Source organism: Cervus elaphus, chromosome 29 (genome assembly GCF_910594005.1).
Source record: "Cervus elaphus chromosome 29, mCerEla1.1, whole genome shotgun sequence".
Lineage (NCBI taxonomy): Eukaryota > Metazoa > Chordata > Mammalia > Artiodactyla > Cervidae > Cervus > Cervus elaphus.
In genome coordinates, this window is record NC_057843.1 from 57,395,725 (window position 1) to 57,457,932 (window position 62,208).

General features: G+C 49.5%; 6 protein-coding genes and 2 pseudogenes across 7 annotated transcripts; 2 read left to right on the top strand and 6 right to left on the bottom strand.

Moving 5' to 3' along the window:
• Positions 1 to 2,931: 2,931 nt before the first annotated feature.
• LOC122686257 lies at positions 2,932 to 3,908 on the bottom strand (annotated as a pseudogene).
• A 4,578-nt stretch (positions 3,909 to 8,486) lies between these two features.
• Positions 8,487 to 9,580, top strand: LOC122686261 (succinate dehydrogenase [ubiquinone] cytochrome b small subunit, mitochondrial-like). Its single transcript, XM_043891436.1, has 2 exons — positions 8,487 to 8,567; positions 8,673 to 9,580. Exons 1-2 carry the CDS (start codon positions 8,512 to 8,514, stop codon positions 8,989 to 8,991), a joined length of 375 nt encoding a protein of 124 aa, XP_043747371.1. The 5' UTR covers positions 8,487 to 8,511; the 3' UTR covers positions 8,992 to 9,580.
• A 7,796-nt stretch (positions 9,581 to 17,376) lies between these two features.
• LOC122686263 lies at positions 17,377 to 18,353 on the bottom strand (annotated as a pseudogene).
• Positions 18,354 to 23,342: 4,989 nt separating this feature from the next.
• Positions 23,343 to 41,674, top strand: LOC122686260 (succinate dehydrogenase [ubiquinone] cytochrome b small subunit, mitochondrial-like). Of its 2 annotated transcripts, none has more exons than XM_043891434.1 (2): positions 23,343 to 23,347; positions 41,188 to 41,674. In XM_043891434.1, the coding sequence occupies exon 2, from the start codon at positions 41,195 to 41,197 to the stop codon at positions 41,672 to 41,674; it is 480 nt and encodes a 159-aa protein (XP_043747369.1). In that variant the 5' UTR covers positions 23,343 to 23,347; positions 41,188 to 41,194. The 2 variants fall into 2 exon arrangements, with proteins under 2 accessions (XP_043747369.1, XP_043747370.1); XM_043891435.1 differs by lacking the exon at positions 23,343 to 23,347 and having other exon boundaries at positions 41,195 to 41,250; positions 41,356 to 41,674.
• LOC122686258 (olfactory receptor 13J1-like) lies at positions 26,828 to 27,766 on the bottom strand. Its single transcript, XM_043891433.1, has one exon. The coding sequence runs from the start codon at positions 27,764 to 27,766 to the stop codon at positions 26,828 to 26,830; it is 939 nt and encodes a 312-aa protein (XP_043747368.1).
• Positions 35,608 to 36,591, bottom strand: LOC122686256 (olfactory receptor 13C7-like). Its single transcript, XM_043891432.1, has one exon. The coding sequence runs from the start codon at positions 36,589 to 36,591 to the stop codon at positions 35,608 to 35,610; it is 984 nt and encodes a 327-aa protein (XP_043747367.1).
• An 8,391-nt stretch (positions 41,675 to 50,065) lies between the features above and the next one.
• On the bottom strand, positions 50,066 to 51,043 carry LOC122686203 (olfactory receptor 2S2-like). Its single transcript, XM_043891348.1, has one exon. The coding sequence runs from the start codon at positions 51,038 to 51,040 to the stop codon at positions 50,066 to 50,068; it is 975 nt and encodes a 324-aa protein (XP_043747283.1). The 5' UTR covers positions 51,041 to 51,043.
• An 8,469-nt stretch (positions 51,044 to 59,512) lies between these two features.
• LOC122686214 (olfactory receptor 13J1-like) lies at positions 59,513 to 60,512 on the bottom strand. Its single transcript, XM_043891363.1, has one exon. It carries the CDS (start codon positions 60,459 to 60,461, stop codon positions 59,523 to 59,525), a length of 939 nt encoding a protein of 312 aa, XP_043747298.1. The 5' UTR covers positions 60,462 to 60,512; the 3' UTR covers positions 59,513 to 59,522.
• Between the last annotated feature and the right edge of the window lie 1,696 nt (positions 60,513 to 62,208).

Genomic DNA, 62,208 nt, shown 5'->3' on the forward strand with positions numbered 1-62,208 from the left:
GCTGGGTGGAGGCATTGAGAGAGGGTTGAATGAGTTATCACAGCGCTAAGATGCTGAGGGACTGGTGTCTATGGTCCCCAGTGTCCATATTGCATTTCTCACCTGTGATTTGCATCACCCCATCTGATTCCCAGCCGGGAAAGCTCTCAAAACTCTAGTATAGTGCGTGGTCTGGTGTGTGATAAGTGTCGAATATATGTTCGCTAAAGGTCCAGAGGTGTTTGGACTTGAGAGGCAAGAACAAGGGGGAGACAGAGGGGTGGGAAAGACTGATATTCACGGGGAGCTGTGTCTGGAAGGTGTCTGTGGGTGGAATGGGGTGGAGATAAGGAGCCAGTGGTGAGGTTGGGCAGGTAGATGGGATCTGGCTTTTATCCTAGGAGAGACAAGCAATGGTGACCTTTAGGGATTTAAGCAGATGAGTAGTAATATTGGATTGGTGTGGTTTTTTGTTTTCTCTTTTAAGACAGGTGTTTTTTTTTTTCTTTTCTTTTAGTTTTGCAGAGGATGGATTTTAGAGTCTGGCGTAGCTGTCTGAGAGAGTGAGAAGGTTGTAGCGGCATCACAGGAAGGAGACGACTGACCAGGAGCTGCTGTGAGGTGGACGCTCTGGGCCGTGGTGAGCGATTGGCTGTGTGGGGCGGTGAGGGTGAGAGGACGCCCCTGATGACTGCCCAGTTTCTGGCTGGGGACTTAGGGAGTGTGGGTGCTGTTCCCTGAGAGGGTGACAGAATTTTGGGGGCAGAGGGGTGAGTTCAGCTGTGGGCAGTTTAAGTGTGAGGTGCCTTTGAGGAGGGGAAGGGCCAGCAGGATGACCTCGCCGGGCAGAGCAGCTGAACCAGGTCTGGAACCCTGGTCTCCTGGCTGCACACATGGGGGTCCTTTGTGTCTCCTCACTTGTTTCGGTGACGTCCTGGAAGGCAGGGCCATGGCCACAAGATCCTGCTGCACCCACTCGTGTCTGTCCACACGTTCAGACTAAGCCCCTGACTGCCTGGAGCAGCACAGGATCCAGTCCCCAGGTGTGACAGGGGACGGCTCCTGAGTGACAGTCAGTTCAGTAACCGTCCATGAGGAAAGCTCTGTGTGAGCTGAGGAGACAGGCCCCCACAGAGTCCTGCCCTCGAAGCGCCCACATTGTTGTGAAATATCATGGATGCAAAGGAGACAGGGATAGATACGGAGGGAAAGGTTCCAAGAAAGTGCAGTGGGACGCAAAGGAGAGAACCGACTTAAAGGGCCAGGAAAGGCTGTGTGGGAGAGACGGGGTCTAAGCTGCCTTGAAAACAAAGTCCCAGGTCTCACCAGAGAACAGCATGAGCAACCAACCAAGATGCCACACAGTCAGACACGAGCGAGGGGTCGACTGCGTGCAGAGGTGAGTGGGATGTCGGGCTGAGAAAGCAGAGAGCCCGGTTTTCGAGTTCTGAGGACTCAGCTGAAGAATTTGGGCTTTCTGCTCTGATAATGGGGAGCAAACCTAGGTTCTGGAGTGGTTAATTGGCCAGGGTCTGGCCAAAGGAGCAGGCCCAGCGAGAGTGACGTAAGGCTTCGCTGTGGAGAGCAGGGCTGCCGCCCGTGGAGCTGCAGGAGAAGCCTGAGCCAGGCTCGGCCTCTGCACCTGGGGTCGGGGCTGAAGCTGCTCGCGGTGGGTGAAGGGGGAGGTGAGGACAGGCCAGCACCAGGGGACACACGGAGCCCGTGTCTGGCCTCACCGCCGTGGACTCCCCGACACTGGTGACGTGCGGGAGGAGCTGGCACTCGCTGCGTGGGAGGGCCCCTCGCTCGGGGCTCGGAGCAGCTGCAGGCGGCCTGGCAGGAGCCCGGGGGCTGCAGTGACAATGGGGGAGGCTCCGCCGCCTCAGCGCTGCCTGGCCTCGGCCTTCCCGTCTCCTCCAGACTCTCTCGTGGTCAATCCGAGCCAGAACCTGAGAGCAAGTAAGCTCTCGGAGGTCCGGCTCTAATCTAGCTGGATACTCCAGTCCAGAGACTCACAAGCCAGCTAATCAGTGCTCCCCGGGGTGATTAACCTGGACGCAGCCAGTGAGGGACAGCTGGTCAGAAAATGGAAGCTCAAGAACTCTCTAGTAGCTCCTGGGTTGAGTGTAGGGTAGTGGCATTGTCACCAGGCTCTTCAGGAATTCCTCAGTCCTCCCCCTCCTTCCAGATGTGGGGTCGGTGGGCATGCCCAACCCTTGCTCTCAGCTCCAGCCTTTACCTCATATTGGACAATGAAGTGGAAGTGGTAGTAAGAGGTCATTTCTGAGTGGCAGCTGCAAGAATCCACACTGGCTTTGTGATCTTCTCTTCTTCTTTTGCCATTTGACCAGCAGTGTGCCATATGGTAGATGCTTTCTCATCTTGATGCCCACAGGATGAAAAAGATGAAGTAGATTCCCCATCCAGTCTCCGATAGACCTGGAGAGTGAGCAAGAAAAAGAACCTCTGTGTTTGTAGTGAAAGTGAAGTCACTCAGTTGTGTCTGACTCTTTGCAACCCCATGGACTGTAGGCTACCAGGCTTCTCTGTCCAAGGAATTTTCCAGGCAAGAATACTGGAGTGGGTTCCCATCTTCTTCGCCAGGGGATCTTCCCAACCCAGGGATCAAACAGAGGTCTCCTGCATTGTGGGCAGAAGCTTTTACCATCTGAGCCACCAGGGAAGTCAAATTTCAAGTCACGCCACAGTATAGCTTGCTCCCCAGGCTGCGCTAGTGGCAAAGAATCCCCCTGCCAATACAGGAGACAAAAGAAGTCCTGGTTCGATACCTAGGTCAGGAAGATCCCCTGGAAGAGGACATGGAAACCTACTTGAGTATTCTTGCCTGAAGAATACCATGGACAAAGAAGCCTGGAGGGCTAGAGTCCACAGATTCCCAAAGACTTGGACAGGACTAAAGCGATCCAGCACCCACACACCTGCCTGACAGACTTAGAGACCCAAAGGAAAGCGGGACATCTTCCTGGAGAGGAGGTCTCCCCTCAGCAGAGCTATGGTGGCAGCTTTCACCTCTGCGTTCCTCAGGCTGTAGATGATGGGGTTCAGCGAGGGGGTCACGACCCCATAGAACAATGCAAGAAGCTTATCCAGGTTGAGGTACTTGCCTTTGGGCTTGAAGTACATGAAGGAGACAGTCCCATAGAAAATCACCACCACTGTGAGGTGGGCAGAGCAGGTAGAGAAGGCTTTGTGCTGGCCGGCAGCACCCTTAGGATGGCAGTGAGGATGAACACGTAGGACAGGAAGATGAGCAGCAGAGGGGGCAGTGTCACGACAGCGGAAGCCACCATTAATAGCAGTGCATTGAGAGAGATGTCCCCACAGGCTAGTTTCAGCACTGCCAAGATCTCACAGAAGAAGTGGTTGATGACATTGTGGCCACAGAAGGGGAGGCTCCAGGTGAGAATGGATTGGAGAAGGGAGTTGGCAAAGCCTGCCCCCCAGCTCAGCACTGCCATCCACATGCAGGTTTGCCGGTTCATGAGCTCTGAGTAGCGAAGCGGCTGGCAGATGGCCACGTACCGGTCACACACCATCATGGCCAGGAGCACGCACTCCGTGGAGCCCAGTGCCAGGGTCAGGTACATCTGCAGGGCACAGCCAGGGAAGGAGATGGTGCTCTGGGTTTCCAGGAAGTGGACCAGCATGAGAGGCACGAAGGAGGATGTGCCAGAGATGTCCATGAGGGCGAGGTTGCTGAGGAAGAAGTACATGGGGGTGTGCAGGCGGGGGTCCAGCATGTTCAGCCCGATGAGGAGGGCATTCCCCAGCACGTTCATGAAGTAGATGCCCAGGCAAGGCACAAACAGGACCTTCTCTAACTTGTGGTGGTCATGGAAGCCCAGCAGGACAAACTCCGTCATGACCGTCTGGTTTGTGCCATTCATCTCAGTCTGCATCCATCTCATTCTCCCTCTTTTCCCATCTGTACCATTAAGGTGTTGGGTAAAGCACCAGTGGGCCTGGGAGCCAAGCAGCGTGGATTGTGACCTGGGGTGAGTCCACCCTGTGTCTGGAGCTCCGTTTCACCATGGGTACAAAGAGAGAGGGGACTTCGGCTCTGTAAGCCAGTCCCCTCAGTTCTGTAGTTCTGGTGTAATTTACAGGAAATGTGGCCCATTCTAATCTCCTAAGCTCTTCTCTCTTGTCCCCAGGCTGACCTAGGGGAGACAAGAGAAACAATTCATGTATGTTGAGCTCTTTTTGAACCTGCAGTTTTCTTGGCTGTTAAGAGGAAGCACGTTTCCTAGGTTATGACTCCTCGTGGCTAATGACGCCAATATGATTTCAGATGCATCACTCACTGAGGATTTGTTGAGTGCCTTCCCTGTGCAGGGTGTTTAGGTCCTTGGTGATAGCAGAAAGAAAACTACGTGGACAAAAAGATGCCACATTTGTAACAAAGGTTGCTCCTCTTTCTCAAATTAAGTGGGATGAGCTTGGGAGGGCAGGTGGCTGATGAGTGATGGTCACCTCATTCCTTTGGGCATAAAGGTTGAACATTTCTACTGCATAAGACGTACAAGCCTTATTCAGGTGTCTGTCCTTAAGATCAGAGACCATGCATTGATTTTTACAAGAGTATATACGAATATATGTACCCCAGTAGAGCCATTGGTCACAACATTTAACCCTGGTCCTAAAGGCCAAGTGAGTCTCCTCTTGGGATCTGTTTTTAGGATAAATGATATTGACAATAATATTTCACAGGAGGGAAAGGCAGGTTCTAAACTGGCAGAGGTGTCCTGGGTCACTGACCAGTTCTATAAATGGATGATGGGAAACGGCCACAGTCTTTGCCCAGGATCCTCCATGTCTCTTCTGAGCTGGTCTCAGTGCCTTGGGAAATGCCAGTGTCAGGAGGGAGACAAGTATCAAGTGTTAGATGGAAAGCTGTCTTGTAGCCCATGTGATCCCTGTTCTAAGGGAGGAATGGGAACTGATGGTGAATTTTAACCTATCAGAAGATGTATTTATACTTCCCTCCATCCCCTCACACCTAGATGACTTGAGGCCAGTATCCTGTGAAAACATCAGAGCCCGGTCTGTCCCTCAGGGCTGGATATATCCCTGAATTCTCCTGCTAATTGTATTTATCATTCCTATAGGCCCGTGGGCCCAGGCTTTTCTGAATAAACCATGCCCTTTCCTAGAGCTACATCTTTGCCCAAGAAGTTCCCTTTTGAAGGCATGTCCTTCCTTGCTTCCTTCTCTTCAGAACCCAGTTCATCTCTCTTCCTCTCCCACCTGCTCCCCTCTCCTCCCACAGCCCTTGGCCATCCCCCCTGTCCCTGGGCTGCACACCCATCTCCTCACCACAGCGCAGAGCAGACCCTCTCTGTCTGCCTCCCTCCTGCGTTTCATATAGCACGTGCTGCCAATGGCCGTCCCACCACAGAGAGTCAACACGCGATTCAAAAACCCATTGTTGACATAGAAAACCCTAAAGATAGTATCAGAAAATTACTAGAGCCTACCAGCTCTAGTAATTTAGAATTTAGCAATGTTTCAGGATATAAAATCAATAACAGAAATCACTTGCATTTCTATATACTAACAATTAAAAAATCAGAAAGGGAAATTGAGGAATCAATCCCATTCACCATTGTAATAAAAAGAATTAAATATTTAGGAATAAACTTACCTGAGGACAGAAAAGAACCATACACAGAAAATGATAAGGCACTGATGAAAGAACTCAAAGATGACACAAGCAGATGGAGAGATATTCCATGTTCCTGGATAGTAACAATCAATATTGTGAAAAGGACAATACTACCAAATGCAATCTACATATTCAGTGCGATCCCTATCAAATTTCCAATGACATTTTTCATAGAACTAGAACAAAAATTTCAGAATTCATATGAAACACAAAAGACCCCAGAGAAGCAAAGCAGTCTTGAGAAAGAAAATGGAGCTGGAGGAATCAACCTTCCTGACTTCAGATGATACTACAAAGCTACAGTCATCAAGACAGTATACTACTGGCACAAAAACAGAAATATAGACCAATGGAACAAGATAGAAAGCCCAGAAATGAACCCATGCACCTATGAGTCCCTTATTTTTGACACAGGAGGCAAAAATATACAATGGAGCAAAGACAGCCTCTTCAATAAATGACGGTGGGAAAACTGGATAGCTACATGTAAAAGAATGAAATTAGAACACTTCCTAACACCATACACAAAGATTAACTCAAAATGGATTAAAGATCTAAACAGAAGACCAGAAACTATAAAACTCTTAGAGGAAAACATAGGCAGAAGAATCGATGACATAATTCAAAGCAGGATCCTCTATGACCCACATCCTAGAGTAACAGAAATAAGAACAAAAGTAAGCAAGTAGACCTGATGAGACTTAAAAGCTTTTGCACAGCAAAGGAAACTATAAGCAAGGTGAAAAGACAACCCTCAGAATGGGAGAAAAGAATAGCAAATGAAACAACAAAGGATTAATTTCCTAAATATACAAGCCACTCATACAACTCAATACCAGAAAAACAAACAACCCAATCAAAAGTGGGAAAAACGCTAAACAGACATTTCTCCAAAGAAGACATACAGATGGCTAACAAACACATGAAAAGATGCTCAACATTGCTCATTATTAGAGAAATGCAAATCAAAACTACAATGAGGTATCACCCCATACCAGTCAGCATGGTCATCATCAAAAAGTCTACAAACAATAAATCTGGAGAGGGTGTGGAGAAAACGGAACACTCTTGCACTGTTGGTGGGAATGTAAATGGAGACAGCCACTATGGAGGATGGTAAGAAGATTCCTTTAAAAACTAGGGATAATACCACCAAATGACCCAGCAATCCCACTCCTAGACATAAGCCCTGAGGAAATCAAAATTGAAAAAGAGACATGTATCCCATTGATCATTGCAGCACTATTTACATTAGCTAGAACATGGAAGCAAACTAGATGTCCATTAATAGATGAATGGGTAAAGAAGTTGTGGTACATATACACAAAGGAATATTCAGTTCAGTTCAGTTCAGTTGCTCAGTCATGTCCGACTCTTTGCAACCCCAAGAACTGCAGCACGTCAGGCCTTCCTGTCCATCACCAACTCCTGGAGTTTTATCCAAACTCATGTACATTGAGTCGATGATGTGATCCAACCATCTCATCCTCTGTCGTCCCCTTCTCCTCCTGCCTTCCATCTTTCCCAGTGTCAGGGTCTTTTCAAATGAGTCAGCTGTTTGCATCAGGTGGCCAAAGTACTGGAGTTTCAGCTTCAACATCAGTCCTTCCAGTGAACATATTACTCAGCCATAAAAAGGAATGCATTTGAGTCAGTCCTAATGAGGTGGGTGAACCTTGAACCTATTATACAGAGTGAAGTAAGTCAGAAAGAAAAAGATAAATATTGTATTCCAACACATATATACAGAATCTAGAAAAATGGTACTGAAGAATTTATTTCCAGGTCAGCAATGGAGAAACAGACATAGAGAACAGACTTATGGACATGGGGAGAGGGGAGGAGAGGGTGAGATGGATGGAAGGAGTAACATGGAAACTTACATTACAATATGTAAAATAGATGGCCAAGAAGAATTCACTCTATGGCTCAGGAAACTCAAACAGGAGCTCTGTATCAACCTAGAGGGGTGGGATGGGGAGGGAGATGGGAGGGAGGTTCAAAACGGAGGAGATATATCTATACCTATGGCTGATTCATGTTGAGGATTGACAGAAAACAACAAAATTCTGTAAGGCAATTATCCTTCAATAAAAAAAAATTATTAAAAAAAATCATAGCACAATAGCTTCATCACCAGCCTAACTGTGTGATGTTGACCAAGTCACTAGGCCTTTGAGACTCAATTTCCTTCTGGAAAAAGGGGATTCTGTGTAGTGCAGATCAGACTCACAGAGTAAAAGGCTGCTGATCCATCCAGCAGCAAGGCTCCAGATCAGAGATTGTGCCTTCAGCTATCGACACCTGCTGAACCTGTGCTCCCTGCCTCCCGGACAAGAGCTCCAGCATCTGCCATGACCCTCTCTCTCCCCAGAGGCATGCTGATTTTCCCGCCTCCAGCCTAAATCAGGATGATTGTTAAGGGAGTTTGTGAAACACACAGGGGTAGTTGTTTAATCTGGGTCAATCAGTGACCATAAATCTTATCCACGTAAACATTAAAGGTAGGAATTCTCTCGCCGAAGTTTGGCAAAAAAGGTGAAGAATTGCCTGAGTATGATGGCTCATTCATCCACACATCTAGCAAATTATTGTTGAGCACCTCCTATGTGCTAGGTGCTGGGAACACAGCCGAGGCAAATAGGGCCTTCTGCCCTTGCAGGGTTTATAGTCATCCCCTTGTCCCTCGGTGACCTTGGTCCGATCCCTTCCTCTCTGCGGGCTTTAGAAACCTCTAGAATCTCCTTGAGTCTAGGATGTAAAGACAAAATAAACCTGAGGTCTCGGAAGCAGAGGTTAATAGGGAGCCTAGGGTTGCTGGTTGACCTTGAACCTTCAGGAGCGACATGGCGACTCTCTGGAGGCTGAGTGTCCTTTGCGGCGCCAGAGAAGGGCGAGCTCTGTTCCCCCGAACCCCAGTGGTCAGACCAGCTCCTGTCTCAACATTTCTCCAGGACCGACCTGCCCAAGGATGGTGTGGAACACAGCATATTCACCTGTCTGCCAGCCACCATGCTGGTTCCATGGCTGCATCTCTCCACTGGACTGGTGAGAGGGTTGTCAGTGTTTTGCTCCTGGGCCTACTTCCAGCTGCTTATTTGAATCCTTGTTCTGTGATGGACTACTCTCTGGCTGCAACCCTCACTCTTCACAGTCCCTGGGGCACTGGACAACTTGTTACTGACCATGTTCACGGGGATGCAGTGCAGAAGGCTGCCAAGACAGCCCTATTGGTGCTCTCGGCTTTCACCTTTGCTGGACTCTGTTATGTCAACTATCATGACGTGGGCATCTGCAAAGTTGTGGCTATGCTGTGGAAACTCTGACCTTTTAGACTTAATACCTTGAGAATTGATTGTACACCTCCTTGCCTCTGATCACACCTCCTTGCCATTTCAACTCACAATAAGAAGGAAAAACATTGGTGAGACAAACCTCTTCTCGTAATCACCTGATTGTTTTTAGCATTTAATCGTTGAACAAAGATTGAGGGAAGTTGGATCTTAAGAAATTATAAGACTGAATTCTGTATTCTGGGGAGCTAATGGAGTGTCTCAGCTTTTCACAAGTCTCATAGTATAACTGAACATTATATATGAGCTTTTTGTCTTTTAATTTATCAAACTCTTAAAGGGAATTCAGCTTTATAACTCTCAATATCTGATCAAACATCTATATTTGTCCTAGGATGATGGAGAAAGGGAAAGACTTAATTCATAAGTAAAGACTGCAGAAAATTAGGCAGTGTTTAGTTTTTGTAAACCTCCCCCTCTGTTCATTTGATACCAGTTACTGAGGGTTACATGTCTTAGGGAAATTTGAAAATTAGAAATGCTGATATTTCACATTACTGATTTCTAAATCCTAGGAAGAAGAGCCTGGAGAGTTTCTGAATGTATAGTAGTTCCATTTAGGGAAGAGGTGCCTTTATAGACGATTCAAATTGTTACAGATTCTAAACCAAGACTTAATCCTCAAATGTGTTTATTTTACTTGTCCTAAAATAATCTGTCCACAAATATAAAATTATAAGTGATAAGCTGTTGTTTTCCCACTGGAAATTTCTAACGTGAAAATGTATTCCATGAAGATAATTTTTTTAAAAATATAAAATGCTGCATAATAAAACAAACAAAAAAAGGGAGCCTAGGTCATGACTTCATGTGGCTAGATTAATCCTGCCCTTTGAAATGGCAGCCCACTCCAGTACTCTTGCCTGGAGAATCCCATGGATGGAGAAGCCTGGTAGGCTTCTGTCCATGGGGTCACAAAGAGTCGGACCCGACTGAGCGACTTCATGTTTCAACTTAATATTCAAACCTCAGAAGTTGCTCTTTCTTGATGTGTTGCTGCATAAAGAACTGGTAACCTCGAGTAGTGACCCCGGATGCAGGTGTGGGGGAGTTTTCAGGCAGATAGAAGACGGGATACCGCCTGACTCTGCTTTTCTCTTTCCCACCCTTGTCTCCATCAGAGAGACCAGGTGGGAACCGCATGGACATGGGAGGGCTTTGTCATCAGCCTCTGGCCTGTGCCTGCCCTCACCTCTTACACATCCTTTTGTGCGGGCTGCTCCAGCCTCAGCATATCAGTCCCCTCTGGTGGACAAACCCCACAGCTCTTGTTACCTCCCTCTTCTCCTGCTTTCCTCAGGCCGGAGCCCCTTTCTCTCCCACCCATCCTCCAAGGCTCCACTCACACCCACCTCCGTTGCTGGGTCACCTTCTCAGACATCCCCACAGCACTGACCGTCCTGACACACGATGCTCACAGCTGAGAGCTCGATCAATCTGCTGTGTTTGTGTGATGTCTCACCGTGAGCTGCAGAAATCACAGGCTCTGTGCGATTTACCCCCAGCCCCTCCAGCACCCCACACAGGAGCTGCCATTTGAGATCTAGTGCTTTCCTTCTGCTAAAATCCTCATCCCAGATTTCCTACCTTGAAATCACCCTCCTTCCCCTTTCACCCATGTTCACACACAGGATGAGATACAGGGACGAGAGATTTGGGGGTTCCATTTTCTCCATGCAAGAACAACTGCTCTCTCTCAAGAGCTGAATGAGGAGACAGGTGGGTTTCCTTGCAATGAAGCAAATCTGATCAGAATACATTCATGGGAATCAGGAACAGCCTATGAAGCTGTAGGCTTGTGACCTCAGAGAAATAAGGCTGTGTCTACAAAATACAATGATGCCAGGTTACTGACAGCTGGGACTGCAACACGGCCTCAGGCTGGCCCCACAGACAGCAGCTGTGGTTCTCTTCGTCCATCGATTAAGATGAGCTGAGCTTTGCCTGTTTTCAAAATGGATAACCAACAAGGACATATTGCACAACACATGGAACTCTATCCAATGTTATGTGCCAGCCTGGATAGTGGGGAGGGGTAGTGGGTGAACCGGCACACGGATCTGTATGACTGAGTCCCTTCCCTGCTCACCTGAAACTAGCTCAATATTGTTTATCAGTTATACCCCAAGACAAAATAAAGAGCTTAAAGTTTGAAAATAAAAAAGATCTTACATTGAAAAAAAAAAAAAGAGATGCGCAGAGTCTTGCTGCAGTAACACACAGCCTCATGATTTTAGCAGCTTACCAGGACAGAGGTTTAGTTCTCATCCTTCGTGTGGATTGCAGGGGGCTCTGTTCCAGGTTGTCATCCTCAGAGAACCTGGCTCCACCCTCTGGGATATCATCCAGTTCTTACAGCTGGGGAAGAACCCAGCAGAACTTCTTACACTGACAGGTCACTGTTCTGACCCAGAAGTGAGGTGTGCCCCATCTGTCCACAGCCTGCTGCCCTGTGTAATCCTCCTGTTTGCCCAGAGGAGGAGGACCAGACACGCTGTGGAGCATTTTGGTACAATGGTGTTTTGCAGTAGTTTCAGGAAACCACTCTAGCATCTTGTCTGACAGGTCTCTCATTCCGTCATGTCCTGGAAAGTCAGGTTTACAGAGTGATAGGAGATTTTGTGTCTCTGAGAATCACTGTCTACTTCTCTCCCCAGTTTTACTCCTCCTGAAAGGCAGTTTGATGCCATGGTAGGAGCCCCTGGCTGAGAGTGAGGATCCAGGTTTGATTCTTGCCCTTGTTCCCTTTCTCCTGAATGACCTTGGTTGAGTTTCTCCTTGTGTGAAATGGAGCCATTCAATATGTGATCTCTGGTACTCTGGACCACCTCCATAACATTCTGTCAACTTTCTAGCAACTTCCGGCCCAGGTAAATATCATGTCAGTCTCATTGGCTGGTAAATCTAGTTTGAACAATTTAATACTCATTTAAGCTTCAGAAATGATTTTAAAGGAAGCTGACGGGCACAAGAAGAGCAGCTCCTGTTACAATGTCCCAGAAGTGCCCGTATCCACAACCCGCGTCATGGAACTCACTGTGATGGCAGAGCCAGTGAGGGTGGGCTTTGGGGTGAGACCACCAAGCCCAGGTCTGAGACCTGCCACTTGCTCATGGCTTTCTCAGCCTCAGCCTCCTTACCTGTAGAGATAAGAGTAGGATCTCCTCATGGGATGATTTTGAGGATCCAGTGAGAGGTCTTAGCCCAGAGCTTGGCCCAGGGTGAATATTCAGTAAGTGGTAACCGATATCATTAATATCATTATGTTCCCTTCTCCAAGCAGGTATTCTGGTGTCTGTATGATTAAAAAGATTTCATGAGACGAGTCAACATGCCAGATGGATTCTCCTTGCCTCCTACCTGTTGGTCCAGTGACCTGGGTGTCAGCAGGTGGCTGAGCAGATGACAGGTGTGGTGACCCAAGGCTGGGGAGAGCAGAGTGAGGAGTGCTGAGTGCATTCCCAGCAGACGCAGTGTGCTGGGCTGGGCCAGGATCGAGGCCCCGAGCCCCCGAGGCCCAGCCTCCTGGTCCCCTGCCACGGAGACATCTCTCCTGCTCCCTGCCCTCAGGGACCTCACAGTCCCTGTCCAATTTAAAGTTCGGCCTCTGCAACAACACAAGTTTGCAGACTTGGCACGATGCAGATTCAGAGACCCCAGGCTCCCTGTGCTGCCCCAGGAGGGCCCGGCTGGGTGAGGTGGGCACAGGAGAGACCCTGGACAGGAATCTGAAGACCAGATCTCCCTGCGGCCCTGCCCCCTGGACCTGAGGCTCGGAGGTTGTGACTCCGTGGCCTCGGCCTGGGTGTCCTGGGTGTCTCCTGGCAAGAGTGCTGTGGGGACCTGCCCTCATGAACGGTTAAGGAAAGTGAATTGCTGTAGAGGGTGACGCACCGGACACTTGCTGGGGACGTGAAGTCAGGGATGAGGGGGTGGGTGAGTTTCTGCAGGTCCCCTGGCCTTTCTCCCTTCCCCTCCCGTTCTCTCTCCTTCATAGGAAACAATGAGACCTTGACCCAGCCCAGGGCTTAAAGAGCAGCCGTAAGTAACACTGCAGCATTTGTAAACTCCCCATTTGCTGTGATTTGTCTCTTTAATGTTTTTTCTTTTTTTTTTTTTTATCAAAACACAGGTCCAATAAAATATTGGCATTTGTCACCGCTTATTTTCCAGCTGCTCAGGACCAGGCCCATCTTGGCACCCCATGGATGCCCACCAACATCCAGACAAGCCCCTTGACAGCACTCCCGCACCCCCCGGCCTCCTTCTCGGATCTTCCCAAACTCTCAGGGTGTCTCTCAGGGTAGGGCGCTGTTCACCCAACTCAGCCAGAAGCCTGTCAGGGCCCCTCAGTCCCCGCCTCCCTCAGCCACCTCTGCCATCAGGTGACTGTCCCCAAGATTCTCAGCTCCAGGGTCTCTGCCTGACCGCCCACCTGGGCCCTGCCCCATCCTGGCTTCCTCACTTGCTGCCCTCGGGCGGGGGCCCTTCTCCTCTTTCCTCTATCTGAAGCCACATAATCTTCCATTTCTCAAAAATAATATTTTTAAAAATTCAAAACCATGTTCATCATAGAACTATTAACCATTATTGGAAAGAATAATCAAGAAAACAGTATTTATCTATAATCCCATCTCCCAGAGAATCAATTGTTAGCTAATATTTTTTATAGTTTTCCACAATTCTCTATATACATATTTATTCATATATCCATAAGAAAAAAACCTTTAAAACTAGGATTACACTGAATACAAACTTATTTGTTCTGCCTTTTCCTATTAATTACAGTGTGAGCATTTCAAATCATCAAATATTCTCCAAAGATAAGATATCTAATGGCTGTGTCAGAATCTGTCATTGGGCTCCACCAGGATTTATTTAAACATTCTGCTATGGTTGCACTTGAAGAGTCTTACAATTTTTTCTTCCACAAATAACCTCAAATTAATACCCATATATAAACCTTTGCACCTCTGGTAATTTTCTCAGAGTAATTCCTAGAAGTATAGGGGTTGGGTCATAAGGTTTGACGTTTTTAAATCCCTTGATTCATAGCCATAACTTAGAGAGCTGGGATTCAGGACACAGTCAGCCCAGCACAGAAGGCCCTGAAGAGGGAGACAGAGCTGAGACAGACCCCGCCCAGGAAGGGGGATCAGAAGGGGTTTTCTGGAAGGGGGGTGTGGGCACCGAGTGAGGACTGAGTGAATTTCCATAATGCCATGATGCTGGGGAGGTGGTCTCTCTGGTCCCTGGTGTCCATATTGCATTCCTCACCTGAGATTGGCATCATCCCGTCTGGTTCCCAGCCAGGAAAGCCCTGAGAAGACTAGTACAGTGCCTAGCATTGAAAGGTTGTTGCTGAACGATAAGACGCGGGATTCTTGGCCTCCGGAGGAGATGAATTCAATCCGGCGCCAAAGATGAGGCTGGATCGCTCAGAGCTTTTGTGTAATAAAGTTTTATTAAAGTATAAAGGAGATAGAGAAAGCTTCTGACATAGGCATCAGAAGGGGGCAAAAGAGTACCCCGCTCCTAGTCTTTAGCTATATGTCATATAGTCATTCACAGTGTGTTAATGAAAAGAAAGGAATGTCATAAAATTTAGAATGGCACCAGATAATTCATCCCTGGCCATAAAACGATTGACTTGAATCTGGTAGAAGGGCAGAATACCAACAAATAGTTCTGTTTACATAGATTAGGGGAAGAATACCTGAGTAAGTAAGTTAGGCCGTTTGGCGGAACCAACTTGAAGATAGTGTCTGGGGTTCATTAACATACCTTAAGACAACATTTCCATAAGAAAAAGAAATGTATTGGTTAACTCAAGGTTTGAGAGTAGTTAGCTTTAGGTGAGACCAGGTGTCATGGCAACACAGCATGTTAAGAGAAACCTCCTTTTAAATTTGTATAGAGAAGGAAAAACAGATCGCTGGTTTTTTCCTCCTGCCGCTTAAGAGAGATAAAAATGTCTGGCACTTGCAGCCTCTTTCCTCCATTTGGAGACCCCTGCCCTTCCTGCCTCTTAACCGCTCAGCATGGTGTGTGAAAAGTGTCCAGTATATGTTAGCGAAAGGTCCAGAGGTGTTTGGACACGAAAGGCAACAAGGGGGATACAGAGGGGCAGGCAGGGGCATGATATTCATGGGGAACTGGGACGAGTTCAGAGTGTCTGGAATGTGTGGGTGGGTGGAGTGCGGTGGAGATAAGCAGCCAGTGATGAGGTTGGGCAGGTGGATGGGATCTGGCTTTTATCCTAGGAGAGATGATCAATGGTGACCTTGAGGGATTTAAGCAGGTGAGTAGTGTGATCGGATTGCTGTGGTTTTTCCATTTTTTTTTTCAGACAGGTTTTGTTGTGTTTTGTTTTTTTAGTTAGTGCAAGGACGGATTTTAGAGTCTGGCAGAGATGTTGCACTATCTGAGAGAGAGAGGAGGTTGTGGCGGCATCAGAGGAAGGAGGCGACTGACCAGGAGCTGCTGTGAGGTGGACGCTCTGGGCCGTGGTGAGCGATTGGCTGTGTGGGGCGGTGAGGGTGAGAGGACGCCTATGATGACTGCCCGGTTTCTGGCTGGGGGACTTAGGGAGTGTGGGTGCTGTTCTCTGAGAGGGTGATAGCCCTTTGGGGACAGAGGGGAGAGTTCAGCTGTAGGCAGTTTATGTGAGGTGCCTTTGGGATTCCTGGAGGGGAACGGCCAGCAGGAAGACCTCGCCGGGCAGAGCAGCTGAACCAGGTCTGGAACCCTGGTCTCCTGGCTCCACATATGGTGGTCCTTTGTGTCTCCTGATTTGTTTCAGTGACTTCTTAGAAGGCAGTGCTGTGGCCATAAGATCCAGCTGCACCCACTCGTGTCTGTCCACACGTTCAGACTAAGCCCCTGACTGCCTGGAGCAGCACAGGATCCATTCCCAAGGTGTGACAGGTGAGGGCTTCTGAGTGACAGTTCAGTTCAGTTCAGTTGCTCAGTAGCATCCAACTCTTTGTGACTCCAAGGACTGCACCACACCAGGCTTCCCTGTCCATCACCAACTCCCAGAGCTTACTCAAACTCATGTCCATTGAGTTGGTGATGCCATCCAACCATCTCATCCTCTGTCTTCCCCTTCTCCTCCTGCCTTCAACCTTTGCCAGCATCAATGTCTTTTGCAATGAGTCAGTTCTTCACATCAGGTGGCCAACATATTGGAGTTTCAGCTTCAGCATCAGTTTTTCCAATGAATATTCAGGATTGATTTCCTTTAGAATGGACTGGTTTGATCTCCTTGCTGTCCCTTGGAGTCTCAAGGGACAGTCTGGAAGTCTTGAAGACTCAAGAGTCTTCTCCAACACCACAGTTCAAAACCATCAATTCTTTGGTGCTCAGCTTTCTTTATGGTACAACTCTCATATCACTACATGACCACTGGAAAAACCACAGCTTTGACTAGACAGACCTTTGTTGGCAAAATGATATGTCTGCTTTTTAATATGCTGTCTAGGTTTGTCATAGCTTCTCTCCCAAGTAGACAAGCGTCTTTTAATTTCATGGCTGTGGTCACCATATACAGTGATTTTTGGAGCCCAAGAAAATAAAATCTGTCACTGTTTCCATTGTTTCCTCATCGGTTTGCCATCAAGTGATCGGACTGGATCTTTGTTTCTTGAAGGTTGACATTTAAAGCAGCGTTTTGAGTCTCCTCTTTCACCTTCATCAAGAGGCTCTTTATTTCCTCCTCACTGTCTGCCAATAGGGTGGTGTCATCTGCATTTCTGAGTGGCAGTTCAATAACCATCTGTTGGGAAAGCTCTGTGGAGCTCCAGAAATAATCCCCTAAAGAGTCCTGCCCTCGAGGCACCCACAGTGTAGTGAAATATTGTGGACACAAAGCAGAAGGGCTTCACTTCACTTCAGTCACTCAGTCTTGTCCAGCTCTTTGTGACCCCATGGACTGCAGCATGCCAGGCTCCTCTGTCCAAGGAATTTTCCAGGCAGGAATATTGGAGTGGGTTGCCATTTCCTTCTCCAGGGGATCTGCCCAACTGAGGGATCGAACCCAGGTCTCCTGCATTGTAGGAAGGCGCTTTTACCATCTGAGCCACCAGGGAAGTAAATTTTGAAGTCACGCCACAGGATAACTAGTTCCCCAGGTGGTGCTAGTGGTAAAGAAACCCCTGCCAATATAGGAGACATAAGAAGTCCTGGTTCGATACCTGGGTCAGGATGAACCCATGGAACAGGACATGGAAACACACTTGAGTATTCTTGCCTGGAGAATACCATGGACAAAGAAGCCTGGAGGGCTAGAGTCCATAGATTCCCAAAGACTTGGACAGGACTAAAGCGACTCAGCACCCACACACCTGCCTGACAGACTTAGAGAACCACAGGAAAGCGGGACATCTTCCTGGAGAGGAGATCTCCCCTCAGCAGAGCTATGGTGGCAGCTTTCACCTCTGTGCTCCTCAGGCTGTAGATGATGGGGTTCAGCGAGGGGGTCACGATCCCATAGAACAATGCAAGAAGCTTATCCATGTTGAGGTCCTTGGCTTTGGGCTTGAAGTACATGAAGGAGATAGTCCCATAGAAAATCACCACCACTGTGAGGTGGGCAGAGCAGGTAGAGAAGGCTTTGTGCTGGCCGGCAGCAGAGGGCACCCTCAGGATGGCAGTGAGGATGAACACGTAGGACAGGAAGATGAGCAGCAGAGGGGGCAGCGTCAGGACAGTTGAAGCCGCCATTAATAGCAGCGCATTGAGAGAGATGTCCCCACAGGCTAGTTTCAGCACCGCCAAGATCTCACAGAAGAAGTGGTTGATGACATTGTGGCCACAGAAGGGGAGGCTCCAGGTGAGACTGGAATGGAGAAGGGAGTTGGCAAAGCCTGCCCCCCAGGTCACCGCTGCCATCCACATGCAGGTTTGCCAGTTCATGAGCTCTAAGTAGCGAAGCGGCTGGCAGATGGCCACGTACCGGTCACACGCCACATGGCTAGGAGCACGCACTCTGTGGTGCCCAGCGCCAGGGTCAGGTACATCTGCAGGGCACAGCCAGGGAAGGAGATGGTGCTCTGGGTTTCCAGGAAGTGGACCAGCATGAGAGGCACAATGGAGGACGTGGCAGAGATGTCTATGAGGGCGAGGTTGCTGAGGAAGAAGTACATGGGGGTGTGCAGGCGGGGGTCCAGCATGTTCAGCCCGATGAGGAGGGCATTCCCCAGCACGTTTATGGAGTAGATGCCCAGGCAGAGCACAAACAGGACCATCTCTAGGTCGTGGTGGTCGTGTAGCCCCAGCAGGACAAACTCTGTCACGACCGTCTGGTTTGCCCCATTCATCTCAGTTTGCATCCATCTCACTCTCCCTCTTTTCCCACCTGCACCATGAAGGTGTCAGAGAAAGCACCAGTGCTCCTGGGAGCCAAGCAGCGTGGATATGTGACCTGGGGAGGGTCAGCCCTGCGTCTGGAACTCAGTTTCACCAAGGGTACAGTGAGAGAGGGGACTTCAGGTCTGCAAGCCAGCCCCCTCAGTTCTGTCGTTCTGGTGTAGCTTACAGGAGATGGGGTCCATTCTATTCGCCTAGGCCCTTCTGTCTTCTCCCCCGGCTGGCCTATGGGAGACAAGAGAATAAATTCATGTTTCTCGAGCTCCTTTTCAATCTACAGTGTTCTTGGCTATTAAGAGGAAGCACATTTTCTAGGTTACAGCTTCATGTGGCTGAATGATGCCCATCGGATTTCAGATTCATTCACTCACTGAGGATTTGTTGAGTTCCTACCCTCTGCAGGGCGTTTAGGTGCTGGGCTATAGCAGAAAGAGGACCACGTGGACAAAAAGATGCCACAATTGTAACCATTGCTATTCCTCTTTCTCTGATTAAGTGGATTGAGCTTGGGAAGGCAGGTGGGTGATGTGATGGTCACCTCATTCCTTTGGGCATAAAGGTTGAACATCTATGGCATAAGCTGTACCAGCCTTATTTCGGTGTCTCTACTTAAGATCTGAGAGCATGCATTGCTTTTTAAAGAATATACAAGAACATACTTATCCCAATAGAGCCACTGCTCACAACATTTAACTCTGGTCATAAAAGCCAATTGAGTCTCCTCTTGGCCTCCATAGAGCTTTTTAGGATAAATGATGCTGCCAATAATATTACACAGGAGGGAGAGGCAGGTTCTAATCTGGCAGAGGTGTCCTGGGTCACTGACCCCCTCTATCAAGAGAGGGTGGGAAGCAGACACAGTCTTTGCCCAGGGGCCTCCATGTCTCTTCTGAGCTGGTCTCAGTCCCTTGGGAAATGCCAGTGTCTGGAGGGAGACAGGGTCAAGTGTTAGATGGAGAGCTGTCTTGTGGCCCAAGCGACCCCCTGCTCTTAGGGATAAATAGGAGCTGACAATGAAATTTAACTTGTCAGAAGATCAAATTACCCCTCCCTCCATCTCTTCACACCTAGACTGACTTGAAGCCAATGTCCTATGACAACACTACAATCCACTCTCTCCTTCAGCAATGGTTCCCTCCCTCTCATTCTTCCTGTAGATTTGCATCTATCATTCATATCAGCGGTAAGCTTACTCTTCCTGAATAAACCTTGTTTTTCCCCAGAGTTATAACTTTCCCATGAAGTTCCCTTCTGAAGGCTTGTCCTCCCTCTTCCCCAGTAGGGAGATGCTTCTTCTCCTCTGCAGAGCCAGCTCATCTGTCCTCCTCGCCCACCTGCCCCCTGCACAGTGACCTGCTCCCTCCTTCCTCCCTCAGCCCTTGGCCATCCTTCCTCTTCTTGTGCTGCACGCCGGTCTCCTCTGTTACACCTGAGAGCAACCTGTCTACTTCCTCCGGGAACCTCATCCTGCGAATGCTTCCAAGGCCAGTCAGTCAACAGACAGTCAATTCAAAACCCAGCTCTGCAGAACAGCTTCATAACTAAGTGGAGCTGTGCAATATTGACCAAGTCTCTTGGCCTGTGAGGCTCAATTTCCTTTTGAAAAGTGGGGATTCTCTGTAGTCCAGATGAGACTCACATAAAAAAGTACCAGTAAATGACCTAGCGGCAAGGCTTCAGGTCAGAGACCGCAGCTTCAGCCACGGCACCTGCTGGATCCGTCTCCCCTCCTCCCAGACAGGACCTCCAGCGTCTGTCAGGACTCCCTCTCTCCCCAGAGCCTCTGCTGGTTTTCCTCCTCCAGCCTAAATCAGGGTGATATTGTTAAGGAAGTTTCTGGATCATAGCGGGTGGGTGATTAATCTGGGTCCGTCATTGACCGTAAATGTTACCCACGTAAACATTTTAAGGTAGGGATTCTCTTGCTGAAGTTTGGCAAAAAGGTAAATAACTGCCTGAGTGTGATGGCTTATTAATTCACATATCCAGGATATTATAACTGAGCACCTACCATGTACTGATGCTGGCAACACAGCAGAGGCTCATGTGCCTTCTTCCCTCGCGGTGTTTACAGTCATCCCCTTGTCTCTTGGTGACCTTGGCCTATTCCTTCCTCTCACTCGGCTTTAGAAACATCTAGATTCTCTTTGAGTCTGGAATGTAAAGACAGAGTAAAACTTGAGGTCTGGAAAGCAGAAGTTAAAAGGGCAGGTCTGTCCTTTAGGTTACGACTTCATGAGGCTGGGTTAAGTCCACAGCTTCTATCCAGATTCAAGTATAAGGCCTTTGTCCAGGAGTCCTGATAACCTCCAATTCTGGCACTGGACACAGGAGTGGGAGTGTTTTCAGGCAAGTAAAAGGTAGGAAACCACCTAACTCTGCCTTTCTTTCCCCACCCTTGTCTCCATCAGAGAGACCAGGTGGGAATGGCATGGATTGGAGGGCTTTGTCATCAGGCTCTGGCCTCCCCCCAGCCCCGCCTCACCTTCTGTACCTTCGGGCAGGCCTCCCCACCTCAGCACACCAGTCCCCGCTGGTGGACGAACCCCACAGCTCCTGTCCCCTCCCTCTTCTCCTGCTTTCCTCAGGCTGGAGCCCCTTTCTCTCTGTACTCATCCTCCCAGGCTCTGCTCACAGCCTGCTCCTCCCTGGGGCTGCCTTCTGAGACGTCTCCACAGCACTGACATCCTGACACCGTGGCGCTCACACAATCGTCAGCACGCCTGGTTGTGTGTTCGTTCCCTCTCACCCAGGAGACTGTGAGCCACGGAAATCACAGGGCTGAGTCCAGTTTACCCCCAGCCTCTCCAACGCCCCACCCAGGAGCTGCTGTTTAAGATCCAGCGCTTTCCTTCTGCTAAAGTCCTGATCCCAGATGTCTGACCTTGAGATCACCCTCCTTCTTCCCCCATGTGCACACACAGGATGTGATTACGAGGACCAGAGCTCTGGAGGTGCCATCTCTTCCATACAGGGACAGCTGCTCTCGCTGAAGAGCTAAATGAGGAGACAGGGGGGTTTCCTTGCAATTTAAGAGTCAGATCAGAACACATTCATGGGAATCAGGAAAGCCCATGAAGCTGTAGGCTTGTGACCCCAAAGAAATAAGACTCTGTCTAGAAAACACCATGTTGCCCGGTTACGGACAGCTTGGACTGCAACAGGGGCTCAGGCTGGCCCCACAGACAGCTGCTATCATTCTCTTGGTCCACCAAGACGGGCTGAGTTTTGGCTACACTCAAAATGGATAACCACCAAGGACATATTGCACAACACATGGAGCTCTAACCAATGTTACGTGCCAGCCTGGATGGTGGGGAGGGGCAGGGGGAGAATGCATCCTTGTATCTGAATGACTGAGTCCCTACCCTGCTCACATGTAACTACCTCAATATTGTTCATCAGCGATACCCCAAGACAAAATAAAAAGCTTAAAGTTTCAAATAAAAAAGATCTTACAGTGGAAAAAGAAAGATGAGCAGAGACTTGCTGCAGTAACACAAACCTCATGATTTTAGTGACTTACCAGGACAGAGGTTTAGTTCTCACCCTTCATATCCATGGCAGGTTTTCAGGGGACTCTGTTCCAGGTTGTCATCCTTAGAGACCCCGGCTCCACCATCTGGGACATCACCAGTTCTCACAGTTGGCGAAGAACCCAGCAGAGCATCTCACACCAGCAGGTCACTGCTCCGACTCAGAAGTGAGATGTGTCCCATCTCTCCACAGCCCACTGCCCTGTGTCATCCTACAAATGCCCAGAGGAGGAGGACCAGACATGCTGCGGAGCATTTTGCTGCAATGGAGTTTTGCTGTAGACTCAGGAAAACACTCCAGCATCTGTCTGACAGGTCTTTCATTCCATCATGTCCTGGAAAGTCAGGTTTACAGAGAATCACTGTCGAATTCTCTCCCCACTTTTAGCCCTCCTGAGAGGCAAGGTGATGCCCTGGAAGGAGCCCTAGACTGGGAGTGAGGGGTCCAGATTTGATTCTTGCCCTTGTTCCCATTCTGCTCCATGACCTTCGTTGAGTTTCTCCTTGTGTGAAATGGAATTATTCAATATGTGATTTCTTATACTCTGTCCCATCCCTGAAATATTCCCTCATCTTTCTAGCAACTTCCAACACAGGTTAACATCATATCAGTTTCATTGGCTGGTTAATCTAGTTTGAACCATTTCATTCTTATTTTAAGCTTCAGACATGATTTTAAAAGGAAGCTGAGGAGCACAAGAAGACGTTCCTGTTAGAATGACCCAGAAGCTCCCGCATCTGTATTCCTGCATCAGTCCACACTGTGATGGCAGAGTTGGTGAGGGTGGACTTTGGAGTCAGACCGCCAAGCCCAGGTCTGAGACCTGCCACTTGCTGAAGACTTTCTCAGTCTCAGCCTCCTTACCTGTAGGGATAAGAATAGGATATCCTTGTGGGGCAATTTTGAGGATTCAGTGAAAGGTCTTAGCACTGAGGTTTGCACAGGGTAAGTGTTCAGTTAAGTGGTAGTGGATATTATAGTATCACTTTGTTCCCTTCTCCAAGCAGGTATTCTGGTGTCTGTATGATTAAAAAGATTTCAGGAGACGAGTCAACATGCCAGATGGATTCTCCTTGCCTCCTACCTGTTGGTCCAGTGACCTGGGTGTCAGCAGGTGGCTGAGCAGATGACAGGTGTGGTGACCCAAGGCTGGGGAGAGCAGAGTGAGGCAGTGCTGAGTGCATTCCCAGCAGACACGCTGTGCTGGGGTGGGCCAGGATCGAGGCCCCGAGCCCCCGAGGCCCAGCCTCCTGGTCCCCTGCCACGGAGACATCTCTCGTGCTCCCTGCCCTCAGGGACCTCACAGTCCCTGTCCAATTTAAAGTTCAGACTCTGCAAGGACACAAGTTTGCAGACTTGGCACAATGTGTCTTCAGAGACCCCGGCTTCCCTGTGCTGCCCCAGGAGGGCCCAGGTGGGTGAGGTGGGCACAGGAGAGACACCGGACAGGAATCTGGAGACCGGGTCTCCCTGCAGCCCTGCCCCTTGGACCTGAGTCTTGGGGGCTATGAAATGGCGTGTCTCCTGGCAGGAGTGCTGTGGGGACCTGTGCTCATGAAAGGTTGTTGTTATAGTTTAGTCGCTAAGTTCTATCTGACTCTTTTTGTGAGTTTCGTGACCCTGTGGGCTGTACCCACCAGGCTACTCTGTCCATGGGTTTTCCTACAAAGAAATACTGGAGTTGCCATTCCCTTCTGCAGGGGATCTTCCCAACCCAAGGATCGAATCTGTGTCTCCTGCATTTCAGGCGGGTTCTTTACCACCGAGCCAGCAGGGGAGGTTAAGGAAAGGGATTGCTCTACAGGATGAGCCCTGGGCCCCCGTGACGGATGTGAAGTCAGGGGCTGAGCTGGGTGTGAGTGTCTGCAGGTCCCCTTTTCTGTTTCCCTTCCCATGCCATTCTCCGTCCTTCACAAGAAAGAATGACAACTTGACAGAGCTTAAGGACTAAAAACAGCCTTAAATAATGCAGCAGCAATTGCAAATTTTCTGAATAAACTGTGATCTGTCTTTTGGAATATCTTTTTGTCAAGAGCACAGGTCAAAATAAAACATTGGAAGATTGTCACCACTTGCTTTCTGACTGCTGAGGACCGGGACCATCTTGCCCACAAACAAGCTCCCCCCTAGCCCTCCCGCCTCCTCCAGCCCACTCTTTTCTTCCCCATCTCTTAGGGCAGCTCTCAGGGTGGTGCGATACCCACCCAAAGAACCCAGAAGTTCAAGCGCCAAACCACAGTCTTCTCCTTCCGCAGCCATCTCTGCCATCTGCCTAATGTCCCCAGGAGCTCTCAGCTCCACGCTCTCTGACTGCCCACCCATCTGGGTCAGCCTCCATCTGTGCTTCCTCACTTCCTGCCCTCGGGCAGGGGCCCTTCTCCTCTGGGCTCTGCCTGGAGCCACATGATCTTCCATTTCTCAAAAATAACATTATATCTAAGTTCAAAGTCATGTTCATTGTAGAAGTATTGAACAAGATTGGAAAGAATAATTAATAAAGCAATATTAATCTCTGACTCCATCACCTCTAGGAAACAATTGTTAGTTAATATTTTGCCATAATTTTCCAGGAATTTCTATATACATACTTATTCATATATCCCTAAGAAAATATCATTAAAAAATTGAGATTATATTGAGTACAAAGTTCCTTGTTCTACCTTTTTGAATGTTAATTACAGTGTGAACATTTCCCATCATCAATTATTCTTCAAAAAATAAAATTTACAATGACTGTGCACAGCCCATCATTGGGCTCCACCAGAATTTATTTACACATTCAGCCCCAGTTGGAGATTATGAGTCTTAACAATTTTTGTTACCAAAAATACCTCTGTGATTAATATCATATAGAGAGATAAATAGATAAATCTTTGTACCTGTAATAATTTTCTCCAAGTAATTCCTAAAAGTAGAGGTGTTGGGTCAAAGGGTATGAAGTTTTCAAGTCTCTTGATTCATACCCACAACTCACTTGGCAGGAAGTTCATATAAATTTATTCCCACCCTTACCAGGTGTGTATGATAATACCTGCTTCACTGCACTATAGTTAACAATATATGTTAGAAAAATTGTTTGCCAGTTTCATGGGTGAAGAATGGTGTCTAATCAGTGGCCCTGCTAAAAGGAAGTGTGATTGTAAACTCCCAGTCCCCACAGAGTAAAGTCCAAACTCCAGTCATGGCATCAGAGGCCTGGCAGACATCTCTGCAGAAGCTTCTCCCTGGCTTGGTCAGCCGCGGGCTGCGGGCTCTGCTGCTCTCTGCGCCTCTGTTCTGACCAGCAGAGGAGGCAGGAAGAGGGACTGGCGGGTACCTGAGGGCTCAGACAAGGACTGTACTTACCTATGGGGCACAGGAGAGCAGGCCTGCTGCGAGGCGGCCGAGCTCTCCCATCACACAAGATGGTACCACGGAGGCCAGAGGGGGCAGGGAAAGGAGATGCTCTCAAGTCTGAGTCCGTTTCCTCCGTGTGTTCAAACCTAGGAAGAGGCTGATCTCCAGGAAGACGTAGAAATGTCAGGGTCTTAGTAGGTGGGGTGAAGGTGGGTGAAGCAGAGTCTCCCCAAGGCCACATGAAGCCTGGATGCTCGGCAGGGAGGCGATGGAGGGGCTGCTGCTAATGCGATAGGGGAAGCCAGACCCTCAGCTGCTCCGGGTGACCAGTGTCCCAGGGCCTGGGCTGGGCCGGAAATCTGGGAGGCTGGGCCTCATCACTGCTTCTGCTATACCCTCCCCAGGCACTAGACTGTGCCTGTCATCTGCGAACTTCATCTCAGCCCTGCTCAGATTTGGGCAGGACCCCGGGCTCTGCCCTACATTGATGTGTTTTCTGTTTGTTTAAGAAACTGGTGTGGGGAGGGAGGTGGGGGTTGGGTAGTTCAGGATGGGGAACACATGTAAATCCATGGCTGACTCATGTCAATATATGACAAAAACCACTACAATACTGTAAAGTAATTAGCCTCCATCTAAAAAAAATAATCGAAAAAAAAAAAAAAAAGAAACCAGTGTGGGCTTGGGGTTGAGGTAGGGCCAGACCCTGGGACAGAGTGAAATCCGGTACTACCGGCTCTTAGAGCAACACTGAAATAAAGCAGGAGGAGCACAGTGAGAGGTGCAGAGTGGGGAGACTTCCTGGAGGAGGTGTCATTGAAGACGGGCCTTGAGGTGGGGGTAGGGGTCAATTAAGACCTGGGGGTTAACAGATTTACAGTACTATATATAAAAGAGGAAAACAACAAGGACCTCATGTGTAGCTTAGGGAACTACATTTTAAAAATAAAAAGACTGGCCTTAAGGATCAGGCAGTTATTTTACACGTGGAGCTGTGTGCTGGGTGGCGGTTGCCTTGTGGGAAGAGGCAAGAAGGGCACAGAGCTGGGCATTGCTGGGCGCACCGAGGTTCCTGCCGGGCTGGTGTTTGCGGCTGACAGGAGGGAGTCTGTGGGGCACAGGGCGGGAGAGGGGGTTGGTCATGAGCCCAGGGCCAGGTTGCAAGGGCCTGTAATGCCCCCAGTGAAGCCCTTTCACTTCATCCTGAGAGCTCTGGGAGCCATTCAGGGCTTTCAGTCAAGAGAGAGACAAGATCAAATAGACTTTTCCAAAATATCCCTCTGGATGACCCTTGGAGGATAGATTGGGAGGAACAAGACTGAAATCTTGAGGCCAGCCGGGAGGCTGGTGTCAAGATGTGGGGAGTGATGCTGAGAGCTGGCCCAGGGCTCTGCCTGGGGAAGGAACAAAGGTGGAATTGTGAGCTGGGATCTGTGGCGGGATCAGCGTGAGGTGGTGCTGCCTTTCTGGGGTGAAGATTCCAGACCCCCAACCCTGCGCCCCATCCACCCTCTCTGTAGGTGAAGGCAGACCTGACCTGCTAACCCGCAGGAGCCCCTGGCCTCCCTCACCTGGAGGCCTGCATCCTGCCCCACACCTTCCTGGCGGCCTCCTTCACCTTCTTGTTCCTCAGGCTGTAGATGATGGGGTTCAGCATGGGTGTGACCACAGCGTAGAGGACCGTGAAGACCTCGTCAGAGACACGGGCCTCCTTGCTCTTGGGTTTCATGTACATGAAGATTACGGTGCTGTAGAAAAGCATGACCACGGCCAGGTGTGCTGAGCAAGTAGAGAAGGCTTTGTGGCGCCCGGCGGCCGAGGGTACCCTCAGGGTGGTGGCCAGGATGAGCACGTAGGACAGGCAGATGAAGGCCAGGGGCACGGGCAGCAGCAAGACGGCACCCACCAGCAGGAAGACCTCACTGATGGACGTGTCGGCACAGGCCAGCTTCAGGACTGCCAGGATCTCACAGGTGAAGTGACTGACCACACGGTGGCCACAGAATGGCAGCCTCATGGCGATGACTGTCTCAGTCACCGACTTGAAGAGGCAGAGGACCCAGGCGGCTCCCGCCAGCACGCAGCAGAGCTGGCGGCTCATCAGCATGGGGTACCTAAGGGGCCGGCAGATGGCCAGGTAGCGATCGTAGGCCATGATGGCGAGCAGCAGACACTCTGTGGAGCCTGTAGACAGACTCAGACACATCTGCAGTGCGCAGCCAACAAAGGAGATGGTCTTCTGGGCTGACAGCAGGTGGATGAGCATCAGGGGCACAAAAGTGGACGTGTAGCAGATGTCCAGGATGGAGAGGTTGCCCAGGAAGAAGTACATGGGTGTGTGCAGGCGGGCCTCCAGCACGCTGACTGCCACGATGCCTGTGTTCCCCAGCAGGGTCACCAGGTACATGGCTGAGCACAGAGGGAAGAGCAGGTGCTCCAGGGCAGGGTAACCTGAAAATCCTTTCAGGAAGAACTCAGACACCTCTGTGCTGTTGACGGGCTCCATATCTCAGAGCTCTGGCGGGACGCGTGGCTGGGAGGCAGGGAAAGAGGGTGCAGGGTGGTGGGGAGCCCACAGAGTCTCTTTAGGGGTGAAGTGTATTGTAGGGCCTTTTTGAGCCCTGACCCACATTCTCACTGAGACTTTGGGTAGTCCCCACACTTCTTCCAGTTTTCAATAGATCCATGTGAAAAATGAGGACTGAGGTGGGTCAGAATTTCTCTAAGAGTGTTAATGGAAATGTGGGCAATCTGAAAAAGCAATTTGAAACAATGTTGGATTAATCAAAAGTAAATAATTTACTGTAGAAATTTTCAGAGTCATTAACACACCACTGTGATTTGTGACTTTCTGAAAGTGATGTAGAGAGTAGGTAGTTTCCAAACTTATTTGACCATAGATCCTCCTTTTACAGAGCACCTGTTAACCTTCTGCAAATAAGTATTCTAGCAGCATCATATCGGGAACAATGGGCTGGATGGAAGGTCTTCAAATCTTAGAATCACCTGTATTACATGAGAATCACCTGGAAAGTTTGTGAAAACAGAGAGTTTCTATCTTATTAAGTCTGAGTGATGCTGTTCTGTTGGTCAGGGGACCACACTTTGAGACTCACTGGGCTAGATGGTCTCTGAGCAGTGGCCGCAGGGGCCATGCCAGGGTTGGGGGCACAGAGGCGGTGGGCACTGTGTGCAGGCCCGGCGGCTGGGTCAGCCCACAGCCTCCTCCTTCGCATAGTTCAGTGGACCACATACCTTATCCCCTAAAGGCACTGGCAGCTTCTGCAGTCAGTGGCTGCAGATACACCTGTCAGAATCTACATACACCCACACAGGCCACCACCCAGGCGCCTGCCTGCCTGTACGCACAAACACGCGGCTGGCAGCCGGGTTCACACTTCACCTGTGAGGACACACACCACATCGGGCTCATGTGTGTGCATGCACAGTCCGTGGCGCTAGTGTATGTGTAGCAGGCACTCACTCTTCTTCTCTTTCTCTCTCTCACACACACACACACACACACACCCAGTAGAGCAGGCCCTTGGACCCGTGGCCAGAGCTTCAGAGGACCAGGCAGGACAGAGGGGGTGTGTGACCAGGCGGGGGCCCTGGGAGCATCACGGGGGAAGCAGCGGTCCTGCGGCTGGGGAGCAATCTCTGCCTGGGATGAACCCTGAGGACAAAGAGAGCTTGGACATGGTGAGCAGCCTGCTCCGCGCTTCACCTGCCTTCCGGCCTGAGTCCTGAGAACCTGAGAATCTGAGCCGCTCAGCCTGCTCTCCTGGACTGGTGGCCAAGAAGAGCCAGGAGGAGGGATGTGGCTGCAGGCTGTGGGACTCTGGTTCCCAGAGCTGGGCCAGGGAGCTTCGTTTGTAGAGCCCACAGTGTCTTTCTGCGTATTTTCTGGCCAAATGCTATCTGAAAACCAGTTTAAGTGCCACTTCCCCTGGAGAGCCTCCCTTGATCCTCTCCCAGGCCACCTGAGCCCTCTGTCCTGTATGCATCACAGCCGTGTGTGTGCACCTGGAGGATGGTGCTCACCTTCCTCACTGGCTTCCAGCCGGTTGCTTAGCCCCACCAGCCTGCAGGGAGGTCGCCCTCTCCCCTCCTCACCCAGATTCTCAAGGCCAAGTTGAAGCCCCCAGCCTGGCCACAGCCAGCTTCTTCCTGTCCCATTGCCACTTCCTGAGGCTAAGACACATTGGGAGTGAGCAGCTGGCTGCTCACCCCAAGCTGTTCCTAGCCTGGATGACACCTGTCTGAACTGGGAGGGGGCTTGCAGATCAGCAAGACCACCCCTTGTTAGGTATGGGAGAAATGAAGCTCAGAGGAGGGGGCTTGCCCAATGCTGCACGGTGAGTTAGAGGGGAAACCAAGGCTGCAGAAGTTCCCCAGGGCTCCTGATCCCAGCCCCTTCCTCTGCCCCATGTCACCGTTGTTTTACTTACCTTCAGCCTCTTCCAGATCCATGTGCCTTGTTCCCTGGAAGATGTTTCTGAGACCAGGAACCTTCACTGGCTGTAGTCAGGAGAAAACAGGTCCAAGAAGCAGGTCTGCGCCTCCTCTCTCCAGGGAACCTCAGTGGACAGGACCCGGAGTTTCACACTGGTGGAGCTTTCCAAACTAAGAAGACACACCTAGGCTTTCGTAGAGTTTAGTGAAGTGTTTGCAATGTGATACAGTTAAGCGGAGCTCTGAGAATTTGGGAGAAGTAGACCAAGCACTTAGAATTCAGCGGCTTCTCTGAAGTGTGTCAGGTTGGCTAGAACTGGGAAATTCTGGTGGGTTCAAGGCTGAACGGGGTGCCCGGTGGTTGACTCTCAGCAGCCAGGGACTGCCTGACCAATCCGCTCCCAGCTCCATGCTGGCCAACAGCCTCCCGGGGAGCAGGGACCTTTCAAAGCTCCCTGCACCGGGGGACTGCACCATCCCCAAGGCAATTTAGAGGCAGAAGGGGAAATTCACCCAGCTTAGAAACTTTGGGGGTGCTTCAGGGATGATGTCCCAAAGACCCAATTACACAGAGTCTACTTAGAGATGCTAATTGGTGTAGAAAAGTTGGAGGAGGTGGCTCAGGGCCAGGAATCCACCCTCACAAGTCAGTCCTCAGTGTGGGCCGTGAATGTTTACAGGATCAATAAATGAATGGATGGATGGATGCACAATTAAGTCAATGTATAGGCCACTCTTGGTGAATACATTTAAAGAGAATGGAGTGAGTGAATGAACAATTAATATGCAGTTTCACCTTTAAGGGAAACTCTGTCCCCATTCACGGTCACACTCCATTTCTCCTCAAGCTTCTTCTGGCCCTGCTGCTGCTGCTGCTGCTAAGTCACTTCAGTCCTGTCCGACTTTCCGTCCCTGGGATTCTCCAGGCAAGAACACTGGAGTGGGTTGCCATTTCCTTCTCCAATGCATAAAAGTGAAAAGTGAAAGTGAAGTCGCTCAGCCATGTCCCACTCTTCATGACCCCATGGACTGCAGCCCACCAGGCTCCTCCGCCCATGGGATTTTTCAGGCAAGAGCACTGGAGTGGGGTGCCATTGCCTTCTCCGTCTTCTGGCCCTAGGCCACCACTAATCTACTTTCTCTCTATACAATTCTATTCTGGTTATTTTATATAAATGAAATCATATGATATGTGTTCCTTTGTGACTGATTTCTTTCATATATTAACAGCGTAATTTTTAAGGTTGAGCTATATTGTATAGCATGTATCAGTCCTTAACTTCTCGATAAAATTCGATGGTATGTATATATCTTACTCTGTTTGGGCTGCTAGAACATATTACCATAGACTAGGCAGCTGATAAGCCACAGAAATTTATTTTTCATAGTCGTGGAGGCTTGGCTATTGTAAATCATCCAGTCGTGTCAGACTCCTTGTGACCCCATGGACTGTGTCCCGCCAAGCCCCTCTGTCCATGGCATTTTCCAGGCAAGAGAACTGAAGCGGGCTGCCGTTTCCCCCTCCAGCTCCCCTTCATTCCTCTTGCTCAATTGCATCTATCCCTGTAGGGGCCGATAGGCTCGCCCTCTTCTGAATAAACCACATGGTTTCCCAGAGCTCCATCTTTGCCCAAGAAGTTCCCTTCTGCAGGCAGGACCCACTGGAGGGACTGCTTCCCCTCTTCAGAGCGCGGTGCATCTCTTCTCCTCTCCCCTTGAGCCCTGCCGAGTTACCTCTCCCTTCCTCCTCCCACAGCCCTCGGCCATCCTCTGTTCCTGGCTGCACACCTGTCTCCTCTGCCACACGTGAGAGCTGACTCCATCACCTCCTTCCAGCGTCTCCCACAGTGATGCTGCCACGGGCAGTCCCCCAACAGATCGTCAGCACACGACTCAAACCCAGCATTGCATGACAGGTTCAGCACTACCCAGACCTGTGATGCTGACCAAGTCACCTGGGCTTTGAGACTCAGTTTCCTTTGGAGCAATGGGGATTCTGTGTAGTCCAGATGAGACTCACAGAGAAAAGGTCTGGGGAGTCTCCTAGCAATGCTGCAGATCAGAGACTACACCTTCAACCACGGGCACATGCTGGATCTGTCTCCCCACCTCCGAGACAAGACCTCCAACATCTCTCATGACCCCCTTCTCCCTGGAGCCTGTACTGTTTGTTCCTCTCCAACCTAAATCGAGATCATTGTTAAGGGAGTTTATGAAACATACAAGGGTAGTAGCTTAATCTGGGTCAGTCATTAACCATAAATCTAATCCCTGTAAACATTTTAAGGTAGGGATTCTCTTGCTGAAGTTTGGCAAAAGGTAAATAACTGCCTGGGTGATGGCTTCTTCATTCACTCATTCAGGAAATTATTATTGAGCACCTACTATGTGTGGGTGCTGGGAACACGGAAGAGGCAGATGTGCCTTCTGCCCTCACAGTCTTTACACTCATCCCCTTGCCTCTTGGTGACCTTGGTCATATCCCTCTCTCTGGGCTTTAGAAACAACTAGATTTTCTTTGAATCTGGCATATAAAGACAAAATTCAACTTGAGGTCAGGAAAGCAGAAGTTAAAAGGAAGCATCTCTGCTAGGTCATGACTTCATGTGGCTGGATTAAGCCTGCAGCTTAATTTAAGATTTCATGATAAGAACTTGGTGTTTACTGGGTGTGTTGCTACAGAAAGAACTGGCAACCTCCAATTGTGACCCTGGATACAGGTGTGGGGAGAGTTTTCAGGCAGATTAAAGATGGGATACCGCCTGACTCTGCTTTTCTCTTCCCCACCCTTGTCTCCATCAGAGAGACCAGGTGGGAATGGCATGGACATGGGAGGGCTTTGTCATCAGCCTCTGGCCTGTGCCTGCCCTCACCTCCTACACATCCCTTTGTGCGGGCCTGCTCCAGCCTCAGCAGACCAGTCCCCGCTGGTGGACAAACCCCACAGCTCCTGTTCCCTCCCTCTTCTCCTGCTTTCCTCAGACTGGAGCACCCTTTCTCTCCCACCCATCCTCCAAGGCTCAGCTCATATACACCTCCTCCGTGGGGCCACCTTCTGAGACGTGGTACACGTCCAGCATAGACTACACATTCAACCACTAGCATGGTGCCTAGCATGGTGTGTATAAGTGTCCAGTACATGTTAGTGAAAGGTCCAGACGTGTTTGGACACGAGAGGCAACAGGAAGGGGGAGACAGAGGGGCAGGAAAGAGTTATATTCATGGGGAAACTGGGATGAGTTCAGAGTGTCTGGAATGTGTGGGTGGATGGAGTGAGGTGGACATAAGCAATCGGGGATGAGGTTGGGCCGGTAGATGGGATCTGGCTTTTATCCTCGCAGAGGAGGAATGGTGACCTTGAGGGATTTATACAGATGAGTAGTATGATCGGATTGGTGTGGCTTTTTGTTTTCTTTTCTCAGACAAGTTTCTCTTTCTTTTTTTTAGTTAGTGCAGAGGATGGATTTTAGAGTCTGGCATAGCTGTTGCACTATCGGAGAGAGAGAGGAGGTTGTGGCGGCATCAGAGGAAGGAGACGACTGACCAGGAGCTGCTTGAGGTGGACGCTCTGGGCCGTGGTGAGCGATTGGCTGTGTGGGGCGGTGAGGGTGAGAGGACGCCTGTGATGACTGCCCGGTTTCTGGCTGGGGGACTTAGGGAGTGTGGGTGCTGTTCCCTGAGAGGGTGACAGCCCTTTGGGGGCAGAGGGCTGAGTTCAGCTGTGGGCAGCTTAAGTGTGAGGTGCCTTTGAGGAGGGGAAGGGCCAGCAGGAAGACCTCGCCGGGCAGAGCAGCTGAACCAGGTCTGGAACCCTGGTCTCCTGGCTGCACACATGGGGGTCCTTTGTGTCTCCTCACTTGTTTCGGTGACGTCCTGGAAGGCAGGGCCGTGGCCACAAGATCCTGCTGCACCCACTCATGTCTGTCCACACGTTCAGACTAAGCCCCTGACTTCCTGGAGCAGCACAGGATCCAGTCCCCAGGTGTGACAGGGGACGGCTCCTGAGTGACAGTCAGTTCAGTAACTGTCCATGAGGAAAGCTCTGTGTGAGCTGAGGAGACAGGCCCCCACAGAGCCCTGCCCTCGAAGCGCCCACATTGTTGTGAAATATCATGGATGCAAAGGAGACAGGGATAGATACGGAGGGAAAGGTTCCAAAAACGTGCAGTGGGACGCAATGGAGAGAACCACTTTAAAGGGCCAGGAAAGGCTGTGTGGGAGTGACGGGGTCTAAGCTGCCTTGACAACAAAGTCCCAGGTCTCACCAGAGAACAGCATGAGCAACCAACCAAGATGCGACACAGTCAGACATGAGCGAGGGGTCGACTGCGTGCAGAGGTGAGTGGGATGTCGGGCTGAGAAAGCAGAGAGACCGGTTTTCAAGCTCTGAGGACTCAGCTGAGGAATTTGGGCTTCCTCCTCTGATAAAGGGGAGCAAACCTAGGTTCTGGAGTGGTTAATTGGCCAGGGTCTGGCCAAAGGAGCAGGCCCAGCGTGAGTGACGTAAGGCTTCGCTGTGGAGAGCAGGGCTGCCGCCCGTGGAGCTGCAGGAGAAGCCTGAGCCAGGCTCGGCCTCTGCACCTGGGGTCGGGGCTGAAGCTGCTCGCGGTGGCGTGAAGGGGGAGGTGAGGACAGGCCAGCACCAGGGGACACACGGAGCCCGTGTCTGGCCTCACCGCCGTGGACTCCCCGACACTGGTGACGTGCGGGAGGAGCTGGCACTCGCTGCGTTGGAGGGCCCCTCGCTCGGGGCTCGGAGCAGCTGCAGGCGGCCTGGCAGGAGCCCGGGGGCTGCAGTGACAATGGGGGAGGCCCCGCCGCCTCAGCGCTGCCTGGCCTCGGCCTTCCCGTCTCCTCCAGACTCTCTCGTGCTCAACCCGAACCCCAAACCTGACAGCAAGTAAGCTCTAGAAGGTATGATTCTATCCTAGCTGGATACTCCAGTCCAGAGACACACAAGCCAGCTAACCAGTGCTCCCTGGGGTGATCAACCTGGACGCAGCCAGTGAGGGACAGCTGGTCAGAAAATGGAAGCTCTAGAACTCTCTAGTAGCTCCTGGGTTGAGTGTAGGGTAGTGGCATTGTCACCAGGCTCTTCAGGAATTCCTCAGTCCTCCTCCTCCTTCCAGATGTGGGGTCGGTAGGAATGCCTAACGCTTGGTGTCAGCTCTCGCCTTTACCTCACATTGGGCAAGGAAGTGATAGTGTTAGTAAGAGGTCATTTCTGAGTGGCAGCTGCAAGAATCCACACTGGCTTTGTGATCTTCTCTTCTTCTTTTGCCATTTGACCAGCAGTGTGCCATATGGTAGATGCTTTCTCATCTTGATGCCCACAGGATGAAAAAGATGAAGTAGATCCCCCATCCAGTCTCCGATAGACCTGGAGAGTGAGCAAGAAAAAGAACCTCTGTGTTTGTAGTGAAAGTGAGGTCGCTCAGTTGTGTCCGACTCTTTGCAACCCCATGAACTGTAGCCTACCAGGCTCCTCTGTCCAAGGAATTTTCCAGGCAAGAATACTGGACTGGGCTGCCATCTCCTACACCAGGGGATCTTCCCAACCCAGGGATCAAACAGAGGTCTCCTGCATTGTGGGCAGAAGCTTTTACCATCTGAGCCACCAGGGAAGTCAATTTGGAAGTCACGCCACAGTATAGCTAGTTCCCCAGGCGGCACTAGTGGCAAAGAATCCCCCTGCCAATACAGGAGAAAAAGAAGTCCTGGTTCGATACCTGGGTCAGGAAGATCCCCTGGAAGAGGACATGGAAACCTACTTGAGTATTCTTGCCTGAAGAATACCATGGACAAAGAAGCCTGGAGGGCTAGAGTCCACAGATTCCCAAAGACTTGGACAGGACTAAAGCGACTCAGCACGCACGCACCTGCCTGATGGACTTAGAGAACAACAGGAAAGCGGGACATCTTCCTGGAGAGGAGATCTCCCCTCAGCAGAGCTATGGTGGCAGCTTTCACCTCTGCGTTCCTCAGGCTGTAGATGATGGGGTTCAGCGAGGGGGTCACGACCCCGTAGAACAATGCAAGAAGCTTATCCAGGTTGAGGTCCTTGGCTTTGGGCTTGAAGTACATGAAGGAGAGAGTTCCATAGAAAATCACCACCACTATGAGGTGGGCAGAGCAGGTAGAGAAGGCTTTGTGCCGGCCGGCAGCAGAGGGCACCCTCAGGATGGCAGTGAGGATGAACACGTAGGACAGGAGGATGAGCAGCAGAGGGGCCAGCATCACGACAGCAGAAGCCACCATTAATAGCAGTGCATTGAGAGAGATGTCCCCACAGGCTAGTTTCAGCACCGCCAAGATCTCACAGAAGAAGTGGTTGATGACATTGTGGCCACAGAAGGGGAGGCTCCAGGTGAGATTGGATTGGAGAAGGGAGTTGGCAAAGCCTGCCCCCCAGGTCCCTGCTGCCATCCACATGCAGGTGTGCCAGTTCATGAGCTCTGAGTAGCGAAGCGGCTGGCAGATGGCCACGTACCGGTCACACGCCATCATGGCCAGGAGCACGCACTCCGTGGTGCCCAAGGCCAGGGTCAGGTACATCTGCAGGGCACAGCCAGGGAAGGAGATGGTGCTCTGGGTTTCCAGGAAGTGGACCAGCATGAGAGGCACGAAGGAGGATGTGCCAGAGATGTCTATGAGGGCGAGGTTGCTGAGGAAGAAGTACATGGGGGTGTGCAGGCGGGGGTCCAGCATGTTCAGCCCGATGAGGAGGGCATTCCCCAGCACGTTCATGAAGTAGATGCCCAAGCAGAGCACAAACAGGACCATCTCTAACTTGTGGTGGTCATGGAAGCCCAGAAGGACAAACTCCGTCATGACCGTCTGGTTTGCCCCATTCATCTCAGTCTGCATCCATCTCATTCTCCCTCTTTTCCCATCTGTACCATGAACGTGTTGGGTAAAGCACCAGTGGGCCTGGGAGCCAAGCAGCGTGGATTGTGACCTGGGGCGAGTCCACACTGTGTCTGGAGCTCCGTTTCACCATGGGTACAAAGAGAGAGGGGACTTCGGCTCTGCAAGCCAGTCCCCTCAGTTCTGTAGTTCTGGTGTAACTTACAGGAAATGTCGCCCATTCGAATCTCCTAAGCTCTTCTCTCTTCTCGCCAGGCTGACCTAGGGGAGACAAGAGAAAAAATTCATGTATGTTGAGCTCTTTTTGAACCTGCAGTTTTCTTGGCTGTTAAGAGGAAGCACGTTTTCTAGGTTATGACTTCTCGTGGCTAATGACGCCAATATGATTTCAGACGCATCACTCACTGAGGATTTGTTGAGTGCCTTCCCTGTGCAGGGTGTTTAGGTCCTCGGTGATAGCAGAAAGAAAATTACGTGGACAAAAAGATGCCACATTTGTAACAAAGGTTGCTCCTCTTTCTCAAATTAAGTGGGATGAGCTTGGGAGGGCAGGTGGCTGATGAGTGATGGTCACCTCATTCCTTTGGGCATAAAGGTTGAACATTTCTATTGCATAAGACGTACAAGCCTTATTCAGGTGTCTGTCCTTAAGATCAGAGACCATGCATTGATTTTTACAAGAGTATATACGAATATATGTACCCCAGTAGAGCCACTGGTCACAACATTTAACCCTGGTCCTAAAGGCCAAGTGAGTCTCTTCTTGGGATCCGTTTTTAGGATAAATGATATTGACAATAATATTTCACAGGAGGGAAAGGCAGGTTCTAATCTGGCAGAGGTGTCCTGGGTCACTGACCAGCTCTATAAAGGGAGGGTGGGAAGCGGCCACAGTCTTTGCCCAGGATCCTCCATGTCTCTTCTGAGCTGGTCTCAGTGCCTTGGGAAATGCCAGTGTCAGGAGGGAGACAAGTGTCAAGTGTTAGATGGAAAGCTGTCTTGTAGCCCATGTGATCCCTGTTCTAAGGGAGGAATGGGAACTGATGGTGAATTTTAACCTATCAGAAGATGTATTTATACTTCCCTCCATCCCCTCACACCTAGATGACTTGAGGCCAGTATCCTGTGAAAACATCAGAGCCTGGTCTGTCCCTCAGGGCTGGATATATCCCTGAATTCTCCTGCTAATTGTATTTATCATTCACATAGGCTCGTGGGCCCAGCCTTTTCTGAATAAACCATGCCCTTTCCCAGAGCTACATCTTTGCCCAAGAAGTTCCCTTCTGAAGGCATGTTCTTCCTTGCTTCCTCCTCTTCAGAGCCCAGTTCATCTCTCTTCCTCTCCCACCTGCTCCCCTCTCCTCCCACAGCCCTTGGCCATCCCCCCTGTCCCTGAGCTGCACACCCGTCGCCTCACCACAGCGCAGAGCAGACCCTCTCTGTCTGCCTCCCTCCTGCTTTTCATACAGCGCGTGCTGCCAATGGCCATCCCACCACAGAGAGTCAACACGCGATTCAAAAACCCATTGTTGACATAGAAAACCCTAAAGATAGTATCAGAAAATTACTAGAGCCTATCAGCTCTAGTAATTTAGAATTTAGCACTGTTTCAGGATATAAAATCAATAACAGAAATCACTTGCATTTCTTTATACTAACAATTAAAAAATCGGAAAGAGAAACTAAGGAATCAATCCAATTCACCATTGTAAGAAAAAGAATTAAATATTTAGGAATAAACTTACCTAAGGAGAGAAAAGAACCATACACAGAAAATGATAAGGCACTGATGAAAGAACTCAAAGATGACATAAACAGATGGAGAGAGATTCCGTGTTCCTGGATAGGAAGAATCAATATTGTGAAAAGGACAATACTACCAAATGCAATCTACATAGTCAGTGTGATCCCTATCAAATTTCCAATGACATTTTTCATAGAACTAGAACAAAAATTTCAGAATTCATATGGAAACATAAAAGACCCCAGAGAGCCAAAGCAGTCTTGAGAAAGACAATGGAGCTGGAGGAATCAACCTTCCTGACTTCAGATGATACTACAAAGCTACAGTCATCAAGACAGTATACTACTGGCACAAAAACAGAAATATAGACCAATGGAACAAGAAAGAAAGCCCAGAAATAAACCCATGCACCTATGGGTCCCTTATTTTTGACACAGGAGGCAAAAATATACAATGGAGCAAAGACAGCCTCTTCAATAAATGACGGTGGGAAAACTGGATAGCTACATGTAAAAGAATGAAATTAGAACACTTCCTAACACCATACACAAAGATTAACTCAAAATGGATTAAAGATCTAAACAGAAGACCAGAAACTATAAAACTCTTAGAGGAAAACATAGGCAGAAGAATCGATGACATAAATCAAAGCAGGATCCTCTATGACCCACATCCTAGAGTAACAGAAACAAGAACAAAAGTAAGCAAGTAGACCTGATGAGACTTAAAAGCTTTTGCACAGCAAAGGAAACTATAAGCAAGGTGAAAAGACAACCCTCAGAATGGGAGAAAAGAATAGCGAATGAAACAACAAAGGATTAATTTCCTAAATATACAAGCCACTCATCCAACTCAATACCAGAAAAACAAACAACCCAATCAAAAGTGGGAAAACCGCTAAACAGACATTTCTCCAAAGAAGACATACAGATGGCTAACAAACACATGAAAAGATGCTCAACATTGCTCATTATTAGAGAAAAGGAAATCAAAACTACAATGAGGTATCACCCCATACCAGTCAGCATGGCCATCATCAAAAAGTCTACAAACAATAAATCTGGAGAGGGTGTGGAGAAAAGGGAACGCTCTTGCACTGTTGGTGGGAATGTAAATGGATACAGCCACTACGGAGGATGGTAAGAAGATTCCTTAAAAAACTAGGGATAATATCACCAAATGACCCAGCAATCCCACTCCTAGACATAAGCCCTGAGGAAATCAAAATTGAAAAAGAGACATGTATACCATTGATCATTGCAGCACTATTTACATTAGCTAGAACATGGAAGCAAACTAAATGTCCATTAACAGATGAATGGGTAAAGAAGTTGTGGTACATATACACAAAGGAATATTCAGTTCAGTTCAGTTCAGTTGCTCAGTCATGTCCGACTCTTTGCAACCCCAAGAACTGCAGCACGTCAGGCCTTCCTGTCCATCACCAACTCCTGGAGTTTTATCCAAACTCATGTACATTGAGTCGATGATGTGATCCAACCATCTCATCCTCTGTCGTCCCCTTCTCCTCCTGCCCTCCATCTTTCCCAGTGTCAGGGTCTTTTCAAATGAGTCAGCTGTTTGCATCAGGTGCCCAAAGTACTGGAGTTTCAGCTTCAGCATCAGTCCTTCCAATGAACATATTACTCAGCCATAAAAAGGAATGCATTTGAGTCAGTCCTAATGAGGTGGGTGAACCTTAAACCTATTATACAGAGTGAAGTAAGTCAGAAAGAAAAAGATAAATATTGTATTCCAGCACATATATACAGAATCTAGAAAAATGGTACTGAAGAATTTATTTCCAGGTCAGCAATGGAGAAACAGACATAGAGAACAGACTTATGGACATGGGGAGAGGGGAGGAGAGGGTGAGATGGATGGAAGGAGTAACATGGAGACTTACATACAATATGTGAAATAGATGGCCAAGAAGAATTCACTCTATGGCTCAGGAAACTCAAACAGGAGCTCTGTATCAACCTAGAGGGGTGGGATGGGGAGGGAGATGGGAGGGAGGTTCAAAACGGAGGAGATATATCTATACCTATGGCTGATTCATGTTGAGGATTGACAGAAAACAACAAAATTCTGTAAGGCAATTATCCTTCAATAAAAAAAAATAATTTAAAAAAATCATAGCACAGTAGCTTCATCACCAGCCTAACTGTGTGATGTTGACCAAGTCACTAGGCCTTTGAGACTCAATTTCCTTCTGGAAAAAGGGGATTCTGTGTAGTGCAGATGAGACTCACAGAGTAAAAGGCTGCTGATCCATCCAGCAGCAAGGCTCCAGATCAGAGACTGCACCTTCAGCTATCAACACCTGATGAACCTGTGCTCCCTGCCCCCCGGACAAGAGCTCCAGCATCTGCCATGACCCTCTCTCTCCCCAGAGGAATGCTGATTTTCTCGCCTGCAGCCTAAATCAGGATGATTGTTAAGGGAGTTTGTGAAACACACAGGGGTAGTTTTTTAATCTGGGTTAATCAGTGACCATAAATCTTACCCATGTAAACATTAAAGGCAGGAATTCTCTTGCCAAAGTTTGGCAAAAAAGGTGAAGAATTGCCTGAGTATGATGGCTCATTCATCCACACATCCAGCAAATTATTGTTGAGCACCTCCTATGTGCTAGGTGCTGGGAACACAGCCGAGGCAAATAGGGCCTTCTGCCCTTGCAAGGTTTATAGTCTTCCCCTTGTCCCTTGGTGACCTTGGTCCGATCCCTTCCTCTCTGCGGGCTTTAGAAACCTCTAGAATCTCCTTGAGTCTAGGATGTAAAGACAAAATAAACCTGAGGTCTCGGAAGCAGAGGTTAATAGGTAGCCTAGGGTTGCTGGTTGACCTTGAACCTTCAGGAGCGACATGGCGACTCTCTGGAGGCTGAGTGTCCTTTGCGGCTCCAGAGAAGGGCGAGCTCTGTTCCCCCGAACCCCAGTGGTCAGACCAGCTCCTGTCTCAACATTTCTCCAGGACCGACCTGCCCAAGGATGGTGTGGAACACAGCATATTCACCTGTCTGCCAGCCACCATGCTGGTTCCATGGCTGCATCTCTCCACTGGACTGGTGAGAGGGTTGTCAGTGTTTTGCTCCTGGGCCTACTTCCAGCTGCTTATTTGAATCCTTGTTCTGCGATGGACTACTCTCTGGCTGCAACCCTCACTCTTCACAGTCCCTGGGGCACTGGACAACTTGTTACTGACCATGTTCACGGGGATGCAGTGCAGAAGGCTGCCAAGACAGCCCTATTGGTGCTCTCGGCTTTCACCTTTGCTGGACTCTGTTATGTCAACTGTCATGACGTGGGCATCTGCAAAGTTGTGGCTATGCTGTGGAAACTCTGACCTTTTAGACTTAATACCTTGAGAATTGATTGTACACCTCCTTGCCTCTGCTCACACCTCCTTGCCATTTCAACTCACAATAAGAAGGAAAAACATTGGTGAGACAAACCTCTTCTCGTAATCACCTGATTGTTTTTAGCATTTAATCATTGAACAAAGATTGAGGGAAGTTGGATCTTAAGAAATTATAAGACTGAATTCTGTATTCTGGGGAGCTAATGGAGTGTCTCAGCTTTTCACAAGTCTCATAGTATAACTGAACATTATATATGAGCTTTTTGTCTTTTAATTTATCAAACTCTTAAAGGGAATTCAGCTTTATAACTCTCAATATCTGATCAAACATCTATATTTGTCCTAGGATGATGGAGAAAGGGAAAGACTTAATTCGTAAGTAAAGACTGCAGAAAATTAGGCAGTGTTTAGTTTTTGTAAACCTCCCCCTCTGTTCATTTGATACCAGTTACTGAGGGTTACATGTCTTAGGGAAATTTGAAAATTAGAAATGCTGATATTTCACATTACTGATTTCTAAATCCTAGGAAGAAGAGCCTGGAGAGTTTCTGAATGTATAGTAGTTCCATTTAGGGAAGAGGTGCCTTTATAGACGATTCAAATTGTTACAGATTCTAAACCAAGACTTAATCCTCAAATGTGTTTATTTTACTTGTCCTAAAATAATCTGTCCACAAATATAAAATTATAAGTGATAAGCTGTTGTTTTCCCACTGGAAATTTCTAACGTGAAAATGTATTCCATGAAGATAATTTTTTTAAAAATATAAAATGCTGCATAATAAAACAAACAAAAAAAGGGAGCCTAGGTCATGACTTCATGTGGCTAGATTAATCCTGCCCTTTGAAATGGCAGCCCACTCCAGTACTCTTGCCTGGAGAATCCCATGGATGGAGAAGCCTGGTAGGCTTCTGTCCATGGGGTCACAAAGAGTCGGACCCGACTGAGCGACTTCATGTTTCAACTTAATATTCAAATCTCAGAAGTTGGTCTTTCTTGATGTGTTGCTGCATAAAGAACTGGTAACCTCGAGTATTAACCCGGGTACAGGTGTGGGGGAGTTTTCAGGCAGATAGAAGACGGGATACCGCCTGACTCTGCTTTTCTCTTTCCCACCCTTGTCTCCATCAGAGAGACCAGGTGGGAACCGCATGGACATGGGAGGGCTTTGTCATCAGCCTCTGGCCTGTGCCTGCCCTCACCTCTTACACATCCTTTTGTGCGGGCTGCTCCAGCCTCAGCATATCAGTCCCCTCTGGTGGACAAACCCCACAGCTCTTGTTACCTCCCTCTTCTCCTGCTTTCCTCAGGCCGGAGCCCCTTTCTCTCCCACCCATCCTCCAAGGCTCCGCTCACACCCACCTCCGTTGCTGGGTCACCTTCTCAGACATCCCCACAGCACTGACCGTCCTGACACACGATGCTCACAGCTGTGAGCTCGATCAATCTGCTGTGTTTGTGTGACGTCTCACCGTGAGCTGCAGAAATCACAGGCTCTGTGCGATTTACCCCCAGCCCCTCCAGCACCCCACACAGGAGCTGCCATTTGAGATCTAGTGCTTTCCTTCTGCTAAAATCCTCATCCCAGATTTCCTACCTTGAAATCACCCTCCTTCCCCTTTCACCCATGTTCACACACAGGATGAGATACAGGGACGAGAGATTTGGGGGTTCCATTTTCTCCATGCAAGAACAACTGCTCTCTCTCAAGAGCTGAATGAGGAGACAGGTGGGTTTCCTTGCAATGAAGCAAATCTGATCAGAACACATTCATGGGAATCAGGAACAGCCTATGAAGCTGTAGGCTTGTGACCTCAGAGAAATAAGGCTGTGTCTACAAAATACAATGATGCCAGGTTACTGACAGCTGGGACTGCAACACGGCCTCAGGCTGGCCCCACAGACAGCAGCTGTGGTTCTCTTCGTCCATCAATTAAGATGAGCTGAGCTTTGCCTGTTTTCAAAATGGATAACCAACAAGGACATATTGCACAACACATGGAACTCTATCCAATGTTATGTGCCAGCCTGGATAGTGGGGAGGGGTAGTGGGTGAACCGGCACACGGATCTGTATGACTGAGTCCCTTCCCTGCTCACCTGAAACTAGCTCAATATTGTTTATCAGTTATACCCCAAGACAAAATAAAGAGCTTAAAGTTTGAAAATAAAAAAGATCTTACATTGAAAAAAAAAAAAAAGAGATGCGCAGAGTCTTGCTGCAGTAACACACAGCCTCATGATTTTAGCAGCTTACCAGGACAGAGGTTTAGTTCTCATCCTTCGTGTGGATTGCAGGGGGCTCTGTTCCAGGTTGTCATCCTCAGAGAACCTGGCTCCACCCTCTGGGATATCATCCAGTTCTTACAGCTGGGGAAGAACCCAGCAGAACTTCTTACACTGACAGGTCACTGTTCTGACCCAGAAGTGAGGTGTGCCCCATCTGTCCACAGCCTGCTGCCCTGTGTAATCCTCCCGTTTGCCCAGAGGAGGAGGACCAGACACGCTGTGGAGCATTTTGGTACAATGGTGTTTTGCAGTAGTTTCAGGAAACCACTCTAGCATCTTGTCTGACAGGTCTCTCATTCCGTCATGTCCTGGAAAGTCAGGTTTACAGAGTGATAGGAGATTTTGTGTCTCTGAGAATCACTGTCTACTTCTCTCCCCAGTTTTACTCCTCCTGAAAGGCAGTTTGATGCCATGGTAGGAGCCCCTGGCTGAGAGTGAGGATCCAGGTTTGATTCTTGCCCTTGTTCCCTTTCTCCTGAATGACCTTGGTTGAGTTTCTCCTTGTGTGAAATGGAGCCATTCAATATGTGATCTCTGGTACTCTGGACCACCTCCATAACATTCTGTCAACTTTCTAGCAACTTCCGGCCCAGGTAAATATCATGTCAGTTTCATTGGCTGGTAAATCTAGTTTGAACAATTTAATACTCATTTAAGCTTCAGAAATGATTTTAAAGGAAGCTGACGGGGACAAGAAGAGCAGCTCCTGTTACAATGTCCCAGAAGTGCCCGTATCCACAACCCGCGTCATGGAACTCACTGTGATGGCAGAGCCAGTGAGGGTGGGCTTTGGGGTCAGACCACCAAGCCCAGGTCTGAGACCTGCCACTTGCTCATGGCTTTCTCAGCCTCAGCCTCCTTACCTGTAGAGATAAGAGTAGGATCTCCTCATGGGATGATTTTGAGGATCCAGTGAGAGGTCTTAGCCCAGAGCTTGGCCCAGGGTGAATATTCAGTAAGTGGTAACCGATATCATTAATATCATTATGTTCCCTTCTCCAATATGATAGTCTGGTTTCTGTATGTTTAAAAAAGATTTCATGAGACGAGTCAACATGCCAGATGGATTCTCCTTGCCTCCTACCTGTTGGCCCAGTGAGCTGGGTGTCAGCAGGTGGCTGAGCAGATGACAGGTGTGGTGACCCAAGGCTGGGGAGAGCAGAGTGAGGAGTGCTGAGTGCATTCCCAGCAGACGCAGTGTGCTGGGCTGGGCCAGGATCGAAGCCCCGAGCCCCCGAGGCCCAGCCTCCTGGTCCCCTGCCACGGAGACATCTCTCCTGCTCCCTGCCCTCAGGGACCTCACAGTCCCTGTCCAATTTAAAGTTCGGCCTCTGCAACAACACAAGTTTGCAGACTTGGCACGATGCAGATTCAGAGACCCCAGGCTCCCTGTGCTGCCCCAGGAGGGCCCGGCTGGGTGAGGTGGGCACAGGAGAGACCCTGGACAGGAATCTGAAGACCAGATCTCCCTGCGGCCCTGCCCCCTGGACCTGAGGCTCGGAGGTTGTGACTCCGTGGCCTCGGCCTGGGTGTCCTGGGTGTCTCCTGGCAAGAGTGCTGTGGGCACCTGCCCTCATGAACGGTTAAGGAAAGTGAATTGCTGTAGAGGGTGACGCGCCGGACACTTGCTGGGGACGTGAAGTCAGGGATGAGGGGGTGGGTGAGTTTCTGCAGGTCCCCTGGCCTTTCTCCCTTCCCCTCCCGTTCTCTCTCCTTCACAGGAAACAATGAGACCTTGACACAGCCCAGGGCTTAAAGAGCAGCCGTAAGTAACACTGCAGCATTTGTAAACTCCCCATTTGCTGTGATTTGTCTCTTTAATGTTTTTTCTTTTTTTTTTTTTTTTTATCAAAACACAGGTCCAATAAAATATTGGCATTTGTCACCGCTTATTTTCCAGCTGCTCAGGACCAGGCCCATCTTGGCACCCCATGGATGCCCACTAACATCCAGACAAGCCCCTTGACAGCACTCCCGCACCCCCCGGCCTCCTTCTCGGATCTTCCCAAACTCTCAGGGTGTCTCTCAGGGTAGGGCGCTGTTCACCCAACTCAGCCAGAAGCCAGTCAGGGCCCCTCAGTCCCCACCTCCCTCAGCCACCTCTGCCATCAGGTGACTGTCCCCAAGATTCTCAGCTCCACCCTCTCTGCCTGACTGCCCACCTGGGTCCTGCCCCATCCACGATTCCTCACTTCCTGCCCTCGGGCGGGGGCCCTTCTCCTCTGTGCTCTATCTGAAGCCACATGATCTTCCGTTTCTCAAAAATAATATTTTTAAAATTTCAAAACCATGTTCATCATAGAACTATTAACCATTATTGGAAAGAATAATCAAGAAAACAGTATTTATCTATAATCCCATCTCCCAGAGAATCAATTGTTAGCTAATATTTTTTATAGTTTTCCACAATTCTCTATATACATATTTATTCATATATCCATAAGAAAAAAACCTTTAAAACTAGGATTACACTGAATACAAACTTATTTGTTCTGCCTTTTCCTATTAATTACAGTGTGAGCATTTCAAATCATCAAATATTCTCCAAAGATAAGATATCTAATGGCTGTGTCAGAATCTGTCATTGGGCTCCACCAGGATTTATTTAAACATTCTGCTATGGTTGCACTTGAAGAGTCTTACAATTTTTTCTTCCACAAATAACCTCAAATTAATACCCATATATAAACCTTTGCACCTCTGGTAATTTTCTCAGAGTAATTCCTAGAAGTATAGGGGTTGGGTCATAAGGTTTGACGTTTTTAAATCCCTTGATTCATAGCCATAACTTAGAGAGCTGGGATTCAGGACACAGTCAGCCCAGCACAGAAGGCCCTGAAGAGGGAGACAGAGCTGAGACAGACCCCGCCCAGGAAGGGGGATCAGAAGGGGTTTTCTGGAAGGGGGGTGTGGGCACCGAGTGAGGACTGAGTGAATTCCCATAATGCCATGATGCTGGGGAGGTGGTCTCTCTGGTCCCTGGTGTCCATATTGCATTCCTCACCTGAGATTGGCATCATCCCGTCTGGTTCCCAGCCAGGAAAGCCCTGAGAAGACTAGTACAGTGCCTAGCATTGAAAGGTTGTTGCTGAACGATAAGACGCGGGATTCTTGGCCTCCGGAGGAGATGAATTCAATCCGGCGCCAAAGACGAGGCTGGATCGCTCAGAGCTTTTGTGTAATAAAGTTTTATTAAAGTATAAAGGAGATAGAGAAAGCTTCTGACATAGGCATCAGAAGGGGGCAAAAGAGTACCCCGCTCCTAGTCTTTAGCTATATGTCATATAGTCATTCACAGTGTGTTAATGAAAAGAAAGGAATGTCATAAAATTTAGAATGGCACCAGATAATTCATCCCTGGCCATAAAACGATTGACTTGAATCTGGTAGAAGGGCAGAATACCAACAAATAGTTCTGTTTACATAGATTAGGGGAAGAATACCTGAGTAAGTAAGTTAGGCCGTTTGGCGGAACCAACTTGAAGATAGAGTCTGGGGTTCATTAACATACCTTAAGACAACATTTCCATAAGAAAAAGAAATGTATTGGTTAACTCAAGGTTTGAGAGTAGTTAGCTTTAGGTGAGACCAGGTGTCATGGCAACACAGCATGTTAAGAGAAACCTCCTTTTAAATTTGTATAGAGAAGGAAAAACAGATCGCTGGTTTTTTCCTCCTGCCGCTTAAGAGAGATAAAAATGTCTGGCACTTGCAGCCTCTTTCCTCCATTTGGAGACCCCTGCCCTTCCTGCCTCTTAACCGCTCAGCATGGTGTGTGAAAAGTGTCCAGTATATGTTAGCGAAAGGTCCAGAGGTGTTTGGACACGAAAGGCAACAAGGGGGATACAGAGGGGCAGGCAGGGGCATGATATTCATGGGGAACTGGGACGAGTTCAGAGTGTCTGGAATGTGTGGGTGGGTGGAGTGCGGTGGAGATAAGCAGCCAGTGATGAGGTTGGGCAGGTGGATGGGATCTGGCTTTTATCCTAGGAGAGATGATCAATGGTGACCTTGAGGGATTTAAGCAGGTGAGTAGTGTGATCGGATTGCTGTGGTTTTTCCATTTTTTTTTTTTCAGACAGGTTTTGTTGTGTTTTGTTTTTTTAGTTAGTGCAAGGACGGATTTTAGAGTCTGGCAGAGATGTTGCACTATCTGAGAGAGAGAGGAGGTTGTGGCGGCATCAGAGGAAGGAGGCGACTGACCAGGAGCTGCTGTGAGGTGGACGCTCTGGGCCGTGGTGAGCGATTGGCTGTGTGGGGCGGTGAGGGTGAGAGGACGCCTATGATGACTGCCCGGTTTCTGGCTGGGGGACTTAGGGAGTGTGGGTGCTGTTCTCTGAGAGGGTGATAGCCCTTTGGGGACAGAGGGGAGAGTTCAGCTGTAGGCAGTTTATGTGAGGTGCCTTTGGGATTCCTGGAGGGGAACGGCCAGCAGGAAGACCTCGCCGGGCAGAGCAGCTGAACCAGGTCTGGAACCCTGGTCTCCTGGCTCCACATATGGGGGTCCTCTGTGTCTCCTGATTTGTTTCAGTGACTTCTTAGAAGGCAGTGCTGTGGCCATAAGATCCAGCTGCACCCACTCGTGTCTGTCCACACGTTCAGACTAAGCCCCTGACTGCCTGGAGCAGCACAGGATCCATTCCCAAGGTGTGACAGGTGAGGGCTTCTGAGTGACAGTTCAGTTCAGTTCAGTTGCTCAGTAGCATCCAACTCTTTGTGACTCCAAGGACTGCACCACACCAGGCTTCCCTGTCCATCACCAACTCCCAGAGCTTACTCAAACTCATGTCCATTGAGTTGGTGATGCCATCCAACCATCTCATCCTCTGTCTTCCCCTTCTCCTCCTGCCTTCAAACTTTCCCAGCATCAATGTCTTTTGCAATGAGTCAGTTCTTCACATCAGGTGGCCAACATATTGGAGTTTCAGCTTCAGCATCAGTTTTTCCAATGAATATTCAGGATTGATTTCCTTTAGAATGGACTGGTTTGATCTCCTTGCTGTCCCTTGGAGTCTCAAGGGACAGTCTGGAAGTCTTGAAGACTCAAGAGTCTTCTCCAACACCACAGTTCAAAACCATCAATTCTTTGGTGCTCAGCTTTCTTTATGGTACAACTCTCATATCCATACATGATTAATGGAAAAAACACAGCTTTGACTAGACAGACCTTTGTTGGCAAAATGATATGTCTGCTTTTTAATATGCTGTCTAGGTTTGTCATAGCTTCTCTCCCAAGTAGACAAGCGTCTTTTAATTTCATGGCTGTGGTCACCATATACAGTGATTTTTGGAGCCGAAGAAAATAAAATCTGTCACTGTTTCCATTGTTTCTTCATCGGTTTGCCATCAAGTGATCGGACTGGATGCCATGATCTTTGTTTCTTGAAGGTTGACATTTAAAGCAGCGTTTTGAGTCTCCTCTTTCACCTTCATCAAGAGGCTCTTTATTTCCTCCTCACTGTCTGCCAATAGGGTGGTGTCATCTGTGGATTTGAGTGACAGTTCAATAACCATCTGTTGGGAAAGCTCTGTGGAGCTCCAGAAATAATCCCCTAAAGAGTCCTGCCCTCGAGGCACCCACAGTGTAGTGAAATATTGTGGACACAAAGCAGAAGGGCTTCACTTCACTTCAGTCACTCAGTCTTGTCCAGCTCTTTATGGACTGCAGCATGCCAGGCTCCTCTGTCCAAGGAATTTTCCAGGGAGGAATACTGGAGTGGGTTGCCATTTCCTTCTCCAGGGGATCTGCCCAACTCAGGGATCGAACCCAGGTCTCCTGCATTGTAGGAAGGCGCTTTTACCATCTGAGCCACCAGGGAAGTAAATTTTGAAGTCACGCCACAGGATAACTAGTTCCCCAGGTGGTGCTAGTGGTAAAGAAACCCCTGCCAATATAGGAGACATAAGAAGTCCTGGTTCGATACCTGGGTCAGGATGAACCCATGGAACAGGACATGGAAACACACTTGAGTATTCTTGCCTGGAGAATACCATGGACAAAGAAGCCTGGAGGGCTAGAGTCCATAGATTCCCAAAGACTTGGACAGGACTAAAGCGACTCAGCACCCACACACCTGCCTGACAGACTTAGAGAACCACAGGAAAGCGGGACATCTTCCTGGAGAGGAGATCTCCCCTCAGCAGAGCTATGGCGGCAGCTTTCACCTCTGTGCTCCTCAGGCTGTAGATGATGGGGTTCAGCGAGGGGGTCACGATCCCATAGAACAATGCAAGAAGCTTATCCATGTTGAGGTCCTTGGCTTTGGGCTTGAAGTACATGAAGGAGATAGTCCCATAGAAAATCACCACCACTGTGAGGTGGGCAGAGCAGGTAGAGAAGGCTTTGTGCCGGCCGGCAGCAGAGGGCACCCTCAGGATGGCAGTGAGGATGAACACATAGGACAGGAAGATGAGCAGCAGAGGGGGCAGCGTCACGACAGCGGAAGCCACCATTAATAGCAGTGCATTGAGAGAGATGTCCCCACAGGCTAGTTTCAGCACTGCCAAGATCTCACAGAAGAAGTGGTTGATGATATTGTGGCCACAGAAGGGGAGGCTCCAGGTGAGACTGGAATGGAGAAGGGAGTTGGCAAAGCCTGCCCCCCAGGTCCCTGCTGCCATCCACATGCAGGTTTGCCAGTTCATGAGCTCTGAGTAGCGAAGCGGCTGGCAGATGGCCACGTACCGGTCACACGCCATCATGGCCAGGAGCACGCACTCTGTGGTGCCCAGCGCCAGGGTCAGGTACATCTGCAGGGCACAGCCAGGAAAGGAGATGGTGCTCTGGGTTTCCAGGAAGTGGACCAGCATGAGAGGCACAATGGAGGACGTGGCAGAGATGTCTATGAGGGCGAGGTTGCTGAGGAAGAAGTACATGGGGGTGTGCAGGCGGGGGTCCAGCATGTTCAGCCCGATGAGGAGGGCATTCCCCAGCACGTTTATGGAGTAGATGCCCAGGCAGAGCACAAACAGGACCATCTCTAGGTCGTGGTGGTCGTGTAGCCCCAGCAGGACAAACTCTGTCACGACCGTCTGGTTTGCCCCATTCATCTCAGTCTGCATCCATCTCACTCTCCCTCTTTTCCCACCTGCACCATGAAGGTGTCAGAGAAAGCACCAGTGCTCCTGGGAGCCAAGCAGCGTGGATATGTGACCTGGGGCGTGTCAGCCCTGCGTCTGGAACTCAGTTTCACCAAGGGTACAATGAGAGAGGGGACTTCAGGTCTGCAAGCCAGCCCCCTCAGTTCTGTAGTTCTGGTGTAGCTTACAGGAGATGGGGTCCATTCTATTCGCCTAGGCACTTCTGTCTTCTCCCCCGGCTGGCCTATGGGAGACAAGAGAATAAATTCATGTTTCTCGAGCTCCTTTTCAATCTACAGTGTTCTTGGCTATTAAGAGGAAGCACATTTTCTAGGTTACAGCTTCATGTGGCTGAATGATGCCCATCGGATTTCAGATTCATTCACTCACTGAGGATTTGTTGAGTTCCTACCCTCTGCAGGGCGTTTAGGTGCTGGGCTATAGCAGAAAGAGGACCACGTGGACAAAAAGATGCCACAATTGTAACCATTGCTATTCCTCTTTCTCTGATTAAGTGGATTGAGCTTGGGAAGGCAGGTGGGTGATGTGATGGTCACCTCATTCCTTTGGGCATAAAGGTTGAACATCTATGGCATAAGCTGTACCAGCCTTATTTCGGTGTCTCTACTTAAGATCTGAGAGCATGCATTGCTTTTTAAAGAATATACAAGAACATACTTATCCCAATAGAGCCACTGCTCACAACATTTAACTCTGGTCATAAAAGCCAATTGAGTCTCCTCTTGGCCTCCATAGAGCTTTTTAGGATAAATGATGCTGCCAATAATATTACACAGGAGGGAGAGGCAGGTTCTAATCTGGCAGAGGTGTCCTGGGTCACTGACCTGCTCAATAAAGAGAGGGTGGGAAGCAGACACAGTCTTTGCCCAGGGGCCTCCATGTCTCTTCTGAGCTGGTCTCAGTCCCTTGGGAAATGCCAGTGTCTGGAGGGAGACAGGGTCAAGTGTTAGATGGAGAGCTGTCTTGTGGCCCAAGCGACCCCCTGCTCTTAGGGATAAATAGGAGCTGACAATGAAATTTAACTTGTCAGAAGATCAAATTACCCCTCCCTCCATCTCCTCACACCTAGACTCATGTGAAATCAATGTCCTATGACAACACTAGAGTCCTCTATGTCCTTCAGCAATGGTTCCCTCCCTCTCATTCTTCCTGTAGATTTGCATCTATCATTCATATCAGCCGGTGAGCTTACTCTTCCTGAATAAACCCTGTCTTTCCCCAGAGTTATAACTTTCCCAAGAAGTTCTCTTCTGAAGGCTTGTCCTCCCTCTTCCCCAGTAGGGAGATGCTTCTTCTCCTCTGCAGAGCCAGCTCATGTGTCCTCCTCGCCCACCTGCCCCCTGCGCAGTGACCTGCTCCCTCCTTCCTCCCGCAGCCCTTGGCCATCCTTCCTCTTCTTGGGCTGCACGCCTGTCTCCTCTGTTACACCTGAGAGCAACCTGTCTACTTCCTCCGGGAACCTCATCCTGCGAATGCTTCCACGGCCAGTCAGTCAACAGACAGTCAATTCAAAACCCAGCTCTGCAGAACAGCTTCATAACTAAGTGGAGCTGTGCAATATTGACCAAGTCTCTTGGCCTGTGAGGCTCAATTTCCTTTTGAAAAGTGGGGATTCTCTGTAGTCCAGATGAGACTCACATAAAAAAGTACCAGTAAATGACCTAGCGGCAAGGCTTCAGGTCAGAGACCGCAGCTTCAGCCACGGCACCTGCTGGATCCGTCTCCCCTCCTCCCAGACAGGACCTCCAGCGTCTGTCAGGACTCCCTCTCTCCCCAGAGCCTCTGCTGGTTTTCCTCCTCCAGCCTAAATCAGGGTGATATTGTTAAGGAAGTTTCTGGATCATAGCGGGTGGGTGATTAATCTGGGTCCGTCATTGACCGTAAATGTTACCCACGTAAACATTTTAAGGTAGGGATTCTCTTGCTGAAGTTTGGCAAAAAGGTAAATAACTGCCTGAGTGTGATGGCTTATTAATTCACATATCCAGGATATTATAACTGAGCACCTACCATGTACTGATGCTGGCAACACAGCAGAGGCTCATGTGCCTTCTTCCCTCGCGGTGTTTACAGTCATCCCCTTGTCTCTTGGTGACCTTGGCCTATTCCTTCCTCTCACTTGGCTTTAGAAACATCTAGATTCTCTTTGAGTCTGGAATGTAAAGACAGAGTAAAACTTGAGGTCTGGAAAGCAGAAGTTAAAAGGGCAGGTCTGTCCTTTAGGTTACGACTTCATGAGGCTGGGTTAAGTCCACAGCTTCTATCCAGATTCAAGTATAAGGCCTTTGTCTATGTCCAAGAGTCCTGATAACCTCCAATTCTGGCACTGGACACAGGAGTGGGAGTGTTTTCAGGCAAGTAAAAGGTAGGAAACCACCTAACTCTGCCTTTCTTTCCCCACCCTTGTCTCCATCAGAGAGACCAGGTGGGAATGGCATGGATTGGAGGGCTTTGTCATCAGGCTCTGGCCTCCCCCCAGCCCGGCCTCACCTTCTGTACCTTCGGGCAGGCCTCCCCACCTCAGCACACCAGTCCCCGCTGGTGGACGACCCCACAGCTCCTGTCCCCTCCCTCTTCTCCTGCTTTCCTCAGGCTGGAGCCCCTTTCTCTCTGTACTCATCCTCCCAGGCTCTGCTCACAGCCCGCTCCTCCCTGGGGCTGCCTTCTGAGACGTCTCCACAGCACTGACATCCTGACACCGTGGCGCTCACACAATCGTCAGCACGCCTGGTTGTGTGTTCGTTCCCTCTCACCCAGGAGACTGTGAGCCACGGAAATCACAGGGCTGAGTCCAGTTTACCCCCAGCCTCTCCAACGCCCCACCCAGGAGCTGCTGTTTAAGATCCAGCGCTTTCCTTCTGCTAAAGTCCTGATCCCAGATGTCTGACCTTGAGATCACCCTCCTTCTTCCCCCATGTGCACACACAGGATGTGATTACGAGGACCAGAGCTCTGGAGGTGCCATCTCTTCCATACAGGGACAGCTGCTCTCGCTGAAGAGCTAAATGAGGAGACAGGGGGGTTTCCTTGCAATTTAAGAGTCAGATCAGAACACATTCATGGGAATCAGGAAAGCCCATGAAGCTGTAGGCTTGTGACCCCAAAGAAATAAGACTCTGTCTAGAAAACACCATGTTGCCCGGTTACGGACAGCTTGGACTGCAACAGGGGCTCAGGCTGGCCCCACAGACAGCTGCTATCATTCTCTTGGTCCACCAAGACGGGCTGAGTTTTGGCTACACTCAAAATGGATAACCACCAAGGACATATTGCACAACACATGGAGCTCTAACCAATGTTACGTGCCAGCCTGGATGGTGGGGAGGGGCAGGGGGAGAATGCATCCTTGTATCTGAATGACTGAGTCCCTACCCTGCTCACATGTAACTACCTCAATATTGTTCATCAGCGATACCCCAAGACAAAATAAAAAGCTTAAAGTTTCAAATAAAAAAGATCTTACAGTGGAAAAAGAAAGATGAGCAGAGACTTGCTGCAGTAACACAAACCTCATGATTTTAGTGACTTACCAGGACAGAGGTTTAGTTCTCACCCTTCATATCCATGGCAGGTTTTCAGGGGGCTCTGTTCCAGGTTGTCATCCTTAGAGACCCCGGCTCCACCATCTGGGACGTCACCAGTTCTCACAGTTGGCGAAGAACCCAGCAGAGCATCTCACACCAGCAGGTCACTGCTCCGACTCAGAAGTGAGATGTGTCCCATCTGTCCACAGCCCACTGCCCTGTGTCATCCTACAAATGCCCAGAGGAGGAGGACCAGACATGCTGCGGAGCATTTTGCTGCAATGGAGTTTTGCTGTAGACTCAGGAAAACACTCCAGCATCTGTCTGACAGGTCTTTCATTCCATCATGTCCTGGAAAGTCAGGTTTACAGAGAATCACTGTCGAATTCTCTCCCCACTTTTAGCCCTCCTGAGAGGCAAGGTGATGCCCTGGAAGGAGCCCTAGACTGGGAGTGAGGGGTCCAGATTTGATTCTTGCCCTTGTTCCCATTCTGCTCCATGACCTTCGTTGAGTTTCTCCTTGTGTGAAATGGAATTATTCAATATGTGATTTCTTATACTCTGTCCCATCCCTGAAATATTCCCTCATCTTTCTAGCAACTTCCAACACAGGTTAACATCATATCAGTTTCATTGGCTGGTAAATCTAGTTTGAACCATTTCATTCTTATTTTAAGCTTCAGACATGATTTTAAAAGGAAGCTGAGGAGCACAAGAAGACGTTCCTGTTAGAATGACCCAGAAGCTCCCGCATCTGTATTCCTGCATCAGTCCACACTGTGATGGCAGAGTTGGTGAGGGTGGACTTTGGAGTCAGACCGCCAAGCCCAGGTCTGAGACCTGCCACTTGCTGAAGACTTTCTCAGTCTCAGCCTCCTTACCTGTAGGGATAAGAATAGGATATCCTTGTGGGGCAATTTTGAGGATTCAGTGAAAGGTCTTAGCACTGAGGTTTGCACAGGGTAAGTGTTCAGTTAAGTGGTAGTGGATATTATAGTATCACTTTGTTCCCTTCTCCAAGCAGGTATTCTGGTGTCTGTATGATTAAAAAGATTTCAGGAGACGAGTCAACATGCCAGATGGATTCTCCTTGCCTCCTACCTGTTGGTCCAGTGACCTGGGTGTCAGCAGGTGGCTGAGCAGATGACAGGTGTGGTGACCCAAGGCTGGGGAGAGCAGAGTGAGGCAGTGCTGAGTGCATTCCCAGCAGACACGCTGTGCTGGGGTGGGCCAGGATCGAGGCCCCGAGCCCCCGAGGCCCAGCCTCCTGGTCCCCTGCCACCGAGACATCTCTCGTGCTCCCTGCCCTCAGGGACCTCACAGTCCCTGTCCAATTTAAAGCTCAGACTCTGCAAGGACACAAGTTTGCAGACTTGGCACAATGTGTCTTCAGAGACCCCGGCTTCCCTGTGCTGCCCCAGGAGGGCCCAGGTGGGTGAGGTGGGCACAGGAGAGACACCGGACAGGAATCTGGAGACCGGGTCTCCCTGCAGCCCTGCCCCTTGGACCTGAGTCTTGGGGGCTATGAAATGGCGTGTCTCCTGCCAGGAGTGCTGTGGGGACCTGTGCTCATGAAAGGTTGTTGTTATAGTTTAGTCGCTAAGTTCTATCTGACTCTTTTTGTGAGTTTCGTGACCCTGTGGACTGTACCCACCAGGCTACTCTGTCCATGGGTTTTCCTACCAAGAAATACTGGAGTTGCCATTCCCTTCTGCAGGGGATCTTCCCAACCCAAGGATCGAATCTGTGTCTCCTGCATTTCAGGCGGGTTCTTTACCACCGAGCCAGCAGGGGAGGTTAAGGAAAGGGATTGCTCTACAGGATGAGCCCTGGGCCCCCGTGACGGATGTGAAGTCAGGGGCTGAGCTGGGTGTGAGTGTCTGCAGGTCCCCTTTTCTGTTTCCCTTCCCATGCCATTCTCCGTCCTTCACAAGAAAGAATGACAACTTGACAGAGCTTAAGGACTAAAAACAGCCTTAAATAATGCAGCAGCAATTGCAAATTTTCTGAATAAACTGTGATCTGTCTTTTGGAATATCTTTTTGTCAAGAGCACAGGTCAAAATAAAACATTGGAAGATTGTCACCACTTGCTTTCTGACTGCTGAGGACCGGGACCATCTTGCCCACAAACAAGCTCCCCCCTAGCCCTCCCGCCTCCTCCAGCCCACTCTTTTCTTCCCCATCTCTTAGGGCAGCTCTCAGGGTGGTGCGATACCCACCCAAAGAACCCAGAAGGTCAAGCGCCAAACCACAGTCTTCTCCTTCCGCAGCCATCTCTGCCATCTGCCTAATGTCCCCAGGAGCTCTCAGCTCCACGCTCTCTGACTGCCCACCCATCTGGGTCAGCCTCCATCTGTGCTTCCTCACTTCCTGCCCTTGGGCAGGTGCCCTTCTCCTCTGGGCTCTGCCTGGAGCCACATGATCTTCCATTTCTCAAAAATAACATTATATTTAAGTTCAAAGTCATGTTCATTGTAGAAGTATTGAACAAGATTGGAAAGAATAATTAATAAAGCAATATTAATCTCTGACTCCATCACCTCTAGGAAACAATTGTTAGTTAATATTTTGCCTTAATTTTCCAGGAATTTCTATATACATACTTATTCATATATCCCTAAGAAAATATCATTAAAAAATTGAGATTATATTGAGTACAAAGTTCCTTGTTCTACCTTTTTGAATGTTAATTACAGTGTGAACATTTCCCATCATCAATTATTCTTCAAAAAATAAAATTTACAATGACTGTGCACAGTCCATCATTGGGCTCCACCAGAATTTATTTACACATTCAGCCCCAGTTGGAGATTATGAGTCTTAACAATTTTTGTTACCAAAAATACCTCTGTGATTAATATCATATAGAGAGATAAATAGATAAATCTTTGTACCTGTAATAATTTTCTCCAAGTAATTCCTAAAAGTAGAGGTGTTGGGCCAAAGGGTATGAAGTTTTCAAGTCTCTTGATTCATACCCACAACTCACTTGGCAGGAAGTTCATATAAATTTATTCCCACCCTTACCAGGTGTGTATGATAATACCTGCTTCACTGCACTATAGTTAACAATATATGTTAGAAAAATTCTTTGCCAGTTTCATGGGTGAAGAATGGTGTCTAATCAGTGGCCCTGCTAAAAGGAAGTGTGATTGTAAACTCCCAGTCCCCACAGAGTAAAGTCCAAACTCCAGTCATGGCATCAGAGGCCTGGCAGACATCTCTGCAGAAGCTTCTCCCTGGCTTGGTCAGCTGCGGGCTGCGGGCTCTGCTGCTCTCTGCGCCTCTGTTCTGACCAGCAGAGGAGGCAGGAAGAGGGACTGGCCGGTACCTGAGGGCTCAGACAAGGACTGTGCTTACCTACGGGGCACAGGAGAGCAGGCCTGCTGCGAGGCGGCCGAGCTCTCCCATCACACAAGATGGTACCACGGAGGCCAGAGGGGGCAGGGAAAGGAGATGCTCTCAAGTCTGAGTCCGTTTCCTCCGTGTGTTCAAACCTAGGAAGAGGCTGATCTCCAGGAAGACGTAGAAATGTCAGGGTCTTAGTAGGTGGGGTGAAGGTGGGTGAAGCAGAGTCTCCCCAAGGCCACATGAAGCCTGGATGCTCGGCAGGGAGGCGATGGAGGGGCTGCTGCTAATGCGATAGGGGAAGCCAGACCCTCAGCTGCTCCGGGTGACCAGTGTCCCAGGGCCTGGGCTGGGCCGGAAATCTGGGAGGCTGGGCCTCATCACTGCTTCTGCTATACCCTCCCCAGGCACTAGACTGTGCCTGTCATCTGCGAACTTCATCTCAGCCCTGCTCAGATTTGGGCAGGACCCCGGGCTCTGCCCTACATTGATGTGTTTTCTGTTTGTTTAAGAAACTGGTGTGGGGAGGGAGGTGGGGGTTGGGTAGTTCAGGATGGGGAACACATGTAAATCCATGGCTGACTCATGTCAATATATGACAAAAACCACTACAATACTGTAAAGTAATTAGCCTCCATCTAAAAAAAATAATCGAGAAAAAAAAAAAAAAGAAACCAGTGTGGGCTTGGGGTTGAGGTAGGGCCAGACCCTGGGACAGAGTGAAATCTGGTACTACCGGCTCTTAGAGCAACACTGAAATAAAGCAGGAGGAGCACAGTGAGAGGTGCAGAGTGGGGAGACTTCCTGGAGGAGGTGTCATTGAAGACGGGCCTTGAGGTGGGGGTAGGGGTCAATTAAGACCTGGGGGTTAACAGATTTACAGTACTATATATAAAAGAGGAAAACAACAAGGACCTCACGTGTAGCTTAGGGAACTACATTTTAAAAATAAAAAGACAGGCCTTAAGGATCAGGCAGTTCTTTTACACATGGAGCTGTGTGCTGGGTAGGGGTTGCCTTGTGGGAAGAGGCAAGAAGGGCACAGAGCTGGGCATTGCTGGGCGCACCGAGGTTCCTGCCGGGCTGGTGTTTGCGGCTGACAGGAGGGAGTCTGTGGGGCACAGGGCGGGAGAGGGGGTTGGTCATGAGCCCAGGGCCAGGTTGCAAGGGCCTGTAATGCCCCCAGTGAAGCCCTTTCACTTCATCCTGAGAGCTCTGGGAGCCATTCAGGGCTTTCAGTCAAGAGAGAGACAAGATCAAATAGACTTTTCCAAAATATCCCTCTGGATGACCCTTGGAGGATAGATTGGGAGGAACAAGACTGAAATCTTGAGGCCAGCCGGGAGGCTGGTGTCAAGATGTGGGGAGTGATGCTGAGAGCTGGCCCAGGGCTCTGCCTGGGGAAGGAACAAAGGCGGAATTGTGAGCTGGGATCTGTGGCAGGATCAGCGTGAGGTGGTGCTGCCTTTCTGGGGTGAAGATTCCAGACCCCCAACCCTGCACCCCATCCACCCTCTCTGTAGGCGAGGCAGACCTGACCTGCTAACCCGCAGGAGCCCCTGGCCTCCCTCACCTGGAGGCCTGCATCCTGCCCCACACCTTCCTGGCGGCCTCCTTCACCTCCTTGTTCCTCAGGCTGTAGATGATGGGGTTCAGCATGGGTGTGACCACAGCGTAGAGGACCGTGAAGACCTCGTCAGAGACACGGGCCTCCTTGCTCTTGGGTTTCATGTACATGAAGATTACGGTGCTGTAGAAAAGCATGACCACGGCCAGGTGTGCTGAGCAAGTAGAGAAGGCTTTGTGGCACCCGGCGGCCGAGGGTACCCTCAGGGTGGTGGCCAGGATGAGCATGTAGGACAGGCAGATGAAGGCCAGGGGCACGGGCAGCAGCAAGACGGCACCCACCAGCAGGAAGACCTCACTGATGGACGTGTCGGCACAGGCCAGCTTCAGGACTGCCAGGATCTCACAGGTGAAGTGACTGACCACCTGGTGGCCACAGAATGGCAGCCTCATGGCGATGACTGTCTCAGTCACCGACTTGAAGAGGCAGAGGACCCAGGCGGCTCCCGCCAGCAAGCAGCAGAGCTGGCGGCTCATCAGCATGGGGTACCTAAGGGGCCGGCAGATGGCCAGGTAGCGATCGTAGGCCATGATGGCGAGCAGCAGACACTCTGTGGAGCCTGTAGACAGACTCAGACACATCTGCAGTGCGCAGCCAACAAAGGAGATGGTCTTCTGGGCTGACAGCAGGTGGACGAGCATCAGGGGCACAAAGGTGGACGTGTAGCAGATGTCCAGGATGGAGAGGTTGCCCAGGAAGAAGTACATGGGTGTGTGCAGGCGGGCCTCCAGCACGCTGACTGCCACGATGCCTGTGTTCCCCAGCAGGGTCACCAGGTACATGGCTGAGCACAGAGGGAAGAGCAGGTGCTCCAGGGCAGGGTAACCTGAAAATCCTTTCAGGAAGAACTCAGACACCTCTGTGCTGTTGGCGGGCTCCATATCTCAGAGCTCTGGCGGGACGCGTGGCTGGGAGGCAGGGAAAGAGGGTGCAGGGTGGTGGGGAGCCCACAGAGTCTCTTTAGGGGTGAAGCGTATTGCTAGGGCCTTTTTGAGCCCTGACCCACATTCTCACTGAGACTTTGGGTAGTCCCCACACTTCTTCCAGTTTTCAATAGATCCATGTGAAAAATGAGGATTGAGGTGGGTCAGAATTTCTCTAAGAGTGTTAATGGAAATGTGGGCAATCTGAAAAAGCAATTTGAAACAATGTTGGATTAATCAAAAGTAAATAATTTACTGTAGAAATTTTCAGAGTCATTAACACACCACTGTGATTTGTGACTTTCTGAAAGTGATGTAGAGAGTAGGTAGTTTCCAAACTTATTTGACCATAGATCCTCCTTTTACAGAGCACCTGTTAACCTTCTGCAAATAAGTATTCTAGCAGCATCATATCGGGAACAATGGGCTGGATGGAAGGGCTTCAAATCTTAGAATCACCTGTAAAGATGAAATGAGAGTCACGTGGAAAGTTTGTGAAAACAGAGAGTTTCTATCTTATTAAGTCTGAGTGATGCTGTTCTGTTGGTCAGGGGACCACACTTTGAGACTCACTGGGCTAGATGGTGTCTGAGGGTCCTCCTGGCTTTCAGGAAGTCTTGAGTTGCATCTCATTGTTCCCACTGATGGAGATGCCTGTCTCACTTATCCCCCAGCCTGCAAAACTCTGACTTGCCTCTGCAGTCAGCTCTGGTCTCCATGCATGAAGCACAGGTTGTGCTTTGCATTGGAGGGGCTCCTGGCCTCTGAGCCTATCAGGGGCTCGTCCACGTGTGCGCCCATAGGTCCTGCCTCATCAGCTACTGGGGACTGACCTTCAGAATCGATCTTCACCATATTTGTTGGAAGGACTGATGCTGAAGCTGAAGCTCCAGTACTTTGACCACCTGATGCAAAGAGCTGACTCATTAGAAAAGACCCTGATTCTCGGAAAGAGTGAAGGCGGGAGGAGAAGAGGAAGACAGAGGATGAGACGGTTAGATGGCACCAGTGACTCAGTGGACACGAGTTTGACCCGGCTCTGGGAGCTGGTGATGGACAGGGAAACTTGGCACGCTGCAGTCCATGGGGTCGCAAAGAGTTGGACACGACTGAGCAACTGAACTGACTACTCATGTGTTTTTGAATGACAATTTGATGGACCTTTCAGCCCACCTCCTATTTTCTCTTAACCTGAGCCAGGGCTGCTTGGGCTTCATGAACTCCTAGGCATCAAATTGGAACAAGCTCTGAGAGATTAACCCGTTGGAGCTCCCATTGTGCAGGTAGGGAAACTGAGGCTGGACAGTGGGTTCCTGGCGAGATGAGTCTAAAATCCTGTTCTCCTAACAGCATGACAGCTGCACTGAGCTCACAGCAGATGTTTGCTTCTGTTAAACCCCAAATATTGGTTGTTCTTTCATCACCCTAGATGGACATCTTTCTCCTAAGTGTCTCCCCCTACTCCCAATCTTCTCACAAGCTAAGGAGCAGAACTTAAACTTTCCCTAGTGTTTCGGGCTCTTGGAACCCATGGGACACACTGTCCAAGCCTGGGTCTGGGTTGGGCACCAGTTCCTCAATGCTGCCCTTGCAGGAGACAATTTCCTTCTGTTAGACTGCCATATTTATTCCTTTCAGAATTGAGAAGGGATTGAGTTTCTATCATACTCCAGACATGGTGCTAGGCATTAGGGGAAGGAATGAG

What these genes read in the sequence shown, in the direction of transcription:
- LOC122686258 (XM_043891433.1), bottom strand. Translation starts at nt 27,766, where the DNA reads ATGGAGCCCGTCAACAGCACAGAGGTGTCTGAGTTCTTCCTGAAAGGA.
- LOC122686256 (XM_043891432.1), bottom strand. Translation starts at nt 36,591, where the DNA reads ATGAGATGGATGCAGACTGAGATGAATGGGGCAAACCAGACGGTCATG.
- LOC122686214 (XM_043891363.1), bottom strand. Translation starts at nt 60,461, where the DNA reads ATGGAGCCCGCCAACAGCACAGAGGTGTCTGAGTTCTTCCTGAAAGGA.
- LOC122686260 (XM_043891434.1), top strand. Translation starts at nt 41,195, where the DNA reads ATGGCGACTCTCTGGAGGCTGAGTGTCCTTTGCGGCTCCAGAGAAGGG.
- LOC122686203 (XM_043891348.1), bottom strand. Translation starts at nt 51,040, where the DNA reads ATGCAGACTGAGATGAATGGGGCAAACCAGACGGTCGTGACAGAGTTT.
- LOC122686261 (XM_043891436.1), top strand. Translation starts at nt 8,512, where the DNA reads ATGGCGACTCTCTGGAGGCTGAGTGTCCTTTGCGGCGCCAGAGAAGGG. An exon ending in GCCAGAGAAGGGCGAGCTCT is followed by an intron (nt 8,568 to 8,672) that starts GTTCCCCCGAAC and finishes CCTGTCTGCCAG; the next exon opens with CCACCATGCTGGTTCCATGG.